At 39.9% G+C, this 60,948-nt stretch overlaps 1 protein-coding gene across 2 annotated transcripts; it reads left to right on the plus strand.

The window, feature by feature from the left end:
• Positions 1–29,634: 29,634 nt before the first annotated feature.
• FMR1 (fragile X messenger ribonucleoprotein 1) lies at positions 29,635–60,671 on the plus strand. 2 transcript variants are annotated; one of them, XM_077185824.1, is made up of 15 exons: positions 29,635–30,079; positions 38,198–38,250; positions 39,126–39,219; positions 40,284–40,355; positions 40,631–40,779; positions 41,753–41,846; positions 41,939–42,055; positions 45,466–45,636; positions 45,739–45,817; positions 48,137–48,246; positions 51,617–51,703; positions 54,529–54,724; positions 56,068–56,211; positions 57,154–57,236; positions 58,760–60,671. In XM_077185824.1, exons 1-15 carry the CDS (start codon positions 30,029–30,031, stop codon positions 58,868–58,870), a joined length of 1,611 nt encoding a protein of 536 aa, XP_077041939.1. In that variant the 5' UTR covers positions 29,635–30,028; the 3' UTR covers positions 58,871–60,671. The 2 variants fall into 2 exon arrangements, with proteins under 2 accessions (XP_077041939.1, XP_054497217.1); XM_054641242.2 differs by having other exon boundaries at positions 29,637–30,079; positions 56,032–56,211.
• The last annotated feature ends 277 nt before the right edge of the window (positions 60,672–60,948 follow it).

The following is a 60,948-nucleotide window of genomic DNA, read 5'->3' on the forward strand; positions in this document are numbered from 1 at the left end:
TTTCACACCTGCTTGGTGTTTCTCATGGGCATCTCCTCAGAGCACTGGCTCTTTCTTCTTCATAAAGCAACCACTAACCCCATTTCCCCTCTCACCCAGCCACCCCACTCTTTTATAGCACTCTTCTTCTCATTGGTTACAGCTGAGGCCTGTTAAAGTCAGGCCTGCTCCCAATCTTTGATAATGTCATGGTTTGACACTGGCACAATGCCAGTGCCCTCATGAAAATACCCTCTCCCTGGTGTCTGCTGTGAGATATGGCCAGGAATAAGGAAAGCAGGCTCCCACTTAGAAATAAAGAAAAGAAAACTTTATTAACTAAACTACAACTCTAATTAACAGAAAACACACACGGAAAATGAAAACTTTCCAAAAACATTTCCTCCTCCCCCCACCAAATTTCCAATACATCTACCCCCAAATCACCAACTCTCAGTCCATCACCACCCTTTAGACAATCAATCCTCAGTTCATCAAGAGGAGAGGAGTCCTTCTTGTGCCATGGGCTTCCCCTGGAAACACAGCTGAAGCTTTGTGTGTTTCTATGTCACTCGTGGCACTCCCCAGAGTACATCTGCCATTGTGACCTCTTCCTTTCATGTCCAGTGCTCTCACCACTGCACATGGACCAGAGCTGCTTCTAGGGTTGTCCTTTTAAGGATGCTTTGCCCAAAAAGAGCACAGTCTCACCTTTGGGACACCTGTCCCCCCCAAATTTCACCCCCTGGGGCCGAGAGGTCTCAACACTGAACCCTCTTGGCTCTGAGCCATTGCCTCCCCCTGGATGCAGTCTCTGTCACAGGAAACCTGGTTTTGTCCATGGCTGTAACAAGAAGAGTCCAGTTAAAACTACTCCATCATCTCTTCCCACCTAAGATTCTTCTCTACTCTTCCGACATTTTTCACTTGCCCAGACCTTCACACTTGCACATTTTCTTCTTCCATTTCATCTCTATCTCTCTTCTAGGAAAGGTTAATGTTCTGCAAAGTTTTCATTGTCCAAAAAGGGTTAAAAGCTCGGCCTCTGCCCGCCCAGAGACTCCCACAGCAGCCAGGCACCTTCTCACTGCACCCCCCCAACCCCTTCTTCTCCTTCCCAGCCGTGCTGCCGGCCCATGTTATCGAGTTCCAAGGTAGCAGTCACAGGCACAGGCTGTACACTCACTCTCTCTGCCAGGGGGGCTGCCCGGTGCCTCCTGGTGCTTCTCCCACCCTTCCATGCCGGGGCCTCTTCACCTCCCATCTCTGTCCAAGCCCCGGCCTACCTCACCCGCATGGCTCCTGTACCCTGCCCAGCAGCAGCAGCTGGATGGGGAAGAGATCCAAACCCTTTCCCCACCAAAACCCAAGAGAACTTCCCACGGGCGTGCTCTGCTTTTAACCCCTGTGTTCTCAGAGGCGTGTCCAATGTCCCCAGTGGCCACACCAGATGCCAATATTAAAATCTGAACAGCTATTGGAGACCACAGCATATCCCAGAAAAACCTACTTCCTGTCAAACCACGACATTGGCCCAGCTCCAGCTCCTTAGGGGTAAGATTACTTTCTACACTGTCTTTATTCTCTTATATTCTATCCTACTACAGGTATTCACAACAGCGTGGACAAAGCTTGTCAAAGGACAGCATGTTCAGCTCTTACATCAATTTCCTTTGGTTTTACTTCACCCAGAATGTCCAAGATACTGGGTCAGTATCCAGAGGTGAGACCTTCCACCAACCTGGGAAAGCACTCCTCACACAGGCAGAGAACAGTTTTACAGCAGAAGTCAGTCCAGTACTGTAGCTGAAAGGAAAGTAGAATATGGGTCCTGTGTAATAAGAATATGGGATTTTCTATGCAGGTAAAAAGAACAATCTTCTTACAGCAGCCAAATATTACTTACTTTTTGACTTGTATAATTCCATTTAATTAGCAAAGAGAGTAGGATTAGTGCCTTGGTATTATAAAACAGACCTTGTATTTCATTGACATATGCTTGAAACAACAGCCACAAAACCATCTGCAAGTAATTAGGCATTCTTGTGGATCTCTTGTCACAAAGCTGGCACACCTTAGAGAAGGATGAAGCTAATGATCAGCATTTTTGAGAAACAAAACCCACTGCTTTTCTTTTCAACCAAGAAGATACTTCCATTATTCATTCTAAATGTTACAGATCGAATCAGTTCATTTCTGGATATAAATTCAATCTCACCCACAGTCTAAGCAGGTTGATTTTATCAGACTGATAAAAACAGTGGAGCTCTGGAGCCTCCTATGGGGAGGATTCCACAGCCTTTGAAGATCCAAAGTCTGTCACTTCGACACAGGTTGTTAATCTAAGCCCTCAAGCTATAGGATGAAACACCCTGGCACACTAATTTTCTGAGGTTCTGTGATGGCCTTGTTTTAATCACACTCTTGCCCAGCCACTGCAGTTCTGAGCAGTGGCATGAGGCCAGCCTGCTTCCCAGATCTGATGATCAAGTACCCACTCACAGTCCAAGGGGTGGGCTGTCAACTGCCAAAATGCACACCTGAATTTACTCTTTGGAATTCATTGCAATTCCACATTTTCATTTGTTCAGCAGAGCTAATTTAATCATAATGTGCCTCATTATTAGCTTTTATTGCAGCAGGTTATTAAGGAGCTATGATAGTGTGGGATAGAAAAGCTCACATTTTAGTCAAGTACAGTTTGTCCAACATGCTGAAATTTGCTTTTTCTCTCCTGGTTCTGATAAATGTACATCACGTCTCATCTCTGCATGGCATTTGGCTCCTGCTCAGAGCTTGCTGCACTACTTACATACTCATACAGAACATGCAGTACATGCAGTGCTCTGTTTGTGCTGTTATAAAACATGAAGTAAAAACACCTACATATGTCATATGTAAAAGTAAAACTTTCAATCATAAGCAAATCTCCTGTTGAATATTTATAAAGACCAATTTTGGTTTGGAAAGTGTTTTACATTAGTAATAACAGGGTCAATAACTTTCCTATATATATATTCAGTATAAGCAAAATGCTCCTTAAGAAGGGGACCAGCAAAACCTTGTGTGGGCTGATCAAATCCTGTGTAAAACCTAGTTTCAGGAACTAAAAGTTAGGAGGAGTGGGTGTCATAGTGAGCCTCTGGTAAGGGTGAGAGTAGCTGTAGATGTGTCTGTGCAGCACAGAGCACTTGCTGCAGCCTGGACAGGCACATTTGAGCATCCTCTCCTCCCCCTCAGTGCCCACCCATGACAATGAAGTCATGGAAACAGTGGCTTCTGTGCCAGCTAGATGAGGCAGATCAGCACAGGCTCCTCATTCTGGCAGCCCTGTCAATACTGGAGCTGTGATGCTGCCTCTTGGCTCTCACCTGGCTGCCTGCACTGGCACCTACACAGAGCTGCAATTCTGCCTTTGCCTGTGTCTCTTCTGGCAATGTGCTCTGTCCTTGTCCTGCACATGGGATATTCCATGGCTCTGCCCAGCCCCAGGCATGGGAACCAGCTCATTTTCAGTGCCATGATGAGACAGCAAGAAGCACAGCACTGGCCCACAGCCCCCTCACTTTGAATCAGATCACCCACTCGTGGCAGGAGCTTCTGTTCCATGATCCAGCACAGAGTGAATAATACCAGAATTACAATTTCTGTAATCTAGGTACCATCTCACAGCTGTGTCCTCAGAGAACACATAGAGTGCATAAATAATATCATGACTCTGAGTTCTCACTGACTCTTATTCTCCAAAGGGACAAAATTTCTGCTTGTCCAACTTGGATTTAAGGAAAAATACAGAACACTGGCATTTCAGTTTTATGGAACCAAAGATTCTTCACAGTTCAAAGCCCAGTGAGGTTCAGAAGATAGATGTCTCTTACATTCTTCTAGCCAACATATGGGATAAATGAAGAACCAAGATAAGTAATTCACTATTTCATAGTGACCATCATTATCCTTCATGCTTTTAGAAGTCTGCACTGATGAGCAATTACATCCAACTTCATGCAACTTTATGGTGGAGGAAAGAAGAATGGTGCTCATCATCTTCTTTTTCATCCTTCGTGCCAAGGTCATACAGAAAATTAGAACAGGTTCATTTACCCCCATTCTCTTTTTCACAACAAAATTGTCATGAATTGTACATCATTTTATGGATTGGGTTAGAGAATAGCATTGCCCAAAATAACAAGGGCTGAATTTGATAACTAAATAAGCCTTTTGCACTCTTTGCCTACTTTCCTGTTCAAGGATTTGGCCCACACACTGCCTGGTCTGAATTCCATGGGATCTCTGCACATTCTGGGTTTACGTGAGAAGCTGTATGTACTGAATGAAAGCTTCATTAAACATGGGAACTTCCTGGCCTTTTCTCTGCCTTCACCCTTTCCCTTTGATAGCTGAATGTGCTGCTTTACTCACGGAAACCAAAGTGCCCTGGCAGGAGGGAGGCATAACACAGGCACGTGCCCTGAATGCGGAGAGCTGTGAGTGCAGCTCTGGCAGCACAACTCACAGCCAGCCCTGGCACCTCTGCCACCTCTGCAGGGCTCACCAGGGCAGCCTCAGCTGTTGGGGAAGGTGAAACAGGAAAGCTTTATAAATATGATTGCCTGGCAAAAGATTTTGAGAATATGGAAACTATTAGCAAGATTAAATGATTCATTGATTGAAATGAAAGCAAGCTTTGAGATCCCTCAGTTACTGAACAACTGGAAAACAATGGTATGGCCAGCTGAAGGTGATCCCATTTTGATGGAACAACACCCTCTGCTTGCAGACAGGTCCAAGGGTCAGAGCAGACCCTACTAGCTTGGCAGAAGGGGCCCAAAGAGGAGTACTGAGGGTTTAAAATGTAACACAGTATGGTAATGTAATGATTCTTACAGGCTGTATGTAAATGCTATAGGATTTGTATCTTCTACTAGATTGGTTAGTGAGAATTAGAATATTCAACACAACAGAAGATTTATTGTATTATAATGGCAACCTCGCTCTCTTATCCTCTTTTACTCTTTATCTCTTTTACTCTCATCCTCTTTACCTCACTCTTGTCTTCTCTCTCTTTCCCACTCCCTTTACCTCTCTCTCCCTCTCTCAGTCCTGCTCTGAGCTGTGTTGGCAGCCCCCAGCAGGGCCCTGCACCCAGGCCCTTTGCAATAAACCCCAAGTTCCAGACCTGGCTGCAGAGATCTCTGGTCTCCATCCATCCCCACCGTCCTACCCTGTCACTCCTGCATGCAGCACACACAGCAAACTCCCTGTGCCATAGTGCCATGGTGCAAAATTAGCTGCTGAGGGCAAACCTCAGAGCAGCAAGCTCCTGCTCTGCTTAACTGGAATGTGAGGGCATGGGTCATGTAAAAGAAAATGCTAATAGCCTGTGTCACCGTGCTCTTTCCCTCTCCTGCCTCTTTTCCCATCTCTTAGACCCGCTGACAGCAGTTCATACCTGGCCAGTGAACCCAGCAGTCCCATGTGTGCTGTGTGAGGTTCATTTCTTGGCTGAGGAGAGCAGTGTGAATAAAGCTCTGAGTGTAGATTGAGGGGAACAAGAAGGCTGGTTTCAAACTTGAAGCTAGGGAACATGGATAAAATGACAATGTAAAATGCTGTGTTCTTTCTGGCTTCGAGTGGAGTTCACACACTGCCATTGAAGCATTCTGCTTTAGCAATTTCAAATGAAGAAATTCTGCATCACACACTGAGAGTTTATGACTACTCACACACATATACCCACACACAGAGTGTTTTGACCAATAATAAAATCTTCTTATTTCTAAAAGAGCTACTGAAAGTCGCAAAGTTAAATGGGATGTTCAGACCAGCATCAACATTCTGTTTCTTCACTCCCCCAGCACCTCCTTCATGCTGTGTTTAAAAATATTATATTTTCATGCAAGTTTTACATTAGTCATAACATGGCCAAGAATATTAAAATGTAACTTTAAAAAACCCTTAAATCCTAGTCATTTACTATAATATCATCATAGTGCTTTTTTTACATGCAATTCTTATTCTCTTGTATTTTAGGAATGGTTCCTTGATGCTGTTTAAAGTAGCTTTGTAAATTTAATGGTTCACTGTGAATTATTAAGTGTGCATGATATAACTACTTTTTACAAAGGTTTCTTGTTGGTCCTCTAATAATTTTAAAGTACAATGACAAATACTGGGTAAAACTTAATATCTCATGTCATCTCTTCACAAAGCTGTGCTTTTCTTTAAATGCATAAACACCATCCAAGAGGAGTCTGTTCTGCCAGTCCACCTTCAGCAGCTGAGCTGCTCTAATTGTTTTGGCATGTCAGAACATTTTGCATTAATGTTGAAAAGTTTTGCTACCCATGAATTATGTTATGTTGCAACTTTTTGGCATGTCTTCTTTCAGTGGGACAAGAAGCTTTTATCACTAACACTAAGGGGTTTGTGTTTTTCCAAGCTTGTGTTCTGGGCCATATCTACGAGGAGGGGTGCAGAATGACAGAATTCACATTTCTCTGCAGGTCATGGGCTGCTGCACAGGAGAAAGGATTCAGTCCCAGGTAGGAGGAGACTTGGAGATGCTGCTTGGATCCTGCAGGCATTGTCACCAGCAGAACCAGCACAACTGCCAGCTGGTTTCACCCTGCTGAGCACTCTTGCATTGGCTGATCCTGACATTTCTAACAGATCAGAGCTTCCCATTCTCTTCCTTCTTTGCCTGCACGAATCTACCACCACAAGGAACTGAGGTGCACAAGACCTTCTGTGCAAATTAATTAGTGGTGCTGCTAGAAGCACCATAAAAAGGGAATTAGAGAAACTTCCATTGTTGGTTTCCTTTAAAGGGCTCATAAAATGTAGCTTTTTAATGAACTTTTAGAAAGACATAACATGCCTTTTCACCCATTCTCAATTACTGTCAATATCCTTCTGATTTAATCCATGTTTGTGAACTCTCTCAGTGTGGATCACAGGTTAAGCAGTAACATAACATGCCCATGTCTGCTGAAATGCTGTAACCACATCTAGTTAGAAAACTTATTTTTTAAACCTCTGGCTTGTTTTCTTTTATTGCAAGTACTGGACACCAAGATTTTTTTCATGTAAGTCAAAAAAAAATTGTTTTGGTTAGTCTGAAGGAATGAATTTCAGTTTGGGCCAGTTCACTGTTCTGAAAATTACTGCTAATTTTTCATTTAAGTCACCAAAGCAAAATGAGGTATTCACATAGTTCTAATAAATACCTCACTGCTGTGCTAGGAGGCTTAATTAAATAGGATTTGTGAAGCAACCTGAGAACTCCAGAAATGCTGACTAAGATTCATTTATGCCATTTCTCCTTTTCCTACATCCCCCTTCTTTGGTAGGACCATGTCTCATCACTTCCCTGGCACTAACTGTGCACCAAAGAACAGTGAGAACTGGCCTGCTTGGGCTTCTTATGGTCCAGCTCTGGTTATTGATGCTGATGGAATGCAACACAAAGCTGTGACACCAAACTGATCAAATATTCCTATTAAAGAACAGATTAAGCCTATCAAAATCAGCTCCTGTTCCATGTCAGTAGAAGACTGATGTTTAGCTTTTCTTCCCATGATAATTCATGGTTAACTTTTGACCTCCATTTAGGAGGGATGGATATTGTACCTTCTGCACCAGTTTAGGTACAAAATCCCAGCTTTTTTCAGCTTGGAGCACAAGCTGGGGGTGCAGCTGAAGCCCTGGTTTGGGGACAATAAGGACATCCAAGATCATCAGCTTCTTACCTCCCTCTTTAGGGTGGTGAAGTAATTGTAAGAAAAGAAAACACATGAATCAGTGCCTGGTAAATCTGCCCTGTGCTGTCCTGCAGAGAGCTGGCTGCAGCCACCCAGGCCTGTGACAGCTCTCGCCTGGATTATTCCTTATTTGTGCCAGGGTAAGAAGCTCAGTCACAGCAGCTTTGATGGGGATGAGAGATGGCAGGCAGTTAGGAGGTAGGACAAGCCAAGGGGAGCCCGTTATGTCCATCCTGCAGTTTGCTCTGATTAGTCACAGCCAGCTCCACAACAGGGCTTGGATGCTGCTGTAACAGGGTCCAGGTGGGGCATTGGCCAAGCACCTCTCAGAGCAAAGCCCAGGAACAGATGAGAGCACACTGCACCCTCAGAGCTGTCCCAGGGACTGAGAGCTGCTCTCCCAAGGAAGGACAGCCTCATACACAGGGTTGCACTGATTTAGAAAAGCCTGGATGGATTTTTGCTCTGAAAACAAATTAGGTTTGCCTCTTTTTTTTTCATCTTTTTTTTTTTTTTCCAGTTATTTGAACTCTTTCCAGTATGTTTGGGGGTTTTTATCAAGTTACTAGAAAACAAATTATCTTGTGCCTTCAGCAGTCAAAAAACCCACAAAAAATTTATTGCCAAAGACAAGGGAAAAATTGTTCTGTCTTGTTTGTCAGCCTCTACTCCAGACATTGGGGGTTTTTTCATAAAACTTTCCACCCTATTAAAAGCTATTTTCTCTCCAAAGTTTTGATGATAAAATGTTCATGCACTTTGTTCAATGGTAAATTTCACAGTATCTCCTACCATCTGCTTCACTGCAAAAGATTTTCCCTATGAAGACTAAATATATAAACACAGAAATGCAGATTTCATGTCAGCAAGTTCTTCTCCAGAGATTAGGAACTATTTGCATGAGCAGGGGCTGTTAGCTTGATTATATCTTAATACTGAGCCATCCCTAAATTGCTGGTTAAATAAAGCCAGACAAGACACAGATAAACTCCAGGGGTTTTTATTTATATAATGTATATAATTGAGATAACACAGAATCTGGAGGAGCTGTAAGAATACAAATCTACATAAATAAAGAAATCAGATCTATGCAAATAACTGACCTGGGGCATAAAGAAGAAGGTTCTGGTAAATTAAATTAACTGTTTGACTTGACAGACCCTTATTTTGAGAGATTTAACACTTCCTTAAACATTCATGTATGAATCAACGTTTTTAAAACAAAATACAAATCCCAAAACTTTATTGATCTGACAATATTTTCATCCAAAACTCTTTCAAGTTGATCTGAATTTTAATCTTTCTTTGCTTCCCCCTTACAGACCATTTATGTGCTCTGGTATTTACTCATTTACAGGGCAACAACTTGCTGCTGGAATGAGAGATGGAGTATCACGAGCTCAGTGCCCCTCACTGATGAACACACTGAGGACTGTAATGTGCACAGGAGCTGAGCCAGTGCACAAGGGTGGGACAGGAAATGTGCTTTAGTCCCAGAGAGAAGCCTGCCTGACACAGACACACTGCACTTGTAGGAAGGCAAGCCTTGTCTGACCTGACCAAGTGCAGCTGATGTATGCTGAGCAAAAGAGAAGAGTTCCAAAAACCAATCTTCTGAGACTGCTTGGGGTTGTTTGTAAAGCCTAGGATGTGTTTGCAGTACTGGAGCTCAACAATGCATTGGCAGGAGAGAAAGAAATGAAGCCTGATCTTTTTACCTGTGAAACTACTCATAAATCATGAATGCTTGATATAATATAGGGCACTTATCATGTAAGTGCTGTATTGAACTTTGTTTCTTTGGCCAAAAATAACATCTCAGTCTGAGACACCTTCCATATGAATAGCTGCTACTTACAAGATCTCTCCTGCTTTCCTACTTTGTCCTTTTGCTGAAGTGGTGACCTTCAACAGAGCTAAACAAGTCAAACCTCTTGATCTGAGAGTATTCCAACTTTGATACATCTACACATCCCAGGAATATGAGCCTGTGGTCATGGGGAAAGTTAACAAATATATTAGTCCATCTTTTAGGAAGCCCTGAGGAATGGTTATTGTGTGAAAGAACGTGTGTCTGCCATTTCTGATTTAACAGCTCCTTACCTGTGTTTGGAAACTTTCAAAGGTTTACTGCCATAAAAGGCTGCACCAGGTTGTTTGCTTTAAACTGCTTGGAAGCAGAATTCACGGTTTGAGAATTCATTCAGGCAATTACCTGGCTTCAGTTAATGAGTAGCAGCAGTGATGCCCAGCACTGCCCCTCTGTGGTTCTGAGTTTGCACTGTTCAGTTTGTTTGATCAGTTCATCTGTGCTGACTGAGCTCTCTCCAGGCCCATGGAGCTCTGCCTTGCCCTCTGAGGAATCTCAGCTAACCTTGCCCCTTTTTGTAGGAGTGCCATAATCCTTTAGAAACCTGGGGAATCACACTAACAAAATTCACTCTGAAATCTCTTCTGGATGCTCCAGAAACAGGCTGGCCACACAGGGAGGCAGAAATATCCAGAGACATCCTTCCTCTGCCTCCCCCATGACACCTAAGGGCTCAGGGGGCCCAGCTCTGCACCCAGCACTGCTGAAGGAGAAGTATTGAATGCAGTAATTATCTTAGGACAATTAACACTCTGCTCCTAACAAGCATGCACTGAACAGCTCATCCCCAAACCAAACTTCCAGAGGCAAAGGAGAGGCTGCTCAGTGGCACACAGGGCAGCTGGGAGAAGTTGTGGGGTTTCTGTTAACAAAACCTGCCTCTGAAGAGGGGCAGTGGTTGGATCACTAAAGTGCAAAATATTTCTCATTCTCTGCAGGTACTCCACGAAAAAAAAAAAGATATTATTTTCCAATGAAAGAGAGAGTGGATTAAGAAAAAGAAGATAAGGAATGAAAGAAGTAAAGAAGTAAATAATGAAATTCCCATGTTGAGCTTTTGCAGACAAAGATAAGCATCTGAGGGCTTTCAGTGATCTGTATTTTCTATGGGCTGTTTTAAAAACACTAAATGCAGAGTCTTTTCTGGTTATACCAATGTTTGGAAGAAGCACAAGGCATTGTTTTATTCATAACTGGATTTGAGAGGCTTGTGAACATTGCTGTTTGAGACACAAAGAAACACTGATATGTTTTCCTCAGATTTTATCAACTCTATTGCAGAACTGATGAACTTGCAATGGAGCAAAGGGACATTTTTCATTTCTAGGAAAAAAAAAAAAAAGAAGCATCTTTAATTTATAGCAGTGTTTCTCATAAAGGTTTTAGATTTTTGTCAGGTTAAAATCCACATCCCCTTCCACAGGAATTCATCAGTGCTTCCCTGGTTTGGTGTGTGACTGTTTACACCTATGTTCACTCTTCTGCTTTTTTGAGAGATGTAAACCTAATAACATTCATTTACATTCACTGCTTTCAGGGTATCTTTTTCCTACTTCCACAACCATTTCTGGAATCCTATGCAACAATGGTTTTCACTTTATATTCATTCATATTCTACATAAATGGAACCTGCTCCATTAATGAGGGGCAATCCCATACAGGGATTTTCTGGAATGTGCCCATCACCAGCTCTTTCACATAACAAAAAAGAAAAGGAAGGATCAGAGGTGATGCTCATTATCTCTTCTCAAAGTAAAATGCCTGTGGGGCAAGCACTTGTGGAGGTGTTGCCACCTGCAGCTAAGCAGACACAGGTACCTGGGCTTCCAGGTACTGCCAAGTTTTGGCAGGGCAAAGTGCTGTAGCAGACTGAGAAACTGAATTTCAAGGTAGAAAAATTGATTCCTAAAAGATTGAAGTTTGTCTTACAGGAATAATTTTGTTCCTTTTTCCCAGCTTTTTACCATTCCACTGGTGTTTCTCTTAATAATGTCTTTTTAACAAATTTGCTGTGAGATAATAAAGGTAGCACACATTGTCCAGGGGGAAAAAGGAACAAAAAAAACAGGTCTTGCAGGACATTTAATTCCTGGACAATCTAAGAAAGTAAGGAAATAATTTCCTCCCATTAAAGTACATTAAAAAGACTTACAACAAGCACTCAAAAATCCAGAAAATTAAAAGTCTGAGAAGGAGAAATGAGTTTTAGAGAGTACAGGTAATACCTCCCTAAACAAAATCTGCTTTTCAGCCTGCACATTGAAGCTTTGTTTGGCTGCTCAATGTGCCCCTGAGCTACTGGGAGAAGAGCACTAATTTGTATTGCTCTGGTTTCCAGGTTTCTGCTCCCAGAGAAAGCAGAAAGAGAAAGCCTCCCCATGGAAGGCTCAGAGTGGGGCTGTAGCTGCTGTGCTGCCACTCACCAGCCCCAGGTGAAGCACCTCAGACCCCACTGCCTGCTCCTTGCTGCCTGCTCCTTGCTGCCTGCTTGGTTCCCACCCTGCAATGGGTGCTGGTTTCCACTGAACTCTTCCTCACACAGCCAGTGCACCCACACTGTGCTGGGGCAGATGATTCCTTATTTTCAGTCTGAATGTCTGTTGCCATTAAAAATGAAGGGAACGTGTACTCACAAGTGTAAAATGTCTCAGTAAATTACTCCCATGTGTAAAATGTCTCAGTAAAGTTGGGTGGTTATGAAAGTAACAACTTCTCAGCATGTGCTGATAGCTGCACATCCAGCACCAGGAGCAGTGGATTCTCTGTCTAACCCAGTCTCTGGCCCAGCCTGGTGTGCAGTGAGGAGCCCAGAGCACAAAGGGCACCTGAAGGGTTGGGCACAGCTGGCATTAAATAAACAGGTTGGGTTAAATGCTGGGGGTTGCCTCAGAATTGCTCCTTGACACAGCTCCCCAGCTACAGATGCTCTTTAGCAGAGATATGCTGGAATTTAGATACAAAATTCAGTGGTAGCAGGCAGATTCAGACTCATTTAGTTATACACAGGAAATCTGCTGATACTGAGGAAGGTGATCTCAGGTTTGCCTGGCTGTGATTTGCTCTGAGCACTGTGCTCTGACCCCACTTTCAGCAAGAGGTTGGATTAAAGGAGTTCCTGAGATCCCTTCCTGAAAAACCTCGTGGTCCTGTGCCACTGGGGTTTGAGGGATCAAAATTACTTATGAATTCCAATTAATTTCAGGAAATAATTCTGCCTGGAGAACGGACCAACATTTTTCAGTTTATGTTAATACTACATTTTAAAAATTATATTTTTGAAAAATTTAAATTGCTTCACTCCTATTTTTTTCTAAATGGCAGTTCTTATTGCAAAACATATTCTTTCTATTTGCATGTTTTTCTCAGTGAAGTTGAGGAATTTCTTCAGGACGTTGCTTTATTGCTTTGAGTAAATTCTTTGCATTTCACAGTAACGACCTGAAACCAGCAGCTTTTCTCTCTCAGGCTGCTGAGAGAGAATGTAAAGGAAGCCCTTGTGACATGACAGAAGCAGCAAGATATTATTTTCTGTTTAAAATCTTCAGAAGCACTTTGAATGAAACATAGATTTCTCTTCCTAAGTTCAAAAAGCAATTATTAACTACATACAAATCCTAGAATATTTTTTCTGCCAGTCTGAGGTTAGCAGCAAAGAACAAAAAAATGAGTTACAGTTGTACAAGGTCTTATACAACCTCATTTTCCTCTAAATACAAAACCTGCTCTCTGTTCTGCCATGCCAAAGCATCTAAATTACTTTGCTGAGACTTCAAATTAATTCACCCTGGCATTGAAAGTTCAGCCTCAAATGGTGAGATTTTAAGAAAACTAGAAGGATTCAAGTGAAAGAATAGACAAAGACTTTATTGCAGATTTCTTGAAGACAAAAAATACAGTTCCCAAATCAATAGAGCACTCCAGCTCTGAGCATGAGCACAGTCTTGACTGGCACATACATTAAAAACAGATAAATACTGTCCTTGAAGTATCTGCTTTTCTTTAAAGCCCATAGCAGACTTGCATCTTTTCCTTAAAATGGAGGAAAATCTAAAAGTTGCACATATTCTTCTTGGTGCCTTTAAGAAGTAAAAGTGTCCTAGGAATTGTCAATGTGACTTACTCCTTATGAATTATCACTTGAACAGAAGACTGTAGATTACTTGGAAAAAGATGGGAAAATACTTCAAATAATGTCCTAAATAGGTAGCATCAAAGCTAGCTTTGGGTTCCTATCTTGTAGAGCTGGATGCTAATCACAGAAGCAGATGGAAATCTTTAATAAATTCTCTGAAATCTGTTAAAACTATTTACCTTGGTATAACTTAGAAAAGTCCATTCCTTGAAGTATACATTTCTCCTTTTTTTCACCTGGGGAAGTTTTTCATCTACATGTAGAAAGGTACTACTTTATTTGAAAAAAAAAAATCTATTTTTTATGAAGATTTCTTTGGCAGAAGAGAAACTCAGTTGTAGAGTTGTTCTTAGAATCCTGTGGGAAATAAAAGAACAGAATATGCTGAAGGGTGGTTGGGAGGAAGGAAAGGAAATGTCTTCAGATATGTGTCACTATATTATTCTGATCTATAGAGGCCTTTCAGAGTGTAATGCAATGCAATTTATTTTAGGTGGCACAGCACCCCCACAAGGCACAATTTTGAACTGAGAGATGTCAAAATTGGGAGTGGAAGCATAAAGAGCTTAGCAGGAAACCTCTGCTTGCTTCTGGCACATGCTTGGACAAAAATCCCTTGCCTGTGAGTAATAGTGGCTCTGCAAGGTAGAGAGAGGTGTGCAATAAAAGGTGAACCAGTGCAGTGATTTCTGGTGCACTTTTCACACATTTCTGTGTGTAGTCATGTTAGGAGAAGACTGCAATTCTGTAAACAAATGTTGTAACAAATATATGGATTAATCCTACTAAACAGAGTCTTTTTGAATTCTGGAGGTGTCTGAATACCAAAGTCTGCTCGTATTAGGAAGGGAATTAGAAATGGGTTCTTTTCCAATAATTACCTAGCCCTTCAGTGAATAATCAGAAGGAGCAATGCACACTATTTAAAATTAATAGCCTTAGCTCTCTTTCCTGGGAGGAAACTAAAACCCAGCAGGAAATTCAGGATGATATGCAATTTGTATGCATAAAACCATGCACATAAAGGCTGGGTAAACATCTGTGGCTTGGATCACCCTGAAGTCCACATTGCCCCTCCTGCCCTGGAAAAAGGAACTGCACATTTGTTACACATGGCATGGCACTCAATCCCTGGGACCTTGTAAACTTCATACTTCTGAACACATTGCTACTTTCTGCCTTCTAGGATAAGCTCAACAATTCATGCAGTAGAAGATATTTTGGATTTGCACATAAGCAAGCCATTTAGTGCCTGAAACATCTCAGCATTATAGGTCAATAGGAACTCTTTAGTCAGCTTTTTCCATTTTCTGTGTACAGAGGAAATTTCAAAACATGTCACTCAGCCTAAGAAACAAGCTGATGCTCAGACAAGTTATTTTTAAATTTGGGTCTTCACAGAATATCTAACAGACTTCTTAATTTGCTGTGCCACTCATTGGCTTTAAATCTACAGCACCATTTAGCAACAAGACCAGTTTTGCTGTCAGTCTTGCTACCTGCTTTCTTGTACCCCTACCTGCACCTGCAGTACTGGATGTCAGCCTGTGTGTTTAAACCAGGAGCAGCTTCAATTATAGTTTAAGCAAACTCAGGGGGTTTTGATCTAGTGGATTAGAATGCTTGCACTGCATCTGTTTTCATACCTACCACACATGAGCTGAGGAGTTCTGAGTTTGACTCCACACAAATAGGAAGTCCTGCATTTTTAATACAGGAGAAATGTAGGACTTAGAGCTACATGGCAAACAGAAACAGCAGGTGAGTTCCAGCCCTCACTTTCCAGTAGGTACTTTACCCATAGAAATTCTCTATTATGGTCAAAGAGGTCTTGCACTGCTCAAATTAATGTGCCTGTACTGTAATCATTGTGACACTGCCAAAAACTACCTGAAATTGGAGCCTAAGGTGTTGAGAGCACCTTAAAATTTTGGCTCTACACACTCCAAGCTTGTTCTCATTATTCATTACAAACTTCATTTCAGAACAGAGACACAAACCTACCAGTGTCTACCTCTGTCCTTCTGTCCAGAAAACACAGAAGAATACTGCCTTAGTGAACACTTTGTGGAAAACATTAGGGTGGTTTGAAGTTTTCATTCCTTTCCATTTGTCTTTTCTGATGAAATATCCTTCTTCTACCCAACCATTTCCACAAGTACCATATTCAGCCTCAAAGTCTCTGAATGCCTTGTTGTCTGAAAGACTTTAAGTTCTACAACTGTGAAAAGTGATAAAAAGGTTTTCTATTATCTGCCTTCTTTAGCAGTTCCTTTTTTTCACTTTCTATTTAATATAACTTAACAGACTTACTCATAACTCCTTTCCAAGCTATGGCGTAAATTTAATAAATGCAGAAATCCTTTAGCTCACATTGCATACTCTCTATACCCTTTCTCTAAAATCATTTTGCCTACTCCTATTGTCAATGGTTTGGAGCAAGGACAAACACACTCTAACTCTACTATGGCAGCTCCCACTCCAGGCTCTCTCTGAGGCAGCACATGTAGGAAGAGGAAACTGGAGGAAATGTCTGGAAGCTGATTGCCAGAAGCCACAAAACAAAGAATAAAGGCATATATTGCCTTCTTGCAGATAAGTTTGAAAGAAGTCTGAAATAGAAAATAGAAAATCTAATAGGAAAGGAAATATGGAATGATAGACCAAAGAAAGCAGCAGAAATTTGACAAAGAGATCTAGGAGGTCAGTATGTTAAACCTGAACTATTTGCTGAATACTTCATATACTATTCTAGATGCAGTCCACTATTTCTGTTTCTTGATTCTTCCAATTACTTTATTTCTTTGGCTTTTACATTCTCTCCCCCAAGCAGGGCTTGTTGTTTTATCCTGAGCTCATCTTTCTCTTTTACAAGCCACAACCTCAACCATGCACTCAGAAAACCAAGCTGGTATCTGATGCAATGAATTATTTTGGTGCCAGCAGCACCCACACCCACCCAGCCTCCTGTGTGCTCCAGAGGAGTGACAGCAGCCTGGAGCCTTTGGGTGGGATCAAACAGAGCAACCAACACTGCCTTGAAAACAAAAGAATCTCAGCTACAGATGGAGTCTGCAAAGTGAAATCTCAAACTTTATGGCTCTCAAAACCAGCTGCAATGAAAACTTAGGATAAAAGGGAAGAGATCTTGATTATTTCTTCTTCTATGTTAAAATCTAAATATAAGTAGTCTAAAAAAGCCAATTTTTTTAGTGGATGTCAAGCTCCAACAATACAGGCTGCCTGCAACAATGCTATTAATATAACCATTCTTATTAGCACATTTTTACCACAGGAAACATGATGTTATTGTTTCTAATCTCTAACATATTGAACAATATTTTCAACAAGATAATTCCAAACACATTTCCTCTTGTAGCTATTCTATTACGTTCCCTACAGATAATGCTTACAAAATTATCTCACTTATTGTTATTACTGTAGCCTCTGGCTTAGGAGACAAACTCTAGTAAAAAGAAAAATTCTGTTTTACATTTTTAGTCCTAGCAGGGATACAACCTTCCTGTGTTTAGCCTGTATTATCAAAGCCCACAGTGGAAAGTGACCAAAAATCCATAAATAAATCCAACTTCTAAAAACATCTCCAAACCTCCAAGAGTCAATCACCCCTAGCATATCAAACAGGACAAAATACCTTCAGCAATGCTTCTAAAGAAATTATAATTATTCTGTTTTATATGACTGAAAGATTAGAAGGCTTGTGCTGTATTTTAGGGGAAAAAGAGAAGCAATAAATTGAATAATCACTTGTTAATGACAGGCTTTCACACTGAGATAGGAAACCCAATGTTCTTACACTATGGAGTATCTGAAACTATGGTGTGATAAGGGAAAATGGAAACTAATGTAAGCTGTTCTGTTTTATAGTACTGACCAAAAAGAAAATTTAATCCTGTTTTCTAGCTGAAAAAGCTTTTTTTTTTCTTTTTCTCTTTGCACAAGAATAGCTGGTCAAGCAATCAGTTCTAGGTGATAGAAAACAACTGTAATGCAAATGCTTTAAATTGTATTTTTAGTCATCTGTGTAGTAGCTGGACAGTTAAAAATGAGTACCTATTATTCTTTTATTAAGACTGTCATCTGATAAGCACCCATTTACCAAGAATACAGGTTAGGAACCAAGGCTCCATGTTTTGACAGACACACTGTTGTAAATTTAATCAGTTTGGATAAGTTCTTAATGGTGATTAATTTGACATAGACCAAGCAGAGTAAAGTTTTCAGGGAGCTCAGATTTTTATTAACATAGGTATTTCCCTACAAATAGCTACTGAAGAACATCCTGATTTTCTTCCATCTACATAGATTCATAACCTGAAAACAAAATATCCTCCCCAAACCCTAACAGCCTATGTTCTCTTATTTTATGTGGTAAAGTTTGAGGATTTTTCTACCTTTTTTCTCCTCAATGTCTTTCTAAACTTTATCAAAATCACTGGGATTTGTCTTCCTGTCTGCAGAAACCAGAGAAGCTGTGTAGCTGTTGGGAGGGCTGAATGTTTTGCACAGCATATGCTGCAGGCTCTGAGAGAGCTGGAAATGTCCCTCACTGGTAGAAGGACCAATGATGTTATCTGATCACTGTTCACTTAATTTAGACTGAAAATAGTCTTAAAAGAGACACCTCACTTGTGGTTCCTTTTCTGTCTTCCTAATGCCCTGTGTATTTTTATCTAAATATAGGTCCTCACTTTTCTCCTCGGATAATTCTTGATAGTTCTGATGCACAATTTTGTCAACCACAGGGGCACAAACAGCCTCTCAATCCCCTTTTTTCTTTAAACAGAATCTCTGAATGACTTATTAATAACTCCTTTTCATGTTGGGAAGCTGTCAAAGTTAAAATCAAGGCAATAGCTATAGCAAAAGCCATCAGCAATGGCTAATTTCTACACACCCAAGCAGTGCTGATGTTTGGCAGATCTGTTTCACACACAGAACATTGCTGGGTCTACTCTGCTCCTACTAAGGTAACAAACAAAGCTGTTCTTTACTAGGAATCAGTTATTTGTCCTACTGGAGTGCTTAATTGAGACAGGCCCGAGGGTTGAGCCAGAGAGATGCTGTGCCATGGGCTGCCCGTGCTGCTGTCCCCAGCAGGACCACACCTGGTGGCTGTTCCTGCTGTCCTCCCCAGCACCTGCAGGACATGGGGAAGGGAGAGTGGGGAAACAGACTCTCTGCCATTGCTCTTTTCAGTGAGTATCTTGATTTTTTCACTCCATACAGCTTCACCACCAACAAACTGTTGGCTTATACAGCTGCTTGACCACCAGTACATAAATTTTTCATTTACAGAATCAGATTTTCATCCCTTTCAGTGATCTCTTCTCTTTGGCCTTTCATCCTCCTCTCAATTGCATCATCCAGAGTTCTTTCTGTCTTGCCTGTAAAACTCTCACTATCATTTTGGTAACAGTCATATTCCCTAATGCTTTAGCCCAGGGGCTGAAATTTATTTATTCTTTGTCCAATCAATAACAAATAGTTGAGAAACTACCTGATGAGCAATATTGCTTCATTTTCTCTCTTCAAGAACCAGAGTCCTGCTATTCTTCCTCAGGCTGTTATAAAGACATAATGAGTTTCCAGTGGGCCAAAAGCTTTGACTACCTTCATTTTCTTCCCTTTTATGAGTGACATAACTAAAGGCTTTGATAGACTTTACAGTTTACTATAGGAAGTTTCTTGTTCTTATGAATTTTGGTACAAACACAATTTCTTACGAATTTTAGTATAAACACAGTTTGTGTTTATACCACTTGGAAGCTGTTTTACATGAAAGTGCCACACTATTTCATCAAGACAAATTCCTTCAGGGAGCAGGATGCCTCTCATCATAATGTCATCTAAGAACAATGGGTGTGTTGTGATTCTGACTGATAACGTTTGTCTCTTCCTGGGAAATGTTAGACAGCCATTTCAGAGACATTTTTCTTCTGTTCAGAGATGCTTTTCTCAGCAGTTGGTTAACTGTGTCCTTTGTTATTTTATCCTTCCACGTTCATCAGCTACTTTTCAGCAACACCTGACACCCCTATAAATCCTGTGTGGCAGAACCTGTGTCCACACTCCAATCTTTCTTTGGTATAGTTTCCAACTCAGACACCTGCTGCAATGTACTCAGCCAATGAGTTCTAACAAGGCACTGAAAGAGTCAATAAAGAACAAAAATAGTGCCTCTTAAGCTTTATTTTAACCACAGATGTGGCATTTTAATATTTAATGAAAACCGGACATGGACATCACTTCTTGTTCCATCAAATAGCATGAATATCTGAACATGCCTGAAATGCAGAATTACTGCACCATTACAGAATCACAGAATAATTTATAGTGGGAGGCATGTCTGAAGGTCATGCAGTGCAACCCTGTTCTTAGCTGGGCAGCTTAGATGCTGCAGACTGAAGCAGGGGATGACAGGAGGAACCGTGACCTCATTGGAACATAGGAAAGCTCTGGGGCACCTCTGCTCAGCAGAGCCTGCACCAAAACAACCTTGACACAGGACTCCAGGGCTGGTGGAGAGGTGTAGTGGGGACTCTAGAGTGAGAAATCTACCTGTGCTTCCTAGTGGTGTCTTTTTGCATGTCACCAACCCAAGGTTTTGTTTTTCAGCCCAGGGGATGCCAAGCTGCCCACACTCTCAGGCAGCCAACATGAAAACAGCCCCTGCAGCTGGTGCAGAGGAAAACACCTCTGCAAGAGGAGCCCTGCCTTTCACTCACTGAAATCTGAACTTTTCCTTCCAAAGTTAAAATTTTCTTTCACTAGCTCCCAGGCTCAGCAATTTTTCTTATTCCAAGAAATTCAGAAAGCGCTCATAAAATAAATATACCAGTCTTGTTTTCCTTCTCTGTCTGAAATCTCTTCTGAAAAATGTTACATGTACAAAAGGAAAGCTGATGCATTGAGTGAATCACACCTCTTCAAAATGCAAATCAATAATCACAACTGACATCAAAACACTGGAGTTCTGCCAAATCTTTTGTAAAGGTGTAAATTGTTAATATAAAATCTAGTACAGGACTAGATGTTTTGACAATAATATTAACAAAAGCAGATGTATAAAGTGGGGAGACAAATGAGTTCTGACAAAACTCTACTTTGGCAACTTTCCTTGTAATGTCATGATGGTTTTGCTGAAAATCTCATTTGCTTTGGTTAACTGGTACATTATTGAAGTGGAGCCTTTCAGAGTGTAAAGAGTGTAGCATCAAAGTTTTTACTGTTGAATGAGAAAATTTAGTTGACTTTTCATTACAACCCAAGAGAGCAAAACCTCACTCTCCACTTTCAGTACCTAAGACTTTCTTCGAAAGGCTGTGAAAATGAAAAAGATCTCTAAGCCAAAAGGAACAGGACCATTAAAGTAAAATAGGTTTAGTCCAGTTAAAGGGTTCATAAGGGAACTTCAGGATTTGACACATGCACTGCCAAGTGCTTGACAGTCTCCTGAGAGCCTGCAAGAAATGGAAGAACACTCTAGGTCATGTTATTTAAGACAGCTCTCAAAATTAAAATACATTCACCATAATAAAAAAAAATCCTTTATAATAATCTAAATTTACCATTAACAAAAACAAAAATAAAAGCTATTATAGGCTCTTAGGGTGTAATTTCTTTCAAGCATTTCTCCTGGGTTCTGTGAGACACTGTGAGTCCGGAGGCAGGATTTAGGGAGCTGGGGCGGTGTGCTGTCCCCACAGCGATGGGAATGCAGGGATAGCATCGCGAACCGGGGCGTGCCCGCGGCCCGAACCGGCACCAGGACCGGGCACCGGCACCGGGCCCGGAGCGCGCCGCACGGCCGGTCCTGGGGCGCCCTCGTGTGGCTGCAGCCCGGCACTGCAGCCTCGCCCCGCGCAAACGGCGCGGCCCCTATGAAGCGATGGCTGAAAGACACCGGGAAAATAAAAAGCGAAAGCACAGCTGTGACCAGGATATAAATCTATTAATGGTATGACAAAGACTGTGTTCCGAACTAGTAAAGAATAAAATACCTACTGGGACAAAAATGTCGGCTATGTCAGTCAAAAAAAACCCCCAAAAACAACCAAACACAAACAAAAAACACCCAACCAAAAACAAACAAAACCAACTACAACAAAAAAGCATAACTAAAAGACTGCTATTGCAGGGTAATTTTTTTCTTTTGCTTAGTTTTTTCTTTTTTTTTTTTTTCACACACACTTCATCTGTTGCCACAGCATAAGATTACAGCATTGTTTTCTATAACAACTTAGTGGGAAAACACAAATCATTTAAATTATATGCTTCTAATAGGAAGTTAAATATCACAGTCTGTCAGGAGAATGACATTTTATATAGGAGCTCCATAGCAGTCCTCACCAGGGTCAATACAAATAACATTAAGGCCACATAAATGTACTGGCATATATAGCCTTTGAAATACAGACTTACTGCTCCTCGACATCACTGGGAATTCTGCTACAGATTGGAAAGAGTCATGTGGTGTTTTCAGATTAATTTCAGCTAAAAGTGCAGTAGATTCAAGAGAGGCAGTCATCAGCCTTCATAAATCTCTGTATCAGCTTCAGACTGAAGCCTCCTGTTCCTGCACACAGCAATACAAAGGCCTGATGGTCACCCAATGGATTTACAATGGGTGCTAGATAAACACGCCCATGCTCTGCTATAGAATCAGATGAGCAATCTAGAAATGTCACTCCATTGACTGAAATTTTTCTAGTTTAGATTGACTAGAAATGTAGACTCTCTAAGCTCACGAGTTCCATCTTTGATATTGTTGCTGATTAGCCAGATTCAGCTTAGGGAAATTAGTTGAATGTATTACCAATCAAAATCAGACCAGGAAAATGAAAATTTAAAAAAAATCCTAAAAACACATTCCACCCCACCTGTCTTTCCTTCATGGGCTTTATTCCCAATTCTCTACCTCCTGCCCCCAAAGATGCCAAGGAACAGGGAATGGGGTTTAGGGTGAGTTCATCAGTTAAAGTTCCTGCTGCTGGTCTGCCATCAGGAGAACTTTCCCTGCTCCAGCACGGTTCCCTCCTATGGGAGACAGCACCCCAAGAAGTTCTCCAAAGTGAGTCCCTCCCACAGGCTGCAGTGCTGCAGGCACAGGGTGGGTCCCCTGTGGGGTCACAAGTCCTGCTGTGCTCCAGCGTGGGCTTCTCTCTCCATGGGGCCAGATCCCCGCCATGAGCCTGCTCCAGCAGAGCTTTCCCACGGGGTCACAGCCTGCTTTGGGAAGAGGAGCCCTCCTGCTCTGGTGTGGGCTCCTCCCCAGGCTGGATCCCTGCTGCCAGGCCCCCCCTGTGCTGCAGGGCACAGCTGCCTCTCCATGGCAGCACCAGGGGCTGCAGGGGAACCTCTGCTCCTCCTTCTGCACTGCCCTGCCTGTCTGCAGGGCTGCTCCTCTCACACATTCTCTCTTCTCTGGCCACAATTACCCCCACTCAGTATTTTTTTTCCATTCTTCCATATGTTACCACAGAAGCATTATCATCATTCCTGATGGCCTTGGCACCAGTGGCAGGTCCATCCTGGGGCCAGCTCTCATTGCCTTTGTCAGACAAGGGGGAAGCTTCTGGCAGCTTCTCACCTGCCACACCTGTAATGCCCTAATCTCACCTGTCACTCACCACCAGCACCTGGCCATGCAAACCCAGCACACTGATGAGTGCTGCCCTTTAACACATGCACAGGGGCTGGCTGAAAACTCAGGGAAGACCCTCATGGAGCCCATCCAAGTGTGCTGACCACAGCACAGCTGTCTCCATCTGCATTGCTACCCAAGGCTCTGCTTACAGCCACTGCAATGGAGGGCTGCACTTGCCTCCCTCTCCACACAGTCAAGAGAATCAGGGCCATTTTGATGCCAGTAACTTTTGGATACAGTTCTTAATTCTATGAAGGAAAGCCACCCCATGTAGACCAACTCCTAATGCACCAAAATCTTTCCTTTTCTAATCACAGCACCAGTGCCTAGATACTATAGAATATTAAGTTTTTAGTTCTCAGAGAAAAAAAGCTCTTACTCAAAGGCTGTATGTTCAATGTATGTTATACATTCAGATGAGTATTCTAGAAATGTCCAGAACCCCCTGACCTGAACTGAGGGCTGCTGTGTGACCCAGCACACACTGCACACAGAGCCTGTGCATGGGGGTGGTTTGGATATGTCCAACTATAGGAAAACAACACAACATTTCTCTTGTGTTGCATTCTAACCAGTTGTATGCCAAGTCTTCTGAGGGGTTTTTTCTGTTTAAACTAATTCCTTTTCAAGATGCATATAACTCAAGGAATCTCTTCACTTTCATCTTATGTTATTTGGAAAATTAGCTGAGTAAACTGACATGAGTTTTCCATATGAATGTGAGTGTTGTCTGTCAAAAAGGACTGTTTACAATACCAATAGGCTTCTGCAGAGGAAATAACATGCAGGTTTAATATAATGATAAATGCATTTGTGGGGTTACGAGAGAAGTGGGTGGAAAGTCATGAGTGGGAGCCAAACTGAATAATTAAGCAGCAAAATGCTATATAGTACACTTCTAAATTCACTGACATGCAATAGAAGGAAATCTGCTACTGAGAGTTGTGGACCAACATGATATACAGCCATAGCTCTGGAAGAATGCAGAAATTACTATTAATTTTAAATGAGACCTGTTATTCCAACAAATAACATAACATGAAGCAAATAAGAAAAAGATTACCCAGTAACACAATTATTTCACAGGTGAGTTGAATGAAAATGTTGGTTTTGGAATAAGCAAACTGAGCTAGAGCTTGATAGTTTAATAGGTAGTATTTCAAAACCACATATTTTTAGAAAATTATATCTGTGTAAGCTAAAAATTTTAATAACCTCCTGAAGTTAAGATTCCAGTGTTTATTTCTTTTACTCTTCTCTGTGAAACTGGGAGGCTTCTGTACTGCAGGCACAAAGTAGTCTTAAATCCCTCAGCCTTGTTTCCATATTGAGGTCAGGAAGACACAGTACACCAGAGAAACTGAAAACCACTCATGGAAACATATATCTACACTAAAGTAGAATCTGTGGTAAAAATGAACCTTGGATGGCTCTCTACTCCCTGGCTACTATACAGAAAACTACATATTCAGAGGCAGAGGTGAACTAATGACTTACAAAAGAAACAGAGAAACAGTCAAATTTCATTGAAGGGCAGCTTAAATAATTAAGACAGAAAATCAATAAACTAGTTGGCTCTTCTCACTAATATATTTTTACAAGGTTAAAGATTACCCACCATCCTAATACATGTAATCAAGGATTTTTTGTTTTAATCGTTTTGCAATATTCAGGTTTGTCTTTTTGCGATTGTTCTACTTTATTAGCATTCCCAGAGAAAGTTCACATTAGCTATTCAAAGAACTGAATGAAGAGGCATCACATAATCTGATTTCTTGTCCATACACAGTAACATTTCAAATCCTCCCTAGTTTAGTTCAACTTGTCTTCACAAGCTCTGGGAATACCCACTGCTCTACACCCTGATTGGGATATCTGTCACTTCTGTGTATCACTTCAGTCAAGGAGAAGCTAACAGAACTGCAATATTTTGGTTATATTTAACCTTCAGCTATTATTGATTATTCATAAAGCAATGCCTAAGAAGTTTTTCATCTTTGTACCTTTATTAACTGTAACTGCTTCTTCCAAGTGCTGATCTGGTTATTATAACATCACCATTTCAATGAGGTTATAGAAAAGCCTTTATTGAGGATATCACACAAATTAGCAAGAAAAGAACATCAGATCATCTTTACCAGAGTGTAATAGTCTTCTGCCCCCTGACACTTTTGGCTGCAGCTTTAAACTGACAAGACAACAGTCTGAATTGTTTAGTCTCACTGAAACAACTCAGAATCCTATGTACCCCATATGAATTCAAAATCCCTTTTTGTCTCAGTATCACATCAGCAATAAGATACATATATTGTGACTACCAGTCTTAAATGGCAACATGGAGGTCTAAGTATCACCTGTAAGGCATGCCACAGACCATAATGGAGGGGACAAGGAGTCAGCCAGGAGAGGCTGCCATGGGATGCTGTTGTTCTCTTTCTCTAGAGTCTCATAATGATATTCTCAGACTTCTGAAGTCCATACCTCTTTGGTGTGTTCTCATGGCTGCAGATCTTCACTGACTCCTTCTGCTACATGCTGTTCTCTCTCAGCTCAGGGCTCCTCCAAGGCTCTCCCTGCCTGGCCAACCCACCCCCTTTTATCCCAGTTATCTCCATTGGTCACAGCTGCAGCCCAATTAAGGACATGGCAGCTGCAGCCCATCAAGGGCAACCAGGACCTCCAGGGCAAAGCCTCTATACAGATATTCACATACATTTCCTCTACTATAATGGGAAGTAATACACACATGGGAAGGAAAACCAGCAGATAGAAATTTGAAAAGTTGAGTCAAAATCTCTATGAATCTTGTCAAGACTGAAGCCCAAAATAGGTAAGGAAGACTGTATAAAATTCCATTAAGAGACTCTGATAGTTAATTGGATTATCATCTTCTTAAAAGAATGTTTCATGAGTAACTCTTATCTGGAGTCCCTGGCCATCCCTTTAGGTAAATCTCTCCAGGTGAGGATAATACTCAGTAGTTCCTGTCACTCTCAGCCAGTGTCCACAGGAAGAGTCTTTCACTGAGCAGGGTGTTGGGGAAGGCTCTGATGGTTGCTGCTCTTCTGAAAGGTTGGCACCAATGGCCACATTTTAAATCCTTAATTCCTTCAAAGTATGTAATCAAGGCTGGCATTTCCTGGTGAGGGTCCATGAACAACTGGAACATCTAAGATACAAATCCTCAGAAAAAAAGTATTAGTTAAATTGGTAGCAATGACCAAGGATCAAATCCTCTGATATCACCTGCACTTTCTGTCCTTCAACTTTCCTGAGGAGATGGGAAGGGACCTTTTTCTAACATTCTCTATAAATATTTAAGAAGGCATTTGAGTGAATCACTTAGTGAATAAAAAAGTTGTTTTACTTTGCCTTGTAATTATTTGGATGACGAAAAGAGGTATTTCAAATCACGAGGGGCACAAATCAGTCAGCAGATCAGCCTGCAAGCACCAAGCTGTGCAGATCTGAGTAAGAAACTGAAGCACTGGGTTTCTATTCTATCCTCAGGACCAGACCCAGGACTTGGAACAGGTCAGTAGAGACTGGGAAATATGAAAGAATTCAAGGAGGTGGAGGGGTGGGGAATTTTGGTTGAATTATAAAAGCACTGCACACATCAGGGTTGGAACTAGATGATCTTTCATGGTCCCTTCCAACACTAAACCTTCTGTGATTCTATGATTATCTATCAGTGAAGTCTAATATTTCAATTAAATAACATTTTACCTCTAATAGTAAAAGACTGTAATTGAATTACTGAGATGTATTTTTATAGTGTCACCACATTTGGAATAAAGACACATGGGAAAAGATCTACTTTACTGGAAGTCTATCTAAGAACTAGTTAATTTGTGAACACATTGCAGAAGGCACAGACAGTTCAGTCTGAAGATAGTTCAAAGTAAAAATCAAAGCAAAATAGGAAAAACAGTAAGTAATTGGAATAGCAAGAGGAAAGTTTAGGAGTAAATGAGCAGGTAAACTAGGGAGTGTGCTCTGGAGATGTGTACATGCTCTCATTAAGTAGACAAGGATTAGAACATCACTAGTCAGGTCAAAATAAAGAATGTTAAAGTTAAGCAACGGCAAGGAAAATTTAAGCTCAGCATTATAGAAGATTATACAGTACAGCAGCTTTTATGTTGGAGAGTAGTGAAATAATCACTGGAAGAGCTAAATTAGACACTTTTATATTCTGACTGCTCAGAGATAATCTGCCTTCATGACAGCAATCTATTTGATTAAAAAGAGAATAATTATGACAAACAATGAATGGAAAAAAAAGAAAAACAACAAAACTTCATCTAACTTTCAGAGCTGGGCATCATCGCTCCTGGTGACTGTTGAAATGTTGAGTTGAACCATTTATATGGTTTCCAGTTAAAAATAAAAAATTAAAAAAATAAAATACGCAAATATGAACAAGTCACAACGGTGATCCATTGTATCTAAATTCCATCATGGAGACTCTGTAAGATCTAATCTGTCTGGTGAGGTTTTATCCATACAAAAAAAAACTTGTCATTGCTCCTCCTCTGTTTCTCATCTTTAATTTTTTTTCCTTCAGTTCCTCTTGGACCCTCTGCCATCCCCAAGCAGGTCAGTCCTGTGACTGCTTGTCCAATGAGTGCAATGGGTGTAAAATTTCACCACGACTCATGTAGGGAGAGCATCACACACATAGTCAGAGAAATCATAACCATAGTAATACATTGTGATTTTTGAGTATAAAGGGGTAACAGTTGCTATTTTTTTCCTTCTCTGATTATTTCCAGTTATGTTAGAAAACATGAAGATGTTAATGTTTGTGCAGGGCTAATGTAAGGCTGAACAAGAAGCTTTTGTGCCAGTGCACTCTTAAGTTGTAGATGTTTCATCTTAGTGGAGCTCTTTATTCACCACCAGGTTCTACAGTGGACTGTATACGCAATGTCACATTGAAATGCCCAACTGCAGCCTTCAGTTGCAGTCGATGATATTGGAGATCTTTTCCAACATTATGGAATCTACAGTCCTAAAATAATATTATGTGTTACACAGAGAACTTGTGTGTTGAACAAAGGAACTGCTACAGGGCAAGGAAGAGGAATCATCCCTTCAGCTCAATTTGGCTGGTGCCAGACCCTTGGGAGCTGTTCAGGTTTTCAGGAGAAACACCCCTGCAGGAGCAGGAGCATTCCTGCTGCAGAGTCACAATTCTCAGAATCACAGAATGCCCTCAGTTGGAAGGGACTCACAAGGATCATCAAACTCCTGGCCCTGCACAGGACAGCCCCAAGAACCCCACCCTGTGCCTGAGCGTTGTACAAACACTTCTTGAGCTCTGGCAGCCTTAGGGCTGTGACCACTGCCCTGCAGAGCCTGTTCTGTGCTCGACCATCCTCTGGATGCAGAACCTGTTCCTGATATCCAACCCGGACCTGCCCTGATGCAGCCTCAGGCCATGCCCTCTGTGTCTGTCTCTCAGGAGGAAGCTGCAGACTGCCATGGGGTCTCCCTGCAGTCTCCTCCAGGCTGAGCAGACTAAGTGCCCTCAGCTGCTCCTCACACGGCTTCCCTTCAAGGGCCTTCACCATGCTCGTGGCCTCTTTTGGACAGGAGCTTTAGCTCTTTCTTATACCGTGGTGCCCAAAACTGCACAAAGAACTCAAGGTGTGTACTCAATTCACATTTATTCTTAACTCCTGCCCATGGCCAAGCAGGCAGAGCCCACTGCACGGCTGAGCTTTCTCCCCCCTCAGGGACCGAGCCCGAACCCCACGGGCCCGGCCGCCATGTCCCCCTCCATCCCAGCAGCCCCCGCGCTGCTCGGACCGTCATTCCCTTCGCCTCGCCCAGGGCCCCGCAAGGCCATCGCTCCCCGGGGCCGTTACTCGGCGCCGTTTCAGGCCTCAGCACCGCCCGCACCGCCCCCGCCTGAGCGCGGCCCGGGCCGAGCCGGGCACACGGACACGGGGCCGCGGCCCCACACGGACACACGCCCCCCGCCATACGGGCCTGGCTGAGGGTGCCGCGAGCCGCGACCAGCGCCGCTCAGGCCGCGCGATCTGATTGGCCGGCAGTGCCGGTCACTCAGGCACGCGGCGCGGCACCGCGCGACCCGATTGGCCGCCAGGGCGGTCACTCCGGTGCGCGACGGGCGGGGTGGGGGGGGGAGAGGCGGGACCTCGGCTCCGCAACTGCCGGGTTCGCGCGCGCCCCGCGCCACTGCGGCTGCGCGCGCGCGGGGCCGTTACAGAGGCGGCGGCGGCGGCGGGTGGGCGAGCGAGCGGCGCGCGCCGGCCCCGGGCCCGCTCCCGCCCCGCCCCTCCCGCGGTCACGTGACGCAGGCTCCGAGCGCTCGCGTGCGAACCGGGCGCCCTGCGCGCGCCCCCCGCGCGCCGCCCGCCGCCGTTTCGGTTTCATTTCCGGCGGCCCCGGGCCCGGAGCGGCGGCGCCGAGTTGAGCCCCCGGCGCTGCCCCCCGCTCCCGCCCAGGGTGGCCACACCCCCGGGCTCGGCGTGAACCGAGCGCCCCCGCCCCGCACACACACACCGCTCCTCCCCCGCCTGCGCCGGCACAGAGAAAGGGAAGGGAGGCGGCGCCGGGCCCGGGTCTCCCGCACCGCGCACAACATGGAGGAGCTGGTGGTGGAGGTGCGGGGCTCCAACGGGGCCTTCTACAAGGTACCGGGTGCTCGCGGCCGGGCCGGGCCCCAGGGGAGGGAGCGGGCACGGCAACGGGAGGAGGAGGAGGCGGCGGCGGCTCCTCCTCCCCGCGCTGAGGGAGAGCGGAGGCCCTGGGGCAGGAAGGAGGAGGGAGAAGCAGGCAGGGGTGGAGGCCGCGGCGGGTCCCTCGCGGTGGCCGCGGAGAGCGAGCCGGGGGCCGCCGGCGCTGAGCGGACTCGAGGCCCGATGAGGAGCGAGAGCGGGGAGGCCTCGGGCCTTCCCCCTTTGTGGGAAGGGGCGCCCGGGGCCGCCTCGTCCCGGCGCTGAGCGAGGATCAGCCCTGGGATGGGGCATTAATTGCTAAATCCTCAGCTTTTGTCGCTACTTAAGGAAAGTCTCTCTCGCCGTCCGGGTTTCCAGGAGAGCTGCACTGCATGAGCACGGCCTGCAAGGCGGGGAGGAGGGGGGCCCTCGTTAATGCACATTCCTGATGAAATGCTGTGGTGGATTCCTGCTCCTAATGCCATGGCAGGGGAAGCTGCCTAGTGATATTAAAGACAGCATTGCTTGGCCAGATCTATCTGTGCTGAGGCCCTGAATACGTATAGGTACCAAATCTCCCTCTTCTTATTGAAATTATTTAGTGGCATTGCATGTTTGTTTCCAAGCTCTTGTGCTTAATAAAGCCAACCTTGAGCCTTGAACATATGAGCGCTGAATATGTTTTATTAATACCGTGTAGTATTGTGTGGCTTTGCATGAGTTGGGTTGTATTAATCAGCTTATTAATAGGGTATAATTCGTAGTTTTACAGAAAATAAAATTCGGATATGGTTGGTTTGGGCCTACTCTCATTGACCTGTTATCAACATACCAGGAACAGCCATGGATCAGTTCCTGCAAGTTTCCCATGGTTTAAATGATCCTAGGACTTTAAATATTGGGCCTAGTTATAGTGCGACATCCAATATTTATGTTAGCATTGAAGGACCGGGTAGAGTTTCACACTCACGTGTTCCTGTGGTAAGCCAGGTAGATATCCAAATGATGTAGTTCCAACACCTCTGAGGTTTTCTAAGAAAAAAAGACCTCTTTATATAATATTTAAAAGCTTATTTTTAAAATATGTGTGCTTGTGTCCTAATCTGAATTTTTTTTTTTTTTCAAAAAAAAAAAAAAAAAGGCATGAGATACAAATGAGTGGTAAATAAGCATCCTGTGAGCTCACAGTGCTGTAGTCAAAGTTCTAGATCTGTATATTCCTTCCTGGAGTTAAATAATCTAGCACTTTTAAAAATCAGTTTTAGGTTTTTAAAGGTAGAGTATTTGGTCAGAAAGAAGCAGGAAGAGTAAATGCATTGCACATTAGAACTTTTAATGAGGCTTTCATCAAATTATAGTAGTTACACAATGATGTGAAGGAGATGATGGCAATAATGACATGGTACATTTTTTAGTGACAAATATTGAATAAACCTGGGAGAATTGAAAGCTTCTGAAACTTTTATTGTTTATGTTCAGGTTTGACACCATGGGGCCCTGTACCCCTTGTGTGTAGGTGAAAGCTTAATTTGAGCATATGTTCATGGAAGCTTATTCATGATTTAGTGTACCCAAGTTCTCACCAGACATTGCCCCAAGCAGTATGGTTATGTTTGTCCTTTAACTTTTAGAAATTTTGACAGGATTTTTTTAGTTTCCTCTTTATCACTAACCAAACAGCTATGGTTAAACTGTCTAAAGGTAAAAATGGGCATATGGATTTATCTGTCTTCACCTGAATTGCCTCTTCAGATGAAGCATCACACTTAAAATAAATGCAGCTTTTTTTTTTTTTTTAAAGAATAAAAAAGTAGGAGTTGTTTTACACTCTCATGCAATGATGTTCAGTATAAACCAGCAATTTTCCTCTGGTTTCTCCAAATTTGAATTACTTGAATTCTAATTACAGATTTTTCTTTCATCATGATGTCTGACTATCACTCTGTTACAAAGTAATACATCTAATTTTTTTCTTGTGAGTTTTGTGCCCATCTTAGAGATTGGCAATTCATTTGTAAAAAATGAATGTTGACCCAGCATAGCAAGAAGTGTGCAGTGATGTCAAGTGTGAACTTAATTGCAGGATGATTTTATTTTTTCATTTTAGAAGTTTCTTTAAGCAGCCTCCTGAGAAGTGATTTACAGCAGTAATGTTTCAAACAAACCAAAAGCAAAACAATTCTTTTATTCAATCTCATGTTTTACTGATAACAGGTGAAGATTTATTTGGCTTTGAATAATTCTGAATTAACAAGAATATGTAATTTTTTTGGAAAAATACACCTCTCCTGTTACTAAGACATGGAAGAGGGAGGAGTATGAGGCTGCTACAGTCAGGATGTGATGGAGTAGCTCAAATAGGCACCCAGTTGTGGCTTCAGCTTTTCATATCCTCCTTGCAGGTCTCTCTGAGGACCTGAACATTTTTGAGTGCACCCACCAGCATCTGCATCTTGACAGTACAAAACTGCCCACCTAAACCCTCCTGAAAGTAACAAACCAGTGCTTTCTGAGATAGAGCCAGAGGATTCATGTCCCACACAAAGCACAGGAGATGGTTTGAGGATGCCTTCATAGCCAGCTGTAAGATTTGAATTCAAATTTCATTCTGGTCAGGTGCACTGGAATACTGGAGTGTGTTGATGTGAGTGCTGTAGTGCAGGCTAGTTCTTTCTGAATGGAATTCAAGTACTGCTTAGTGCATACTGTGTACTTTGATGATTTTTTTTCCTCCTTGCCTAAGATGAATGATTCCATGGAAAGCACAGTGCAGTAAGTGGGAATGATTCAGGGATAATTGACAGGCTGGTACCTAGAGATGCTTAGTCATGACTTGCTGTGTGGCTGGGCCCAGAATCCTTGGAAAGAAAATGTTAGATTTCCTTACTTATTTTATGAAGACTGGTCCAACGACCACCAGGACTGTGAATCCAAGGGGAGGAAACTGCCTTTTGCAGCTCACAGCCAGGTAACTGAATCTTGAAGGGGTGCAGTATGAGGACATATCTTCTCTGATCTTTTCTTGTATAGGAGTAGTAAGTTGGGTTTTGAAGTTCTTATTCACAGAGGACTAGTAGACAGCTTTTACCTAATCTTTTTGGGATTAGCTTTAGGTGTTTCTCTCTAAATGGGGACATGCTGGATGCCTTTCCAACATGGGATTGATTTTTCTTTTTGAGTTTGGGAGTGATTCTCTCTTGTGTCCTTTGCTAAAGATGGAAAGCATCCTGTTTATGAGGCAGGCAATTTTGTGATGGTGTTTGTTGTTAATATCTCTGTGTTGTCTGTAACCCAATTTTTGCCACTTCTTGCTCTATAACCTTGTGAAAATCTTCCACTTTTTATCCCAGTAGTTTCAGCACCTTGCTGTTGTTTGCTTGGTTTTATAGATAACTTCATTGAAGCTACAGCTGATAAAATAATTCATCTTTCTTACTACTTTATTACTCCAGGTCTCACTATTAGCAGCTGTTCCTGTGGCCCTCTGTATCCGTTTTTCTCTTTCACTGTTCCATCCAGACACCTCAGCCAGTATCTCCAGTCTCTTTGTACATTCATGAGCCTGTCTGCTCAGTCCCTCTGAGGATGACCGCCTGCACGCTTTTCCTTCGTCTGCTGACCATTTCTGTGACTATTTTTCTTCTCCCTATTCTGTTCCTTTGTATGTCCAGCCTTTCTCAGACTTGATTATACACCGAGTTCCCTTTTGACATTCTCCTTCCAACAGGTATGAAATGTTACAGAATGGTTACACTAACAGTAGATGCACGTTTGTTATCAACATAGCCTTCTTTATGTTAAAAAGCATATTTTCCCTACTTTCCCTTCTTACAGTTAATTATCCTCCTTTATTAAAATGGTTGACAATGCTCACATCTGATGATGTGAGCAGACTTTAAAAAGCAAAATTTCATGGCAGCTGAAGCCTTTATTTTTTCCTTTGAAATGTCCATCATTCCATTTAGCATAAAAATAAAAATATGCTGATGTTTCCAATAATTCTTATTTTTTTAACAAATAATTTGTAAAACTTAAACCAAATATTCAGCATATAGCCATTCTTAGAATGTGAATGCTTATGTGTTTGAGAAATGCCATGCTGAAAACTTTTTTACTTAATTATATCTGAAGCATGGAGAGAAATGAAATGGTTTATGTGACTCAGAGTCAAATTTGGTGTAGAAAACTTACCACATTTGATTTTTTTTCCACGTTAGAGAAGAAGAATCAACCTTTGCCATTACAAAATGTGCTTCTGTTCACAATTTTTGTGTACTCTTTCTTGGTATTTCTGCGGTTAGCAATAATGGTATGTCAGCTGCTTCAGTCTTTCACTGTCCTGTTACCTCATTTTGCTTCTGTCCAGTTTCACTTTGTTTTTAAGGCATTTCATCTTTGTGTCCAAATTCATCAGAGCCACTGTTCTGTCCCTTCATGGGGGTGTATTTTAAGCTCATATATCTGCACCTTTATGTTTGAATTTCCATGCCTACTTACACTCTTTATCTTTAAAAAGGCTGATGAATGGTTATTGTCTTTCTCCTGATACTCATGTGAGATCAGAGCCTCTCTCTGCCTTTACTGACATCTGGGCCTGGCTTGTCCTGTGTCTGTGAATTTGGCTTATGGTCTTGAAGGCTTCATTTCTTTTTAGCATTGTGTGTAATTTCACAGGTATTACAAAAACAAGACTTCCAAACAGTTTGGATAAGTATTAATTTTCATTTTCCAAAGGCAATGCTGCTTAAATATTAGCTTTTTTAAGGAAAACTTAGAAATGTTTCAGACCTTTTCTGTTTGTACTTGAAAGTGTACAGGTTGAAATATACAGCACTGAAGAGTCCAGATACATTTTTGTCCTGCAGATCTGTTTAAATATTCATATTGGAGGCAAATTGACATGACACTGTGGTCCAGACAGTGGTAACCTGATGTGATAAGTATCTGACATTTTTGTGTGTCACAAGAAACTGAAAAATAAGGAAAACCCTCTTTCTCTGGACAGACAGGATTAGACAACCAAATATTAAGGACTGTATTAATAATCATTAAAATATTTTGCCTGCTGGTTTTAAGCATAAAGATCACAGAGAGAGGTGTGCAGACGTGTTTCATATATTGCATACTTGAAATTAGGTGTTTGGCAAGGCATTGTTCACTTTGTAATTAATTATAAATTTATTCCAATGAACTCTTGTAATCTTGCAAGACTATTAATTAAAAGACAAACCACAGAGTTATGACATCAGTGTTTTTGGCCAGACTGAAGTGAAAACCAGGTATTCATCTGTTTCTGTGGTTGACTATTCTGAGCTTGGTGTAAGCTGAAGAAATTCAGATTGTGATTTTTCCCTGGCAGTGTCTGTATTGATGCTACCTGTGTTAGGTCTGCAGTTTAACCAGTGTTCCTGGATCAGGTTCCCTCTGGTTTCTGGATTGTGACCAAAGCCATGTGCAAGAGCTGTTTAAGGAGAGCTCAAACAGGACAGTGTAGTTCATTCCTCTTTCAGCCAGCTGTGTCTCTCAAGTTTTACTGTTTCCAGATAATACAATTGCCAAACTCTTGGAAGGTCCAGGCTAGTCTTCAGCTTAACTTAGATTTATTTGTTGCACATCCTGGTTTACTTATTAATGGTAAGTGTTAGCATTATCACCCCTAATGAGGTGCATTGCTGTAGCCCCTAGGATTGTGCTCAAGGTGTGTTGGATGTTAGGAGCTTTCTTCCATTTCTCTCTGGATATGAGATGTAGTCTTGCTCTTTGCTGCTGTGCTTGTGAATTTTTCTGCCATTTTCTGTCACTTTTTCAGAGTGCTGATGAGGACACCTTTTGGTGTTTTCATCACCACAGAAGTGATGACTTCTTCCAAAGTATCTTTCATACAAGGAAAGGTGATTTTTTTGACATTTTATAAATATGAGAAAATTAGGTATGAACAGGTTGTTTCTCAGGGCATGAGTTGTGTTACTCTTACCTGTTCTCCTGAAGGCTATTAAGTGTTGCTGGTATCAGTTCTGTTGAATTTGCTTTGTAAAATAATCTCTGCTTTTACATACTCGAGCACTACTGTTAATCCTTGTCCAGTCTGTGGCACAAAGGAGCCATGCCCAGTGTCTGGTAGTGATCATAGTGGTTTTCAGGAGTTAAAGGCATCCATTTCAGCTGCATCTGTAAGAATAAGTGGTACAATACTACCATTGGAAGACACGTGGGTGAAGCATTTGAAGGTGATCTGTGTAATGTGAAATGAGTCAGGACTGCCATTGTATTGTTGAAATGCATCTCCAGTTCTGCAATCTACACAATATACCACAATATGAAACATGAGCTAAATGTATCAATAATAATCAACTGAGAGCTCTGTTGCCTCTTTGTGTAAATACCTTTTCTGTACTCCTATGAACATGATCTTGAGATGTGGTCTTAAGTCTTCTTTATACCGTGTCATTGAAAAACATCAGCTGTGCTTGTAATCCCCTTGGAAGGAATATGGAATTTTGAACTTCATAATTATGCTAATACATTTGGAGACTTTTTTAAGTCTCCTTGGCTTGCTGGCAATAATAAAGTCTTGTTCTTAAGAGTATTGAGAGACAAGTAAGGTGTAAAATAATTTTTTGCTGTTGTCACTGTGGCTTTCCTTGGACTTCTGTTCACAGTGGCATTGGTTATGTTTCAGTTCTCAACCTGGATGGTTTCTTCCTTGTAGTGGATGACTCTGGGTGATGACATTCACATGCATTACCACTGCATTTTAGCCAGTTCTTGGAGCTCTGTATCAGGTCAGGTCAAGTGTTGCTCTTCTTTGATACTAACATACTGCTGCAACTCAGGAAATATTTTGGCATATTTTGTAAAGCAAAAATAGCAAAATAAGTTTTTTAAAAATCATTTAGGTTCCATGTAAGAGAAACTCTTACCTTCTTGTAAGAGATGAGATCTCATCTTGGAAACTTGCAAGGGCAGGAATAATAAAATGGAGAATAATAAAATGTTCCATACTTCATTAACTAATTCTCTACCACTTCTAGAAGTGGTAGCTGCTGCTAAATTATTTTCAATTTACTGAGAATTTTTTTATCCACTAAAGTGGATCTCCATTAGTAGAAAAAACTTTTCTATTCTTTCTTGCTTATGGGCTTTTATTTACCTACCTTGCAGTGATACTATGTGTGGACTAATGTTAGTGCTATACTCAGCACTTCAGCAACTTGTTTTAGAAGTTCATATAGGTTCTTTAAAAATAAAGAATAAAACTGCCACCATGATGATCTTTGCATCCCTGGTTAACCTGTGGCCTCCATTGTTTCAGGCTAAGAAAAATATTTTCATTGGTAAATCCCAAAGTTCTTTGAGTACACTGGTCTTGCTGTTCTGTAGATGGGGAATGGGGGAAGCATTTGGGGCTTTAAATATTGACAAATCCAAATCAATCAGTTGAGTGCTTAAGGCAGGAGGAGCCCTCGGTGCTGAATTGTAGTTCTGTGGCATGGAGAGCACAACTGCTGTCCATCCACCAGGAGAAAAGGGAAGGCAGGCCCCAGGGCATTTATCTAAAGTTGGTGCTCCACAGACTTAGTGGGATGAAGTAAATGTGGGGAAGATCCTGCTGAAATTGATATAGATGAGTTTTGCTAGTGCAACTTTCAAATGTACCTTGAGGTAAAGAAGGAAGAGCACTTGGAGGTTTTGTGGGCTTTGGTTTCATTTGGTTTTTGAGGAATACTGAGGTTTAATTTCTATGCCTGTCTATACATTAAATGTGATTATAAAATCAACTGTTTAAAACTCTTGAACTATCTTGTCATTTCCTACTAATTGTTCCTGTTGCTTCTAAAAAGTAGAAATAATGTCTTCACAGCTGAGGCATTCTGTTTGTGCATCAGTGTGCTGGCAGTCATGAACCCAAGGAGGTTATCAGCTTTCAGTATGTGCTTTATAGAAATCTATTGCAAAATTAAAAAGGCTGACTTTAAAACATACTTTCATTGTGAGATTCATCAGTATTTGTGAAAAGGAGGTGTTTTACAGGTTTATAATTACTTCTAAAAGTGTCCATAAGCATACCATAATTATACTTTGTTTCCTCCACAGGCATTTGTAAAGGATGTGCATGAAGATTCAATAACAGTTTCATTTGAAAACAAGTAAGTGTATTGCTGGTGTTGTACCTGTAAATGACAGAGTATCAACCTTGCATTTGATTGACCTAAATATGGCTTAGTGCAGAGGAGTGTATATTAGATACACTAAACTTGCTGCTGGCATGTTTTAAAATTGTATTTATAATATATATTTACATATCTACTATTTTGTGATATTTCTATATATATGCTTTTAATGGTTTAAATACTGTCAAGTGCAAAGCCATAGTAACATGTGTTTTGCTGGGAAGATCATCATGTTCTTACTGAATTTACATGATGACAACCCATGTTTGAGTAAGTCAGCAGTTGTACCATTACTGACTCTTTCTCATGTGAATGTCTTGCCTTGATTTTAGAAGATTCCATTATTACAGAATTTGTTCTATAGATAAATGATGAATACCAATTTTCTGATCTAAAACCTAAAATTATCCAGTCTCCATTAAAGAAACTGAAAACTAAAACGGTATTCAGACTAGATCCTGATCAAATTTTCATAACCTGTAGTAGAACCAAAGAAAAAGAAGATACAGGCTTGTTTTGAAGGAAGTGTCCAAATGTGTTATGGAATGTTTTTTAATCTGTGTTTTTAATGTTGGGGGTTAAAAACCATACCTGTAAATGAAGGAAGAATCTTCTTCTAGAAGATTCAAAAGACTGCAGGAGGCATCAGGGTTTCATTTAAGATGCTTAATGGTCATTTGGATGTGTTTTTTCTTATTATATATACATTGGATCACATTACCTTTAATACATATATGCACAAAAGCTCCACTGAATTTGAAACTGTAAAATTAATGGATTAAAAATGTTTGATTTTGTTTACAAAGAAGATGAAAATATTTAGACCATTCACTGTGATTTTTTGTTTGCAGCTGGCAACCAGAGAGACAAATCCCATTCCATGATGTGAGGTTCCCACCACCTGCAGGCTATAATAAAGACATAAATGAAAGTGATGAAGTAGAGGTGTGTATGCTCCATTAACAGCTCTTGTCTTGAGAAGTGAGAGAACTTGCTGTGAAAAATGTCAGCCAAGCCACTGGAAGGTTTGCTTCCATGTTAGGTGATGCCACCTCCTTTGATTGCAAGCACTGCAGAAAGCACAGTGTCAGGCACATCTCCAAACCCAGAGTCTGACAGTAATAAACCATGCAAATTCCATGTACCACAACAGGCCATGTAAAATTCCATGTGCCATGGCCTCCATGCTGAGTTACAAATATGCTGAGTTACAAACATGGTCAGTGTTGCATTGATTACAGATCAGTCCTTTTTAGGACTGGATTAATTCAGAAATAGGTGATAAACTGTAGTTATTAAGCTGTAAGGTGTTATTAAGCTGTAATGTCTCTATTACCAAAGCTTCAAGCTGAATCAGATAATTTGCATTATATGTGTGTATATATAAAAACATAGAAATATATGTGTATATGTAAATACTTATGTGTATATGCAAAGAGATTGATTTTAAACAGCATATTTCTAAATCCTCCTTATTTTATGAAATTGGAACATTTATTTTTTATTATATATTTGTTTTTATATTATATAATTATAATTAATTTAAAGAAAGAGGACTTGCAAGATTTGCATTCTGCTTGCATGCTCTGTAGGTTTTTAATTTGAAAGATAAGAAAATGGGAAAACTTCTTTAATGTGGGTGTGGCTGATAGCATATATGTGCTAAAGAAGTGTAGATGTGTGACTTCCCTCTCACCCTCTGGTAGGACTTCATCAGACCTACACACAACTAGAAATACTGTTGATTAAATGTTAACAGATGTAAAAATCTGAATTATCTCTCTTTTGACTGCATGCAAGACTGAGGCAGCTAATGCCAGTAGATTGGGCACTGTATTATTTATTTTTATTTGTCTATACAGTCTTGCTGTTATGTGCTTTCTGTGTTGTGCTCAGAGACTTTATGTACTAAGATGTTTTGCTGGATTTTGTTCCTATGGAGTTCCTGATCATATTAGTGTCAGTTTTTGTGATGTCTTTTAAGGATATAATGTATGTATTTTGTTCAGGTTTATTCCAGGGCAAATGAAAAAGAACCCTGCTGTTGGTGGTTGGCTAAAGTGAGAATGATAAAGGGTGAGGTAGGAGTATGCATATATACATATATATATTTTATATTGACTTATACTTTTTTCTTTCTTTTCTCTTTGTATATTGATGTACACTATGGTTTGAACTAATCTCTGTTCATTTTTTAAAAGTTTCTTGATTAGGACAGTTGCAATTACCATTAACCTCAACCTGAGAAGTCAAATTTGACTTTTACAGTTAACCAAAGTACCTTTTCCTTAATAGTGTAATGCTCACTCATGTCATAAAATATGTGGCTTGGATGATTTTATTATTTTTATATCAGTTCTACGTAATAGAATATGCAGCCTGTGATGCTACATACAACGAAATTGTCACAATTGAGCGTTTGAGATCTGTGAACCCCAATAAACCCGCAACAAAAGATACTTTTCATAAAATCAAACTGGCAGTTCCTGAAGATTTAAGGCAAATGTAAGTACAAGCGTTTCTTTATAACTTGTTTCAGAATGTGGGTAACTTCTTAAGCCTGAGACAAGAGGAATAAAAATGCTTTTTACCACTCTAAATTAACTTATTGAAATGTAAAAATGTAAAAAATACAAATATTGATGTGGTCATACTTCAGAAATAGAAATGATGATTTTTTGAATTGTGGTTTATTCCTGGAGGAAGAAACACTTTCTTCAAAATTTAAGGTTTATGTGTGATACAGATTAAGATTTTTCACTCTGTGCACAGGTTAATTGGAATCCATTCTTGGTCAACTTTTATTATTTGGTAATGGCTCTGGGAATAGTTGAACAGTAATGAAACCTCCCAGAGTATGATACAAAGTCAGCCAGCTTTCTCCTAGGCCATGGACCTGTTGTTGTCATATAGTTACAGCTCTAAAAGATTAATACCTACTCCCCTTGTTCACCTTCAGGTCACTTTGTGCTTTCCTTGAGATGTTATGTTATTGCCTCAGTGTGGAATGAGTTATAAATTCAGGTTAGACTAAAACTTCCTGAAGTTAGTATTACAGCATACACAAGTGGACACAGGAAACCTGGAGAAGCCAAGCACAGCATGAGATGAGCATATGGTCCTTAGAATGCTGCAGGGGTTAAAATGAAATCACACATTTTAATGGTTCATGATGTGTTTGAAATCTTGAACTTGCTGATCATAGTGATTATAGTTTTTAATGTAGTTTTGTTTAACTTGCCATTCCACAGATTTACATACAGAAAATTTCTGAAATATTTCTAATCCTACTTATGTGAAAACAAATGAAAGAAAAATGAGTAAAATAAATTATAACAGAATAAAATAACACCTGCTTTGAAAGGAAGAGCTTGGAAATCTTTATTTACATTCTTTGTATTAAGGAATTACTCTTTTTGGCTGTTAACCATAAATGCAGTGGTTACTATTTTTAACTTTGTTACATTTTTATTCCTAGGTGTGCCAAAGAATCTGCACATAAGGACTTCAAAAAGGCAGTTGGAGCTTTTTCTGTAACATATGATTCTGAAAACCACCAGCTTATTATTTTGGTAAGTACAAATGTTTTACTGCACCGTTGGCAGCAGTTTGTTTCAAGAGTGCATGTGTAAGGAAGGCACTGTTGTGTTTATTAACCATGCAGTCAATCAACGACGTGACCACGAAGCGGGCCAACATGCTGATTGACATGCACTTCCGCAGCCTGCGCACCAAGCTGTCCCTGATCCTGAGGAATGAAGAGGCCAGCAAACAGCTGGAGGTACGTTGGTTCTTTGCCCTGGAGTAATTTGAGTCAAACAGATAATAAAAAAAATCCCTGGTGTGTTCCTTAGCTGGTGGAACTTGCATTGGGGTGAAAGTAATGATGTATTGATAATAACCTAGGTGGTGAAAAAGGCAGGTGGAAGTGTCATCCAACAGAGATGTTTACAGTTATAGGGCCTATTCTTTCAGAGACCCATTTTTATCAGCAGGATTTTGTGGGGGATTGAACACAGCTATGTAGACACACATACAGATGTATTTCTTTCATATTTTGAAGCATAAAATAGCCGTCATTGCACAAATAATACCACATATTTGGTAGCTTTAAAAATAGATGGGAGTGACTATGCTATGATCCTGATAGGACTAGAACTGGATCTAGCAAAATAATACAGTGAAAATGAGATGAAAGGGGTGAAAACTCATGCTGGTAGAATGTATGAAGGGATAGGTTTGTCTATAGATAAAATGTTAGGAAATAATCTTACAGCAGATACAGCTTCTGATACTCCTGTGACTGGTAAGTGGGTGTTGACTGGCAAGAAGCTTGAGTCATACTTGTCCATGGGTAAAAGAAAAAAAAATAAGAAAAAGAGTAGGCAAGGAAATAAGGGGGTTTTTATACACTAGAATTAACATTTCTTCATGGTTTTTCTCCTATCTACAAATTAGAAAAAATGGCAATATTTATGAAAACTTTTTAGATTTGCTGTCAAGAACCAGAGGTACCACTTAAACTCCTGTAACTCAGTTTGACACAGGTGTATACCAGCAGTGTTTCTGCAGAGCCAGGTTTCATTCCTCCTTCCCAGGGGTTACATCTGTTTGAAGTGGAATGTCGTGTTCAGGCCTTGTGTATCCAGTGGGTATACTCACTGTTACAAGAGGTTCTCACTTCTGTTGTTCCCTCTTTCATATCTTGATTTCTGTGTTTGAGAGCTGAAATCCAAGTTTGTTTGGGTTTTGTTTTTCTCAAGAGGAAGGATGGACCAGTTTTTCCTCATTGGTGTTCCTTACTGAGCACCCCATTGCAGCTCTTCAGTAATCATTCTTTATCCTGTAGAACTGACAGTTGTGTGGGCAGTTTACCTCTTGAAGTGCAAAGTATTATTTTGGAGGTGGGAAGAACAACAGCCTCTTTAGAGCTAATTCTCTTTACATGCCCCCACAAATGCATGCACCAACAACTGTTGTCATTGATTCCTTTCCCAAACTAATCTTGGATTCTTCTTGTCATTGTTACACTGAGTCTTTTTGCTGCTGTGAAAGTCTCAAACTTGATTTGGTTCTCACTAGAAAACCATTGTTGAACTTCAGTTTCTACCTAAGTACTTAAATATAGGTTGTGAGATAAATATATACAGTTAAAATTTGTGTGACAGAAGTTGGCTGGTATTTTTCATTTTGGCATTTGTGTTTCTTGTAGTTAGAGTAAATATAAAATCAGTTTCATCCAAAGTTGAAAGGAAAAGCTTCAGATAATAAAAATCATACTCATGATTATTGTTGAGACACTGACATACCAACAGACTGCACATGTCCATCTGCAGGAAAAATATTTAGTGAACACTTTGGGCTTTACTGCATTATTAATGGCAGCTCACTGTTTTCATCAAGTAAACCTTTTTATGTGTCTCATAGTCACTTGAACTTTCAAAGTCTGCCCCTTCTTTTCTTCTAGCAGTTTTACCTATTTTGTTTCCTGAGTCATTATCACTAGACCAGCTTCTTTTGTTCAGTGGAGTTTTTTTCTTCCCATTTGTTGTACCTTCTTTTTTGCATATTGTCTTCTTGACTTTCATGGCTCTAATTCTCAAACATGGCTTTTAGAGCATCAAGTAAAATAACAGATTATTTTTTGTTTGCATTCTTTCCCAGTGGGTGTGATTTAGCTGTTTTGGGTGTCTTTCACATGCTAAAAAGCCTGAATTGACAAGTGGTTTGTGTTCTGGTTTGTATTTTACAGTATCTAAGTAGAACTCAGTTCTGGCTGCTGTGTAGGTATTAATACATTATTTGCATAGATGTTTCTTCTTAATGTGTAGGGAAGTAGAGGGAAGTAGAATACAGAATTTCTGATGTTTAAATAGAATACACTTCATAATAATTTGAAGAAAAGCTGATGATATTTTATTGCAGGCAGTAAAACTCTGGTTTGACTGTCAAAGCCAAGGTCCTCACTGATGATGTAGCTTCATCTTTTCCACATGTCATAGATAGTTAACAGTGGATCATTGTCTTGGTCATCTTGTTCTCTCCTCTTATTTGGTTGTCTATGAAAGATGTCAGCTAGTGAATAAGCATTTGGATTATCTGTTAGAAGTGGAAATGTGAGCAATTAAGAATAACTTTTGCTTTCCAAATTGTCTGTAATGTAGCTACTGAAGGACTTGACAGTGCTCTCAGAGTATCTGAAATATTTCATACCACTTGCATACTTACACCATTCTCTACTGTAACCAGTTCTTTGGAACTGTGATTTAGCACAGGATATTTACCAACAGGAGCAGTTCAGGAAGCAGTACCAGTTCAGCTGGAACAGTATAGGGCTTGTTGTGGGCAATTCCTTGATGTTTGCTCAACATCTGTAGGGTCTCATTTTGCTGACATTAAACTGCTAATTTGAAGTGTTCTTATGTATGTCCTGACAGTAGTTACAGCTTCAATTCAATGCAGAAACATGGACAGGATTGTATATCTTTGCTTTTATCTTGTTTCTTCCTTGCAAAACACTCCTTCCTTAATAGATTATCACAGTTGGAAATTCTCTATCTTCGCACAATGCATTAAACAATTGTTCCTTTCCTGTGTTCTGTTACGCTCACGCTTGTGAATGCTCAGTATGACCCTTCTGTCTGGGTAGATGTGTGATTCCTGGATGAAATCTGAACATACTTGTTCTCTGGATTCAAACAGTTTTTGTGTTGTCATGCATAGGCACAGATTCTTCATTTTTTTAAAGTGCAGTAGATCTCCACAGCTGCTCTGTTTTATATATAATTGTGTCAGTTGTTGAGTTATTACAGTTTCACCCACCTGTTGAAATTGGTGTAGTTTTTTCTCTCAGAGATTGTGAGGTTTGCTTTAATAATCACCACAGTTACTGTTTCACTACCTTATGAGTGCTTTCTTACCTTGTAACACCTGATAGCTGGAGCTATTAAAGGGTAATTGAACATAGAGTTGTCAACACAGCTAGAGGCCAGCCTTATGTTAATACTTAAAACATTTCTGAAGGAGACTCCTTGGTGCTTTTGAAGCTAAAATAACTGCAGTAAAGGGATTGAGTAAATAAAAAGTAGGCTAAGCACCTGATTGAAAAATAGGCTTGAAATTTATGTTGATTTCTTTCTCCAGTGTGCTGGAGAGACAATCAGAATGAGCTGACATTAGATTTTTCTTCAGAGTTCTAGGCAACTTGCATCCCGGTTCCATGAACAGTTTGTAGTACGTGAAGACCTAATGGGTTTGGCCATTGGCACTCATGGTGCTAATATTCAGCAAGCCAGGAAAGTCCCTGGAGTGACTGCCATTGATCTTGATGAAGATACTTGTACATTCCATATTTATGGAGAGGTGAGTTCTCTTCTTTATCATTTCAGAAAATACCTGAAAGAAAGAAGCAAACAAAAACCTTGGGGAAATGTGTCTTGTTTCTTACACTCCTTTCTATTGTAGGATCAAGATGCTGTGAAAAAGGCAAGAAGTTACCTTGAATTTGCTGAAGATGTCATACAAGTCCCAAGGAATTTAGTAGGTAAGTCATTTCTGGAGGCTGCCTCTGTGAAAGTAAGGAAAAATGCCTTCTGGGAACTGCACTGAACTGGAAGCAACGTGCTGATGTTAAAGTACAAGGTAGAATAATTTCTGGATTGAGCTGGAGAATTCTTTACTTCCCCCAAACAAATCCAGAGAGTAGTTCAGCTATAGAAGAGATGAATCTACAGTCTCAAATTTTCCTAGTATATTTTGAATAATTTCTTTGACTTATATTTGTCTTTTTTCCCTTGTCCTTTTAGAGATGTTTAGAAGGAGCACTGTGAGTTGAACTAGATATCAGTGAGGAAGAAAATTTAAAATACTTCCATTGCCAAACAATTAAAAAGGTCCTTAAAAACACATGCAGCCCTTGTATATGTGGAGAAGTCTTCTAATGAGCTTTTGATGCTACAAAGCAAAATAAAAATACATTATTTCATTCAGTAGATTAGAAAAGAGCAGAGGAAACACTTTATGGTAAAACATAGCCCTGAAAGCAAATGCTTTAATAGGTTGTCAGGGAGTGTATGAAAGCTGGTGTTGAAGCAGTGTGAAATTCTGCAGCAGGACAAGTACCAAGGAATGTGGCAGCTCAGCTCTGGAATTGATTAAAAGCAGTTTTCCTTTCCTTATTCCCCCCTGGTTTTACTGGTGATAAGTGAAAATGATAAGCTGCCATCATTATTTTAATATGAGGTCTTAAAGTCTGTTTCTCTTTAGAACTTAGCAATTATATTTTTTGGCAGGTTTTCATTTCTAGTCTTAATTCTTGACGTGGATTCTTAGAATATAACTTTGGCTGAACCCTATGTTATGTCTGAAATAAGCTATGTTTAATAATTTGGCTTTTAAAATTCCTAGTAATTTGCTTTAAAAATGCAGAAGGCTTTTTTAGATATATATATATATATATATATATATATATATATATATATATATATATATATATATATAGATACTTTCTCATCTAAAGAAAATGCAAAGAACCACCTTTTTCTATTGAATTATATTTTTAAAAATTCAAACTGAAAAAATGCAAACAAAGAAAAAACCCACCCAAGATGTTACTTACTTTTTAAAGACTGTATGGACATTTTTATTTGAAAATATTTGTGTGTGTTGCCAAATCCTCACAAAAGCTTTGATTGGAGTAACTGATGTAAGTTGAGAAGGTTTTGAGTGATTTATTTTTTAAATCATTACCAAGGCTTTTTTACATTTATTAGTAAGGTGCTGTTCCATTTGCCAGTAATATATAATGAAATAAAGTACTCAGATAAATACTCAGAAGTAGTTTTTGACATTCAGAACAGCCTTTGTCATTGAGGAGGAACTTACTGGGCATATTTTGTCATATTTTCTGCAAATACTCACATCAGAAAAGTTGAAACATAAAAATGAAACTTTATTTAGCTTTGAATGATAGGAGCAATAGGAGTCTGTTGTGACTAAAAGTGATGTTTGAATTCTTCATGGATTAATTATATCAGTCAAACAGTAGCTGTTATGCACTTGGGGTTTTTTACCTCTAATTTAGTGATGTGCCAATGAAAAAAGATCATGTTTTAAGATTTCCAGCAGTTTGTTAAATAAAAATACTTTTTTTTGTTCCAGAAAACATCTTTGACATCACTCTTTAAAGCTTTTCTTGAAAGCTGTGATTGAAGGATGTGTCCTCCCTCATCACATCCCAAGCAGCTTAGTTTTCCTGCCAGTTTGCAGCATGTTGTTTTGCTGAGATGGGAGAGAACTAAATTTTCATTTTCCTTGTCTCACAGTAGAATGTCTGCTTCAGAAGATACATGTCTGCATTACTGGCATTGGAGTATAATTTATTTCCATTTTTATCTTGGACTTTTTAGTGAGTTATAAACTACTGGCAAAAATGCCTGAAAACCTCAGTTTTAGAGAATTTTACATCTGCCTCAAACAGTATCTTTGGTAGTATTTGATCAACTAAGATTTTGTAAATGAGCTAAGTTTTGCTTACACAAGAAGTAGTTGCAGCAAATGTTCAGGCACTGTAAAATGATTTTTGTTTGTTTTGATTGGATATTTTAAATGCAAACAGAAATGTTTGTAATTTTCTGAAGCTATTTTAAGAAGCAAAGCCAAATAAACAAGGTACTGAGTATTTCTGTGATCAATGTGTTTTATAAGTTTTCACCACAAGCTTATGTGGACATTTTAGTTTGTGGCTTGTTAGCTAAATCTTTGTTGTAGAGGATCAAGTTCTTGCCCTGGTACTTAAATAGGCTTGTCTAATTAGAGTACAGCAATACTCTCAGGTTGAATGTTCTGTATGTTCTTTCTGTAGGAAAAGTAATAGGAAAAAATGGAAAACTGATTCAGGAGATAGTGGATAAATCCGGCGTTGTAAGAGTGAGAATTGAGGCTGAAAATGATAAAAATATTCCACAAGAAGAGGTATGTGTTCAGTTAATGTAATTTTTCTTTTTGTTAATGGGTTATATTCTACCCAGTGATAAAATAAATTCTTCCTTGTATCTTTGTAGTGGTAAGATGAAGTGTTGATTAATGTGTTTTCTGATGCATTCTATCTTTTCTATTAATGCTGAGGGACATTTTTATATAAATTTGGCTTCTCTGTTTTAGAAAAATGCTTTGTGAAATTTATTGGTGGTGCACCTTCTTAGAGATTTCATGTTGTTCCTGTTGGAAGCAATGACATTTCCCAGCATCTGCTAGGCTATAAATCCATATATATGAAACTTGCTGGTTTCATTCATTGATCTTCTTTGAGTTTGATTTCTCAGGTTTTTACCTGGTTTAATTTTTCATTAGCAATTTCTTCTGTGGAAACGAAATATTTGTGCTTTATATTAAATCTCTGTTTTAAAAATACTACCTAGGTTCACAAGAGCTTGTAAATTATAACCTATAGAAAAACCAAGCATGAAGACTGTGAAAGCCCAGGTTTGCACAGGAAGGCTGTCAGCCTTGTAAAGAACCTGAAGGAAGTCTCAAACGTTGTCATTTGAGGCACTTCTGTGTGGGGCTGCATTGAGGGGCAAGGTTGTGGTATGCAAAAAATCTTACAGCATGAAGGTCTTGACATCTCAGTGCAAAAAGACTCCCTGTAGTTTCAGGTGTGAAATGTGCTTAAAGAAAACCAAACTGCCTTTCATTTACCTCAAAATCCAAATATGTACCAGCTAAGAACCTTTGCACTTTGGATAAGCTATGAAATGTGGCTTCTTATGTTCTTGCTTGTGTAGTTATTTCCTCTGCTGTTCTATCACTGTAGGACTTAGTGGAAATCCACAATCCAATTTCCATCTTTCTGTACAGAATGGCTAAGCAATTAAATAAATGCTTTTTTTACTATTCTACTAGTTTTACATCTGTCTGAAAAGGTAAATGGTCAATATTTAGATTTAAAGGTTTCACTGGTCTGTTGTATTTAATTTCTAAAGAAGAATTCCTGCAGCATAAAATGGAATTAGTTTAATAAGCAAGAGGGTGCTGCTATTGCTGCAGGCCAGAGAATCACAGAAGGGTAAAAGAGCCAGTACTCATGGCTGCAGGGAGTATGTCTGGCTTTTTTTTTAAATTCTGACTTGAAAAAGCTGATTTGCTTACATTTTTCTGTCCAAAATGCAGCTTTTAAGGATTATCTTGAAAGATCTTTTTTACCTGTCAAGCTCTGCATCCATACTTCTGTTTTACCTGTTAATGACATTTCTAACCCTGGCATTGCTTGCACTGCTTCGTGTGTTAGTTGTGTCATGCCAGGTGCAATACAGAAACCTGAGATCAGACTTTAATAGATAAGAGTTGGTGCTTGTAAATTGAATGCAGCTTTATTTCAACTATAAAATCCAAATAATCTCTCCATATGTAAATTTGGATATTGCAGCCCTTCTTCTTGTAGTAGAACAGTAGTTCAATTAAATTTTAATACAGCACTTGGTTCTTTTTATGTGACTGAGATGTTAGAATACTGCCCATTAGTTTCAAGTGCAGTTTTATACATCCCATTATTTTATAACAGGCTATCTTCAGGCTTTTCATATTTTAAAATGAGATAGGTACTGTTTGTTACCATAATATATATTACTTTTATCTCTGAATTTAGTATGCACATAAGGTCTGCTCAGTTTCCCCCACTGCAACCAAGTTGAACATGGGTACTTTTGCTTTGAAGACAAAAATAAGGTTCAATAAATAAGCACTTTTCTGCTTTTGTATGGCTGAAATTGCTTGACATGGTTACCAGCTCATATTCTTAATAGCTGGCATTGTTATACCTTGAATCCACTGCCAGAAGCAGCAGAAGCAGTTTCCTTAAATGCCCTCTTAAATCATTTGTCTTGTCATCGTTTAATAATTGATACTGTGAGCTAGTTAATGCCAGTTTAGTAGAAATTTCACTGCTCTTTATCAGGTTCTATAAAATATTTATGAAACTTAAAATACCCCAGATAATAAAACATTTCAGTCAACAATGCCTGTGGCTAAAGAATTTTTAATGCTCATGAAAGTCACTGTTAATGCTGAGGTTCCTTAGGACTATAGGACTGTGTATATATTATTTTTTCCTGGTTACTTAATGTAGATGTGTATGGTCTTATATAAGGGTTTTGCCTGTAAAAGAAAGGGATGGGGGAAGAAAACCAAACACAACCTTAAAAGGGGAGACCAATTATAGACTGGCCACTCCTGGGCAATCTCAGCATAGTGTGCTTTTAATTTTTAACACATTAGTGTCTCAAATCATTTCACTTCTGCAGCCAGCCTTCCTTTGGAATGCAGTTCTGTAAAGGATATGTGTACAGTGAAAATTAAAGGCTTCTTTAGAGGTGATGATGAGACAGCAGAACAATCTGTGAGATAATCAGCAGGTGTGCCAGGCTCTGGGGTGCAGTGGCATGGGCCTCAGCAGCTGAGTGTTGGAGATGCTCAGCCTAACCTCTGCAGTCCACAGTGAAGCTTCTCCTGCCCAGGTGCTGCTGCAGCTGCTGGAACAGTCAGCTTCACTCCTTGGGCCTGGGACTCACACCTCTGAAATGCTGCAGGGGCCTGCCTGACTGTTAGAAGTTTTGGTGTAGAAATTGTCCTTCTGTTGCTGAGGTTTACTTTGTTTTCCACACTCAATGGAACCTTTTAGATAGGTGGGGTTTTTTCACCTGCTTTGGCTGCCTAAGTTAATCTTTAGGTGTTTTGTCTCCCAGTGTCATAATTTCAGACTTCAGAATTTCCAGACTTATATTTTCCATGTGTTTATTGAATCACTTCACGTGCTTGAAGGGTAGAAGAACTGTAAGTTAGACATCATCACCTGAAGTACTAACTCTTCCTTGAATATTTTTTGGCTTTTTTTTTTTTTTTACAGCTATACAGATCTTCAAGAAGGATCAGGTTTTGTTTTGTGACAGAATGTTAATTTTATTTCCTTTTAAAAAAGATCAAAGGTAGACCAAAAGGAGCTGGTGTGAGAGAATGGATGCAGTCAGCAAAGGTGGTATTAGTTTGAAGGGGAAAACATAAAGTGTTGTAAATTGACTCTTTTTCACTTGTTCAGAAAAAATAAATATTTACATTGTGATGCAAATGATCTAAATCTGCCTATTCAAAAAAGCTCTTTGCATAAAGGGAATTAGTGTACATGGTGTAGTCAATATCAGAATTAAAATATACTGTTGTCTCACTTTTTCATTTTTGCCTGTTCATAGTGTAAGAATTGTTTTCAGGTTTTACAGTAGTTTGAATTCAATACTGAATTCAGAATTCAATACATTATCAATAATCAAAGCCTATTGTTTCTGTGTTTTAGGGCATGGTACCATTTGTGTTTGTAGGAACCAAGGATAGCATCACTAATGCAACTGTTCTTCTGGATTATCATCTTAATTATTTGAAGGTGAGGATAATGATGCTGCTTTACCACTGGTTTTTTTTCTATCAATACTTAGGATGGTACCAGTGTGATGATGATAAACTGTTCAGGTCCTGAGATTGTTGAACAATTAGTATTATAACAGGTTCTCTGTCTGAAAATGAAAAGTTTTTAAAGTAATAATTTGTCTGAAGAATGAGATGACAACTTTTTTTAAGATGCAAATTATAGAAAAGTAAGAAAATTTTAAAATCTACCAAAATGTGCTGCCAGCTTTATGTATGAGAGAGTAGTCAGTCCTTCATACAACTGCAGAGCAAACAGCCTTCCATGCAGAATCTTGTATAGAGTGGGCATTTGTTTTAATGCAGAAATGCTAAACTACTTTTTCTGTAATGAATTGACATTTCATACCTGAGTATGTTTTGTAGGCAACTCAGCTTCACATGTTGTGTTTGCCTCTTGGCTCCATAACTTCCCCAGTAGTCTGTGATAAGTGGTGTGTTGTATAGGGAACAAAAAATATCCCATTTTGTTGCTTATAGTTCCTTTTGCCTGTGGTGGCTGTGGCCAGGTGCCCAATCTTCAATGGCAGGGCCAGATGTAACAGTAGGGACAGCTTTGAGTTCATTTAATTAAATAAAGTCTTGCATATGTTTTGAAGCCTTCAGATCATTCATGATTTATGTCCAGTCAGTGAATCTTTTAGAATGCTAAAATTTCTATACATTGTTCAACTTTTCAATACAGATAATCAAAAATCAGGAGAAGAAACAACTTTTGTTTTCTTACCAAGTCAGTCACTTTACCTTTTAACCCTGCTTTTGTCAGTGTTCTGGAGCAGAGGTACAGCAGCTCTGCAGCTGTCACAAGAGGCAGAGAAGGAAATCAAGTTCATTTCTTGCCTGCTTGCTATGATTGGAAAAGATATTTCTGGTTTAAACTTCTTTGGCTGCCTAAAGTACATACTTGCATGTGAGTCAGTACTTGAATGGGCACTGATGTGGTAGTGGGAAGTGTTTAATAGCTCAGCAATTTTGTTTTAAATTGGTCAGTTCATTGTCAACTATGGTCACTTTGTCTTAGTGCTCTTAAACCTTCCTGAACCAAAGGTCACAAGTAAGTGTTCATCAGTCTGTGATAAGTACTGGATAGATTCTTATCTCTAAGGTTCTATCTTGGCCTTCTCATCCCATTAAACATAAACACACAAAATGTTGTTATCTTAGTGGCCTGTTGCCTTATGATTCAGAATAATGTCCTCCAATTCACTGACAAGAAGTGGGACAGACCTGTTCCTCTAAGATTTTCATGTTTTTATGCCTCCAGGCAAAGACTATTAAGGAACCTTTTCGTAAAAGATACATAATAGTGCATCAACATCAAATGTACTGTATCAGCTCAGAGTCATGGATTTCTTTGTTTGTAAAGAGAAGAAAGTAGACTTGGCTGGAATGACTGTAGTGAATTTTCAGGATCTTGAGAGGAAAGACTTAGACCAGGATTCACAGCCCGAGACTGCAGGAAGGTGGACTTTGGCCTGTTCAGGGATCTGCTTGGAAGAATCCCATAGGATACATTCCTGGAAGGAAATAAGGTCTGGAAGAGCTGGCTCTTAAAAGCATCACCTTCTCTGAGCTCAAGAATAGTCCATCTTGATATGCAGGTGTTCACACAAAAGTAACAGTAGGCCTGCAGGGATCAACAAGAAACCTGTGGCTAAATTAATGTAGAAGAAATGAGGATACAAGGAGTAAAGTAAGGACAGGTGAATCAGATGGAGTATAAAACCAGTTTGTGTGGGCAGGGATGAGTTTGGAAAGCTGAAGTCCATCAGGAGTTGAATATGGCAAGGGTTGTGAAGGGGAACAGGAAGAGCTTCTGCAGAGATAGTGGCAGCAAAATGAAAAATACAGAGGCAGCAAAAGGAAAATCCAGGCCTGCTGCTGGATGGAGGAGGAAACTTGCTCACAAACAGGAAGGATGAGGTACTGAATGTCATCTTCAGTTTTGGTTTTTTTATTTATAAGATTTGTCCTAAGGAACATCAGCCCCTGATACCAGTGGGACAGTCTGGAGCAAGAAGTCCTAGTCTTGCTAAAGGAAGATTGGGTTAGAGAACATCTTAAGGGGGAGAGATGAGCTATACACCAAGTCACTGAGGGAGTGCATTCCTGAGTACCAGAGCATCTTGGCAAAGTCCTGGCTGGACTAGGTGACCTGCAGAGGATGTAGGGTCAGAATGAAACTTCTGTCAATAGATTTATCCCTAATTAAAGAAAAAGGGGATTGCCACTCTGCTGTGGCAATATCTGAATGGTAGTATCTGAAACTGGCAAAGGTACTTCATGAATATGTGCTGCTGTATCTCTTTTACCTAATTGTATATGGTGAGGGTGCTGTGTGCTGATGCCTCTGTGCCTGAGTTACAGCACTTTTCTCTCTATGCTTTTATGCTTTCTCATACTGTTCATTACCATTGTGTAGGGTTTAACAGCAGAGTGTCTTTTTATGGAACAATACTGTTACATTAGAGTTGTTTAATAACTTTTAGTTGTTATGTGCAGCAGTGCAAAGAGCTTGTGTTCTGATCTGAGTGCTTTTTCTTGATACAAACCTAAACTTGTCAACTGTGGCACAGGAAGAATTGTGTTGGTAGCACATGGATTTGAACATTTGAAAGTCTTTCTGTTAGACAAGTTATTCTCAAAGCTGAGTTGCTGTTTGAGTATTAAACAGATGATCAGCTGGAATATTTCAGTGGCTTTTCTTTGTGAGACCTGCCTGTGTGCACATGCAGATGGTTACACAGTGGTGGTACATGACTTGTTGGGCCTGTGTTTGCACAGGAAGTGGACCAGCTGCGTTTGGAGAGATTGCAAATTGATGAGCAACTGCGGCAGATCGGAGCCACCTCCAGGCCCCCCTCGAACCGCCCAGACAAGGACAAAGGGTACATGACCGACGACGGGCCCGGCCTCGGCCGCGGCAGCCGCCCCTACCGGAACCGCGGCCACAGCCGGCGTGGGCCAGGCTACGCTTCAGGTAGGTGCTCCAGGGACACCTGCGCTGCTCAGGGAGGCCTCCTGCTCTTGTGACTGCTTGGAAAAGACTGGACTGAGAGCTGCTTAAAGTGCAGTTAATACTGAGTGATAATATTTGAAGATGATACAGAGCTTCATGCTGTAAGAAAGTACTTCCAAGTGTAGTGCTTTCCTGTAGTTTACACTGATTTCCATGCAGTTCCTGCTTCTTACAGCATGCTTCTGTCTTCTACATTATGGAGAATATCTAGTTATTCTCTAACTCCTTAGGGCAAGGATTGTTGTTTTATCTATATTTTGAACAATTCCAGACAATGAAGTCTCAGTTTTCATTTAAGCCTGTGTGAGTCTATCATAATATAAATATTTATAGGTGAAAATACTGTGTAGCTCAATTTACAGGAAAGCTATTTTCTTCATATTAAATTGAACTTTCATGTTTTTAATAGAAGACCTTAGTCACCAAAATAGTGTGTTCCTCTTTAAAACCTCAGATAATTCATTAATGAATAGTTTTCCAGATTGTGCTTCTTCAGAGCAATCTATTACTTCAGTATCCATAATGTAGGTCAGCTGGTGTTTGTCCTGACTGAAAGGCCTGTAGTGTGAGCTTTGTAAGAAAATCTTAGCCTGCATTCTGCATAATACAAAATTCATGGTTTTGTGATGTTTACTATTTTTAGAAGATGTGAACTCACCTTGCTAATAATGTGGGTTATGGGAGGAAAAAATGGGGAAAAAACCAGTTTTGTCAATAAAGGTCATCTGTTAATTGGAAAAATTGCAATGGCCATTTATTTGATTTGATACATTTCTACAATTTTGATTTTGTTCTCTGCTTTTGTAGTCTGTTTACAGGCTGTTTCATGATGGAATTTTTTTCTTTTCATAGATGAATTGCAGTGGTGAGAGGAGACAGGACAGGTTATATTCACAACTTTCAGTTGTAGAAATACAAGGGAGTCTAGTCTATTAAACTTATGTTTTATTAGACTTTTATTACATTTTGTAGTATGTTCAGTAATCTATTGATATACTGATAACACCAATTTTAAGCATGTGACACACTTAATTATTTAGCCTTAAACACACAACTAATTTTTATTAGTCTGTCTTGAGTTTTGAAGAAGTAATATATATTATGTACCTTTCTGTATTGTGTATGTTACAGAGCCAAAACCTCCCAAAACTGTCTATTAACAAAAAAAAAGAAAGAAAAAATTTAAATATATACATTTTGCATTCTACTATAGTAATTTCATGCTAAGCTACACTGGCGTGTTTGGATTTTTTTCATCCTCTTGATAGGAACTAATTCTGAAGCATCAAATGCTTCTGAAACAGAGTCTGATCACAGAGACGAGCTGAGCGATTGGTCGGCGGCCCCGGCAGAGGAGGAGCGGGACAATTACCTGCGCAGGGGGGACGGGCGGAGGCGCGGCGGCGGCGCCCGAGGCCAGGGCGGGCGGGGCCGCGGAGGATTCAAAGGTAAACCCGACTCCCTTTGAAAGGGCTGTCAGTGGGGGAATCCTAAAGCAAACTCACTTCTGCCGGCTGCCCCTGTTCTCATCTGCTCCAACTCCCCACCTCGTGGCCTCTCCTGACTTCCCTTTGTCAGTCTTTCAAATGGAGTATTTTGTTTCAGATGTGTTGAGCATTGAGCAGAGGGGTATAATTCTTTTTGACCTGCTTTATTTCTGGGGGAGTTTTCGCTATCATTTGTTTTCCTAAAATGCCTCTTGGCTCAGGTTTGTCCATCACACATGGACATCAAGGAATCAAATTCTAGTTTGTCAATAGATACAGAAAAATCTTATAAAACCTATATTACTTATTCAGCTGTCCATATTCACATCTTTTTGTATTTGATTTTCATGGAACAAGATAACATTGTAATTTATGTGTTCAGTGGAAGGGACCAGGCAAAAGTAAGATGGGAGAACTTTAAAAAGTTAAATATATATCCAAGAATATATTATGTTTATTGGTTAAAATACCTTGTTCTGCAGCTCTGCTTATTCCTTGAAATGTTGTTTTCAAAATATGGGTGCTGCATAATAAGACGGTAATGTATAATTTAGTAATTTAGGAAGCTTATAAGCCATTGAAAAATGTGAAGGTATTAAACACTGCTGATTGTGTACATCTCTTCTATGGTTAATCATTTTGAGAAGTGTTCTTTTTCCAGTCCTAGTTTGTCTTTTTTAAACTGTGGTGGTTTAAAACACTGAGGTTTTGTCTGCCTTATCACCTGAGAACATTTTCTGTAGTGATTCCTGGCCCATAGTTTAAGAGCTGTTGTTAAATGTTAGTAATAATACTTGTTCACAAGCCAGAAAATTCTGAATTGGCTACTGTGCTTGTGTAAAATTTAAGTGGCAGAAGATGATGTCTTTGTTGAACAACTTGGTGGGTTAATTGTCCTTCCAGGCAATGAGGAACAGTCGCGAACAGACAACCGTCAGCGTAACTCAAGAGAGGCGAAAGGGAGGACAGCGGACGGGTCTCTTGAGGTAACTCTTCTCATGTGGGAACTCTGTGCTCTTAAAATTGCCTTGTGTCCTATAGTAACAGTAGAGTCTTCTGTTGTGAGTTGTGAGTGATACTGTAGCCTTGTGATTCCATATTCTTTGACTCCCTAATCACATCTACAAAAGTTGTGTTACAAAATGACACAGATGCTCAGGACTCTAAATATATCAAGCTGTGTAAAGATGCAATTTTGTAATGCTGTTGAGTTCTGTCTGGTGAAAAACTGATTACAAGTCCCAAGGATGTACTAATCAACTTGATTTCAGTCTCTGTTCTTACTAGTGCTTTGGTTTTAGACAACAACACACAACACAGCAAGAAATAAAAGCTATCTTCTATGTACCTGAGGGAAGAAAATCCTTAACACTATATAAAGAGAATGTGTTGTAGCCAGAATCCTCAGAGTAAGAAAGATTAAACTTCAGAAACTACCTTCACTACTAAATGAAACCTTTGTAATTGAAGGCTATTCAGTGTAGAAAGTAAGTTTAAAATTCACATCAAGAAACTTTTCAAGTAAGGGGTTTGAAATATCTTGTAACCTTAAATATTTTTAAGCTTTTTATAAAGATATTTCTACATTTTTTCAAATGCTTTGTTTCATGAAGTTATCGAGCTGATACCTTATGTATATATGTTAAGTTTCCCTACATGGAAGCTGTCCTTGCTGTAATTAATAGGCATGTGAAATGCAAGTAAATGACTTGGCAAAACAAAAAATAAATAATGGCCATGTGAGTTTTATAATTAATTAGTAATTACCTTACCAAGTTTGTAGTAGGCAGTGAGGAAATGTGGTGCTGAAAAAAATATATAAGGCACTTAAATCATGGGGAGTTTTAGCTGTTGCTCCAGTGACATGTTACAAGAAAGGAGTACTTGCATGTTGTTCAAATCTGGCTGAGCAAGTTGCAAAAATCATGTTACATATAAAGGAATAAGTATTTGCCTCCTTTGCAAGCATAAAAATACGCTTTCAACACGCTCTCTTGAAATTTTTTATGACCACTTAAAAAGGCTGCCGAAGTTTTTTGGGGGTATTAAATGGATCTTATTTTTTCAGATTCAAAAAATGTCTGAGTAGATTCTGAGATTCAGAGATGCTGCCATGAAATGACACTGTCATTTGAGGGCTTTTTGCATATAAAAGAGTAGGAAGTCGAATTACTAGAAGTTGAAATAATGTTTCAGAGCTCCGTCTGATACTAATTCAACTCTTTTGTGCACAAACAAACTGGAAATTTTTCTCTTAGCTGCGAAGGCTAGGTAGATGGCAGAGGATTTTTTGGCTCACAGGTATGTGCCATTTTTGAACAGAAAACAATTTTCACCCTCCCCTGCAGCTGCATATATTTAACAAAGCCATGAGGGGCTGGCACTGTTTGCTGCTCCGAGAGCACCCAGGGGTGGAGGAAAGGAGGAGAATGCTTTGTGTAACTGTGAATTGTTCCAGATCAGAATTGACTGCAATAATGAAAGGAGTGTCCACACTAAAACCTTACAGAATACCTCGAGCGAAGGCAGCCGGCTGCGCACGGGCAAGGAGCGGAACCCCAAGAAGGAGAAGACGGACAGCGCGGACGCTCAGCAGCCGCTGGTCAACGGAGTCCCCTAAACTGCATAACTCTGAAGTCATACTTCCTATACTGTTTCAGTAATTCCTATTCCATGTTAGAGAAACTTGTTAGGCCAAAGACAAAATAGTAGGCAAGATGGCGCAGGGCATGAAATGAACATATGTTCTCTGTTAGCCTTTTTTAACATCAACAGTATGCAGTTGTTTTCAGAATAAGAAGTTATTCAAATATTTGCATAAAAATACCTGAACTTCTGAAAATCGCTTCCAAGTACATATTGCAGTTCAAAAGATGAAAGATTCTTTTTTGTTTGTTTTAAAAATACTGAGCTGTGCATTGGTAAACTTTCTGTTCAGTTGTACCATTTTAACACATCGGGTCAAATTCACTGCTCAATTTCAATTTTCAGAATAAATAGTGTTTGCAGTAATCAAATTGGCTTCTGTTTTCAATCTAACTTACCAGTTCTTCATGAAATGCTATGTCGTTTTATGTCCTGTGTCAGTTCACATTCTGGTCCACCTTTTTCAATATTTTGGTGGACCCTGAAATCTGTGTGATGTAACAATTGTCATTTTCATTAGCAAAAAAGTTGTATGATCTGTGCCTTTTTTATATCTTGGCAGGTAGGAATATTATATTTGGATGCAGAAATCAGGGAAGATGAGTTGGTAACACTAAATGTAAAATATATGTAGCAATCCTTGTCAGACGTTAGTACTTTATAGACAAGTGCATGCTTTCCATAATTTTTTCCTTACATAAACATTCAGTTAGGCAGTTATAAGAATAGGAAATTTATTTTGCACTGAAGATTTGGCAAATAGTGTTATTGAAAAAGGGGTGTAATTTTTTTCTTTGTAGGCAGTACAGAAGCTTTTTTTTTAAAAAAAAAAAACTAAAAAAAAAAAAATCTTTCCATTGTGGAAAACTAAAAAACTCATTGTTACTGAGGGAACAAGTGTAACATGTTCACAGGCTAGTAATGGGTGCCTGCTGTTTGACCAGATGACCAGCCTAAAGCATTGATGGTTTTCATCCTCCCAAAATTTTTGAATTGCTTATTTTAATTTGGGGGCTATTTCAGGAGAGGTAAGAAGAAAGTCACCACATGTTATGCCCTGGCAACTACAGATACAGTAGTTGAAATATTGAAGGTAAAATAAAAGTTCTTCATATTTTGAGCTGCAGGGTCCTAATTACCAGCCAATATGAAGGTGTCACAGAATTTGATGCAAAGTACAGCTGTACACCAGGGAAGGGTGGGAAGTGGTGGGAGGAGCTGTGCTTTCTTTCATTTCTGATCACACGTTAAACTTACTGGGCACAACTGCATAAGGACCTTCATTTTAGTCCATTTTTGTTCAGATTACTCCAGAAGGAGAGCCACTGTTTATGTACAGAATTGTACAAACTTGACCTTGCCTCTGATGTATTTTGTGAGTTTTGTTTCTTTGCTTTCTTCATTCTTTTTTTTCCTTGCATACAGGTGAGCATACTAAAACTGGCAACGAACTGCACATGATTTAACAAATATAAAAATGTCTTAAAAAGTATTGCCAAACATTAATGTTGATTTCTAGTTATTTATTTTGGGAATGTATAGTATTTGAAAACAGAAATTGGTACCTTGCACACATCATCTGTAAGCTGTTTGGTTTAAAATACTGTAGATAATTAACCAAGGTAGACTGACCTTGTAATGTAACTGCTCTTGGGCAATATTCTCTGTACATATTAGCTACAACAGATTGGATTTTATGTTGACATTTGTTTGGTTATAGTGCAATATATTTTGTATGCAAGCAGTTTCAATAAAGTTTGATCTTCCTCTGCTAACTGATGTTGATGCAATCCTTATGAATGATTGCTTTAAAAAATCTCAACTGACAGAAAGTAGGAAATATTTCTTTGTTTAGACTTTAACTGTAGCCATTGTTTATTTACGCATTTTAGACAAGTCTCAGATATTACCAGATTTCAGAAATACAGCACAAAATGCTCAAGAAGACACAGTCTCCTCATGGAATGGTACAGTACCTGTTGAGTGGTCACACTTCATGCACTCATTTCTCACATTCAGTGGTTGAGTTCACTAAGGTGCTAACCCAGGTAA

Source organism: Agelaius phoeniceus, chromosome 14, assembly GCF_051311805.1.
Source record: "Agelaius phoeniceus isolate bAgePho1 chromosome 14, bAgePho1.hap1, whole genome shotgun sequence".
Classification (NCBI taxonomy): Eukaryota; Metazoa; Chordata; class Aves; order Passeriformes; family Icteridae; genus Agelaius; species Agelaius phoeniceus.

What these genes read in the sequence shown, in the direction of transcription:
- FMR1 (XM_054641242.2), top strand. Translation starts at nt 30,029, where the DNA reads ATGGAGGAGCTGGTGGTGGAGGTGCGGGGCTCCAACGGGGCCTTCTAC. An exon ending in ACCACCAGCTTATTATTTTG is followed by an intron (nt 41,847 to 41,938) that starts GTAAGTACAAAT and finishes TTAACCATGCAG; the next exon opens with TCAATCAACGACGTGACCAC. An exon ending in CATTCCATATTTATGGAGAG is followed by an intron (nt 45,637 to 45,738) that starts GTGAGTTCTCTT and finishes TTTCTATTGTAG; the next exon opens with GATCAAGATGCTGTGAAAAA.